The 72,089-nt window shown below is 38.6% G+C and overlaps 1 protein-coding gene across 4 annotated transcripts; it reads left to right on the top strand.

Annotated features, from left to right (window-relative positions):
- Positions 1 to 47,166: 47,166 nt before the first annotated feature.
- Positions 47,167 to 65,875, top strand: LOC105059761 (protein ETHYLENE-INSENSITIVE 2). 4 transcript variants are annotated; one of them, XM_010943216.4, is made up of 8 exons: positions 47,167 to 47,393; positions 48,031 to 48,941; positions 49,705 to 49,791; positions 50,447 to 50,557; positions 50,650 to 50,862; positions 51,998 to 52,180; positions 61,145 to 63,796; positions 65,309 to 65,875. In XM_010943216.4, the coding sequence occupies exons 2-8, from the start codon at positions 48,717 to 48,719 to the stop codon at positions 65,687 to 65,689; spliced, it is 3,852 nt and encodes a 1,283-aa protein (XP_010941518.1). In that variant the 5' UTR covers positions 47,167 to 47,393; positions 48,031 to 48,716; the 3' UTR covers positions 65,690 to 65,875. The 4 variants fall into 4 exon arrangements, with proteins under 4 accessions (XP_010941518.1, XP_010941527.1, XP_019711199.1 ...); XM_019855640.3 differs by lacking the exon at positions 47,167 to 47,393 and adding an exon at positions 47,535 to 47,683; XM_010943225.4 differs by lacking the exon at positions 50,650 to 50,862.
- The last annotated feature ends 6,214 nt before the right edge of the window (positions 65,876 to 72,089 follow it).

Genomic DNA, 72,089 nt, shown 5'->3' with positions numbered 1-72,089 from the left:
TGGTTATTTGGAGCGTCACAGTTTTATCCTTTATGGGAAGAAAAAAGTTTCAATCCATATTAGCCATACTTCCTTTTAACTCACAACTAATGTGGGAATAAAGATGTCATCCCCTTATAACATGAATATTATCTAATCTCAATTGGGTCAATCATGAAGTTAATGTAGCTTAATATAATAAGTAAACATCAAAATATTAAAAATGATATGACTTCAAGAATTAGATCGATTAATTAAGAACAAACCAATCTTAATAAATTGAATATAATAGAGGTTTAAGAAATACCTCTATCCGATGTCGTCATAGGCAGATTGGGTCTCCCATATATCATATGAGTTTCATCTTAAGATGTTTCATCTTCTTTCCTTTCAAGAATATATTGTCTTAAAATCTTAAGTCAAAACTTGAGTTTCCTCAAATAGATATCTCGTTTGGACAGTCTTTCTTATCTCTGTTTGATTAAACTTCATGACCTCATTTCGACAAAACATGCTTCAACTTAATTATAGAGATTTGATCTCCTGTGGATAAGAATTAAGATATTGAAGAAAACTTTATTGAAGGCTCATTGTCAGTGTGCTATTTTTTTAGGAAAGAACTTTCATCTATTTTTCTATCTCCATCAAGATTTGACATTATGTTGATGACCCCAGCAATAGGCAGATTATGATGGATTGATTGCTAATTATGTTGAGACAGAGTTTCTTGAGAAACTGCCTCTAGTTGCTATTATGTGATACATTGAAGTGGATGTAAAGTTACTTCTGGCATGCCTCCAAGAGAAGACAGTGAAGGCATAGAGTTATTTTGTGCTTTCTGATTTATTATTTTTTCATAAAATTTTTAGGCAAAAGTCCTTCCTCTAGCATCAATTTGTTACTGCAAGGCTCCAAAGGTGAGGTCGATAATGAACTGGAGAGCTGAGAGCTATGCCAATGTGAATCATGAGCGAAACCTATAAAAAAAATTTCAAAATCATGAGATATCCTCCGATTTAGCACCTTCTGATGTTTAAGTCAGCTGAGGCCTAGAGAATAGGTAGCGAAAATAAAGAAGTAGAAAGCAAAAAGTAAAAATTTGAGTGGAGAAAAGTGGAGAGAACTCTGATTTTTTTAAAAAAATCTGATAGAGTTTTGTGTCGGTTCATACAAACTTGACTTACCTCCTAGAGAGTACCTTATCTCCCTTTATATAGAGAAAACTTGCTTAGATCTTAAGGAAAGATTGTTATATCGTTAAAAATCTATTAGGCTGTTATAGATCTGTTAGGCTGTTAGATCGTTGAAGATTTGTTAGGTCGTTGGAGATCTGTTAGGCCATTAGATTGTTGTCACAGAAAGGCCAGCTATGCAGAAATCGTGAGGTGGCCACCCACATGGCAAATGAGCTAGAATACAATTAAAAGATAGTTACGACTGAGCTGGATGATAACTGTCAAATAACTATCCATAGACATGATGGCACATCGATAAAAGATCGATATAGGATAGTGACATCAGTAACTATCTGAACTGAACATAATGCCTTTGATGTCGATAATCAGATCGACCGACAATCGAAGTAAGATAAGAGAGATCGAAAGCAAATCAAGGTGAGCATTCTGCTCACCAGCAGTTCTGGATTAAGCTGATTAGTAGATAATACTAGAAAGATAGGTCAGTCATGGGTCGATGCAGTCTGAGAGTATTTAACTCAAATAACAATCTACTACCACATATCCAGATGATGATGATCTCAATCTTTCGATGAGATCGACTTTCTAATGATCTCGATCCTCTAATGAAGTCAGTCTTCTAATGAGATCAACCTTATGATGAGCTCCACAGTCAAGCCTTACATCGATATTCTTATGAATCTGAGAACTTATAAGTATAAGTTTTGAGGATATCAGCTGAGGTGGTATGACCCCCTACAACAAGCTATTTCAATCCGTTAATGAAGACTTTGGGTAGCTATCCTACACCATCAATCTTTGACCCTTTACAAGCTCCTAAAGAAGATGGTGGCTCATTTACCTAATTGGCACTTGAGGCTACCAAAAGTATCGTGGCCATATAGAACAACTTACTAGACTTCAGGCCATGCATTGATCGGGCAATCAAGATATAGTGTAAAATCCTTCATCCGAATGTCATGAATATTTTGATTTGGTATGTTTCAACCAAAGGTATACCTACCTTCAATAATTTTAACACAACTTAGCATGATTATAACAAGTTAATTAAGCTTATCTTGGGGTGGTATTATGTTAAGTGGGGTTTGACTACCTCCTAATCGGGACCTATAACTTTTGGGATTTTATGTCTAAATTTCAAACAAAATCTCACACATCCAAGAATTAAATTGCATCTAGATTTTTGTAGGAGAAAATCATTAATACCGATTTTATGAGCTAAGTTTGAGTACGTTAAGGCTTGTATTCTCTTTTGGATTTTGGTAGGATCAAGTCTAGGCCCAAGTCACAAGTAGGTATTTATTATATGGTAAGCTAAATCATTTCATATCCTCAAAATAGTTTGTTAACAATATAGTTTACTAACATAGCTAAATTTATTGAAAAAAAAAACTCAGAGTAAATGTAAATGTATACATCATGTACTAGGTAGATTATCAAGTTCAAAACAAGTCTAAGTTCAATTTGTGGCAAATTTGTAAAGAATTGTCCTATATCCTAAAGTGTTGCATAATTGAGTAGGTTCAAGTGCAAGCCAAATATTTCATTAAAAAAAGGTCCAAGCTAGGTAAGCTTTTTTTTTTAATTAAGACATGACTTATTAAGTTTTATGGGGGTAATTTTAAATTCATACCCGATCTATAGGTCTTGTTATGGTATAGAAGAAAGGGCATCATTAGTTCCACATTGGTTAGAGTCAAAGAAGAATCTAGCTTATATAAAAAGGGACCATTCTTTCCACGTGAGGTGCCTTTTAAGAGACAAAACTGTGAGATCCAAAAATGGCCCATATAACCCCTGAGCTATGAGCCATAGGTCAAAATGGATAATACCTCACGTGCCGAGCCATAAGCCCTTGACTGCAACATTAGCGCTAGAGAAAAGGCATCACCTTCAATGGACTTTGGGGCTCTTTTCATCTAAACACCACTCTGTGGGAGTATACACACACGATTTGTAAAGTACACAGATTCTCCTTTGGCTGGGGGGCTATATTGTAGTGTAGAAAAAGAGCATCATTAGTTCCATATTGATTAGAGTCAAAAAAAATTTAGCTTATATAAGAAGGGACCATCCTTCCCACATGAGACACCGTTTAAGGGGCAAAACTGTAAGGCTCAAAAACGGCCCATATAACCTTCGGACTATAAGCTACAGACCAAAGTAGATAATACCTCACGTGCCGAATCATGAGCTATTAACTGCAATAGGTCTCCAAGCCAGAAATAGGTTGGCCTCTTTGGATTTCAGTGACCAGCCAATTTGTCTCTCCTCATTAAGGACTAGATTCACTAGTTTTTGCAAGAGCACGAGGTAAACTAGTATCTATCAGTGTCTTATCTACTTCACCTCCAATTGTAGTGTCAAACATAATTGCATGTTTAAGGGCATATATACACTAACTGAGGTCTATATCTATTTCTTAAAAGAAGAGTTTCTTACTTTACCATAAAATATCACATTTAGTACCAATATTTCAGTAAGCTTCAGTGACAAACATAAATCTAATTTAACTCAAAGCTTAATTTGAGTTTCAAGGCTGGTACAAGTTCAATATTTTAAACCAATTGTAAATAGCTATTAAGAATTATTAATGTCACGCCCCTAAATCAAGATCAAGAGCTAAGGGTCATGAAAACCATCACATATTGATAAAGAACTTTCTCCATAAATATACAAAACATCTCTTTATGATATCATAAAGCAACAATATAACAAATAATTAATAAATTAATATTCAAATTTAATCTAAATATAGATAATTCAATAGAGATCGAGAGTGATCATCGTATTTGACAAGAATCAGGATGAAGGCCAGTATGTTGTCTGATGATTAGAAGTCAGTTCGATCAAATAACTTCATTTAATGATTATCACTTAAAATACAAGGATTTGATAGAGACCAATAAAAATTTAGATCTTGTGTGACAAAAGCTCTCTAATAGTCCAGACATACTCCCCGATCAGTAGAAGATTCAAAGTCTTTCTATTAGATCAATTCAGATTTAAGACAACAAGGCTCGGGACCCTTCATTAGGTTTACAAATCAAGTAGAGAGAGAATGATAGAAAAAAGAGAGAGAAACTTAACAGGATGAAAAAAAGCTAACCAGACGATATTACTTGGTATCTCGATTGTTTCAATCAAGATGATTTTATCAAATCATGATTGAACTAATATACAGATGACTTAATAAAAGTTATCGATGACCAAATATAGTAGTACCTAGTTTGGCTAAAATGGTGCTAGTATGTTGCTCTACGACCATGGATCAAGAGCCATTTATCAGGATCGATTAAATTTCTTGAGACAAAGTCTTCTCAAAGATCTAAAAAATCTTAGAAAAGAGAAACAATCAAGAGAGAGAAATTAAAAAGAGAAAGTAGAAAGAAAGTGTGGAAGAGAGAGGAGAGAGAAATTAGGAAAAGAAAGAGAAAAAAAGGAAGAGAGAGAAACTCTTTCTTTTTTTTCTTTTCTTTCTTTTCTTTTTTTTCTTTTCTTCTTCCTCTCTCTCTTGGCAAAATAGGAGACTTTTTGATCTCCTCCTTTTCTCAAAACAAAGGATCTCATGGCTGGTGTGGGTGTGGTCAGCAATGGTGCTGGCCATGAAGGTGCCACCAACAGTCCTGCAACCGGCAGTCCAGCAAGATCCTTGAGTTGAATCATGATCAAGAAACCAAGAAAAATAAGGAAGAAGAAAATTTGGTTAAATCCAAACTAGCAGTGACCTCATAGGGGAGGGGAAGATTGGGAGAATCGAGTGGATGAAGGAGAAGGGTTCATTAGCTCGCTGCAAGCAAAACTTGGCTGCAACAACCGGACAGTACGAGATCATGTTAGTGATGAAGAAGACATCAATGGTTTTTCACTTTGGGCCATGATCTAGGTAGTGGAGTCTTGCCAATGGTGAGTGAAGAGAGGAAATGAGAGGATCACAACAACCATGGTAGTGGAGGTTGGCTGCAGGGCTTTATAGTGGAGCGATGGAGGATTGAAAGAAGATAAGAAGAAGGTGGAGAGGGGTTGGCTTTAAGGCTTCATGAGAGAACAACAAGAGCTTTATAGCTGGTGAGATCCCTTGCTTAGATTTCAAAGATGAGAACTTCTCCTTCTCCAATTACAACTCGAATAAAGGCATTGCCCCATTTCTTTCTCTCGATATAGACCTTCAGGCCTTATTCAAACTTCAAGCCATGGGACAAAAGGTTGGCCCATTCCAAAATTAAACCCTAGGTTGAAAAGTTTTGGGATGGGTTATCATATTCTCCTCCCCCCCCACCCCTCCCCCCTCAAAAAAGAAATTTTATCCTCAAAATTTTTCTTATCCTAGTCTTTAAAAATTTAGGATTACTTCTTTCTCAAGGCATTTTCTAATCCTAAAAATAAGTCTTTCATCATAACATCTTTCAAATTAAATTATTTTCTTAATCAGATTAAAATAATTTAGATCACTATATTTTCATTGTGTACTCTAATTCAAATCCACCAATATACTTGTACCAAATGTAAGTTTCTAAATTATATCATAATAAACAAAAATTATTGTCTCACTCTCCCTAAAGTCCATCCACCTACACTCATCTTATATCTAATTATATATATTATAATTTATTTACTTATACTTTAATATCATATTAATTATCATGCCCCTCAACTTGAGATTGTGAGTCAAAGATCATGGCAACCGCTACATACTCATGGAGAACTCTTCCTACAAACATGTAAGGCATCTCCTCATAATATCATAAAGCAATAATAAAATAAATAATTAATAAATTAATATTAAAATTAAATATTAATAACTAAATCAAATATCTTACAAAATAATAGTTCATAGTTTTGGATCAACTTCAATAAATCCTAATCTAAAATAAAGATATTAAATTATGCTTCTAATTCACTCTTCCATAATAAATCTTCACATCAAGCTAGTTCTCTGAATATATAAAAATAGTAAAATATAAAGTAATGAGCTAGACAATCCAGAAAGCAAGGAATATTTTAGCTAGATAAATTAGGCTGCAAGGTGCATCAATTCAAAATATACAACACTAATCAAAATAAGATTCATTCGAATTTAATCTTTTCAAAATTTATTTTTATTTATCAATCAATTTCTTTCAAAACATCACATCTATCTCAACATTCATCAACTCAATCAAAGTACTACTACGTAACCTCCAATGATAGGATATCAAAGTACCTTCATACAATCCTCACTGGCAGGATATAGACATACTTGCATACAATCTCTATTAGTAGGATATCAAAGTATGAGCATACAATCCTTACTAAAAAAATATCGAAGTAGCAGGATATTGAAATACTTGCACACAATCCCCACTAGCAGGATATCAAAATATGAGCACACAATCCTCACTAAAAGGATATTGAAGTATTAGTATATAAACCTCCACTAATAGGATATCGAAATAGTAGCACACAATCTCTACTGATGGGATATCAAAGTACTGGTACACAATCCCTACTGATGAGGTATTGAAATATCAGTATACAATCTCCATTGACAAAGTATCAAAATACCAACATACAATCTCCATTAGCAGAGTATTGAAAATTGAGTCTGTCTACAAGTCAAAGTCCATCTCAGATCAATACATCTTTCTTAAAAATATATTTTATATTTTAAATTAAAATATTCATAAATCATGCGACATCAAAATCAATTGGATAATCCATATCAAATTCAATATGTTCAATAATAAATTATTTAACATTTCATAAAAGGGTATATTTAGTAATTCAAAATATTATGCATCAAATTCATAAATCATGAATCATTCAATACATAAAATATTTTATAATTCGATGATAAATCTAGAAAAAGTGAAGCATAAATTACCTCATATGTACTTGAATAAATCCAAATAGTTTTAAATTTTTTTTTCAATCTTCAAATTATAGATCATATCGTAGTATCTCACTACTAGATACCTTTTTATCAAAACAACTACAATCATGTACATAATTGAGTTTAATAATTAGAAAGAATATAAATAATTAAGCAAAATATAATGGACAGATAGTCGCATCCAATGATCTGGATTGATCCGATCATCTAACTTCATCCGATAAAGATCATACTAGAATATAGATGGTTCAACAGAGATCCAGAGTAATCTAATCAGTAGTATTTGATAAGAGTCAAGGTGGAGGCTTGTATGTCATTCGACAATCAGAGATCAATTCAATCAAATAACTTCATTGAATCAAGATCACTTAAAAATAAAGATTTAATAAAGATCAATAAAAATTAAATCTTGTGATATTTAATAAAAGCTTAGATGGTGTGGACATACTATTCGACTAGTAAGATAATCTAAAGTCTTTCTATTAGATCATTTTATCCCCGACCTTTCATTAGGTTCATAAATCAAGTAGAGAGAGAATGATAAAAAAGAAGAAAAAAAAACTTAAAAGGGTGAAATAATGTTGACTGGGCAATATTATCTAACATCTTGATCAATCCAATTAAGATAATTTCATCAAATCATGATTTAACTAATGTATAGATGATTCAATAAAAATTATGGATAATCCAACCAGTAGTACTCAGTCCAGTCAGGATGGATGCCAGTATGCTGCTTAACGATCATGGATTAGGAGTCCTTTACCAGGATCAATCAAATTCATTGAGACAAAAACTTCTCAAAGATCTAAAAAATTTTAGGAGAGAGAAATAATCTAGAGAGAGAAATTATCAAGAGAAAGTATGGAAGAGAGAGGAGAGAGAAATTACGAAAGAAAGAGGAGAGAAGGAAGAGAGAGACACTCTCTCCTTTTCTCTCTTTTCTTTCTTTTCTTGCTTTTCTTTTTCTTGTTCCTCTTTCTCTCTTGGTAAAACAAGGGACTTCTTGATCCCCTCCTTTTCTCAAAATAGGGGATCTCATGGTTGATGTGGGTGTGGTCAGCAATGGTGCTAGCCATAGAGGTGCTGTCAGAGGTCCCATAATCGATGGTCCAGTGAGGTCTTCGGGTTGAATCATGATGAAGATACCAAGAAAAAGAGGGAAGAAGCAGACTAGGTAGCTCTTTTTATGATGAAATCGAGTACATCACCGGTTAAATCCCAACTGTCAGTGACCTCACAGGGGAGGGGAAGATTGGGAGAATCAAGTGGATGAGGGAGAAGAGTTCATTAACTCACTACTAGCAAAATTTAGCTATAGTGACTAGGCAATGGTGGATTGTGTTTGTGATGAAGATGCCACCAACAATTTTTGACTTGGGGCCATGATTTAGGTGGTGGAGTCTTGCCGGAAGATGGCTAGTGAGGAGAGGGAATGAGAGGATCACAACAACCATGATGGTGGAGGTTGGCTATGGATCTTTATGGTGGAGCAATGGAGGATTGAAAGAAGATAAAGAAGAAAGTAGATAGGGGTTGGCTTCGAGGCTTCACAAGAGGGACCGTTGGGAGTTTTATATATAGTTGGTGAGATCCTTCACTTAAAGTTCAAAGAGGAGAACTTCTCCTTCTCTGATTACAACTCGAATAGAGGCATCGTCCCCTTTTATTCTCCCAATGTGGGCCTTCGAGCCTTGTTCAAACATCAGGCTATGGGACAAAAGGGTGGTCCATTCCAAAATTAAACCTCAAGCTAAAAAGTTTTGGATTGGGTTATCACAATGAATCCATAAGTCCTAACCATAGGCACCTCTAGAACTTAGTTGAGTCCATTCTTTCATAGGCACTAATAATATGTGATTATGGTAGTGATGTTGTACTATTGATAAGCCTATGACCCTTCGTCAGGCTGATTAATATTGGTGACACCATTGTTTGAATTTTAAAAGAACAACCAATAGTGGATTGCTTTAAAATTTATGGATATATGCAGACCAATGGGCATGTCATATTTGCAAAATCTTTACATTATCATGCTCATATTTCACTCCAAAAAGCTCATAAATAGTTTTGTGTTAGCCTTTAAGGTGCTTATAAATCTTTAGTATATGGCAACTAGAACCCAACATATGCAATAAATGTTTAAGAAATCCCTTTTGGGAAAGATGGAAAAGATAAAGATATATTTTTCTTATTTTGTAAGCATGGTAACTAAGAATAATAAAAAATTTCTATTGAAGGAAAAAAAATGTAAAATTAAACAAAAAATAATAAATATTGGTGGAAGGCTGGTAATTCCGACATATATTGTCTTCCAAAAGTACTCCCCCTCCTCCTCCCCCTCTTTTTAAGATTGTGTGTGTGTATACCCTTGGGGATGCAGCTATATATTTTGTCCTTCAAAAATACCATTTGTATATATACCCCACAAACATCCTCTTTTTACATTGATAGCTCTCTACTAGATGATTTAATAATGGTATTAATATATAAAAATGGTCTCAAAAATTTTATGAATTAACTCAAAATATCTAAAAAGATGAAAAGTGCAACTCGAAATGGAGATGTAGGGGCTAGGGTTTCCTCCTCGAAGGGGAAATCTATGCAAATGGAGGATATTTGCCCAAGCAAGGAGAGGGTTACTGGGTCAGAATCTTATCTTGGCCCAAAGATGTCCCATTGGTGTTGCAGCGGCTGTGCCTTCAATTGGTTCTTCTCCATTACCAGAGGGACCGACAGAAGCTCACCAGACGTGGTCTTAGGTGGTACAAGATCCTTATCATTTCTAATAGAAAATGTCAAGGGCATCAAAGGAGGTTCTAGCCCTACTAGAAAAGAAATTTTTTAAAGTGGTGGTTTCTCGGATGAAGTTAAGAGTGCAATTGATCGTTAGCGACAAGCCTTAGTGGGTAAGTTTCTTGACCATAGGTTTCTTCTAGATTTTGTTCAAGAAGAGATGCAATATAGATGGAATCTTGAGGGAAATCTCCAATTTTTTTCTTTGAGGGTTTCTTCCTCTTTCATTGTCTGTCGGCTGAAGCTATGACCTGGATCTTTGAAATAGGACTATAGTCACTAGCAGGATAATTACTTGCCCTAGAACCATGGTGACCAAGTTTTAGCTCGGGTGATAACTCTATTTCTCAAGTTAGGGTATGGATAAGATTGCCTGATCTTCTTCTTGAGATATGGGATGGAGAAAAATTTTAAAAATTGCATTTCAGGTAGGGAAGCCATTATGTTTGGATGAATGACTTCATCTTCTTCTCGGATGGGATATGCGAGAATTGTTTGTTGGAGAACGCAGACGATTTCATGCATGTATTTTAAATTTTTTTAAAAAAAATTACAACAAAAGATAATTAGATTAATCAAATTAATCTAACATGCATATAATCTAATCAACAAATCAACCTACTCTAGGATCTATGATATGTTATGTTGCATATAAAATCTAAAAGATACTCAAGTTAAAATCAGCATGCATGCATGTGAGCAGTAGATCACATCTACTTCTAATCTGAGTTTAGAACTTCATACCTGATTATGGATCGACGATCTTCATTGCTAAAAGATATGGTGAAGAGAATTCTTGCTGGTTACTTACAGCCACATATACATCCGATCTCTATGAAAAATCCACTTAAAGCCCCGATCTGATTGATCTTCTCGAAAGTGCTAGCTCGTGCGAAGATCTTCTTCTTAGCAAATCTGAATCTTTTTTTCAAATTTCTAAAATCTTTTCAGAGGTTAAAGATGAACTTCTAAAGGATATGAAGAAATAAAAGAAAGATAGAGAAGAAAATAATTTTTTTTTAATTTATTTTCTCCTCCCAAATTTTTAGAATCAAAAATCTAAAATTCAGATTTTTGTATACACCCCAAGAAAGAGGACCCTCCTCTCTATTTTTTACATCATGAATCATGCCCAAACTTTCACCACATGAAGAACTCTCTTCTGATATCTTACACATACAAAAGAAACTACAAAAGCCCCTTTTATAGGTGTGTAAGGAGGTGGGGTGAAGAGTCCTAGTGATCCTGGACTCTTACAGGATTCTGCTTCCCTTCACAATTCCACATCTCAAAACATACCAAAAAAATATGGGATGCTCCTTCCCATATTTTTCTATAGTAAATCAGTTTCCAACTAAACTTTCACAAAAAATCTCCTCCAAATGTTACACACATATGGAGAAATAAATTTATTAGCATGGAGAGGTTGATCTCGATGAGAATAGATTCTCCTAATAAAGAATATTTCAAAATTTAATTTCAAAACCTTCCTTTTATCAAATCAAATCAGATTTGGAAGTGAGATAGATAAGGAAAAGGACTCTTTGATGTGAAAAAATTTCATACAAAATAATTTTATGTGTGGAGATATATGGCGTGCAGTGTGGGTTGGCATAGGGAGAAGAGTCCTATTCTAATAAGAACTCTAAGTTTTCTTATTTGAATCCAAACCAAATCACATCTAGTTTAGCCCAAATAAAATATATGAAATCCGATCTAATTAGATTCATAAATCTTTAATCAAATTTTAATCAAATTAGAAATTGATTGAATCAAAGCCCTGATCAAATCAGGGACAATTCTCCCTTAGCGATTAGATCGTCTCATAACCTAATCGGATCAAACCTAATTGAATCCAATTCAATTAGATTTTATTTAATCCTCTTTGCTCAATCATCTCTGCAGTTGGTCATGTTCAGTGATGATATACTCCTACATCTCACCTGCGTGCTATACTAGTGTCTCCACACCATTTGGTTACCAGGATAACCAATGCATATGGCATACAACGACCTACACTTGATATCGCTATCATTCTAATAATCGCGTATTGTTTAGTTACGAACCAATTTAAAGACTACACGATAAATCCTCCTTGATCGATCAAAATAGTTCTAAGGACTTCATCACAACATAGGAGTTCGTTAGAAGATGAATCCTTATGATGAAAAATATCAAATAATTTTTATTATTTATCAATTCATATACATTTATAATCAGCACAATCGTCAAACGATTGGCTTTAGGATACAATTTCCAACAACTCCTACTTGGACTAAAGTCAATCGGTATAGTATCATATACTCATCTTTGATTTATCATCTCAGAACTCCTAAATACCAAAGTTTTAGTAAATGGATTGGTCAAGTTTTCTTTTCCGTCAATCTTCTAAAGATTGATGTCACCTTAACAGATTTTTCGAATAAGGTGATAGCGATGCAAAATGCCTAGTAAGCTAATGAGACTTTGGCTCCTTGGCATGAGTTATAGCTCCGATGCTATACAATATAGCAGGACCATCATCGGAAGGTGCCACTTCTAGCTAGAATCACGTAGCTTCCTTGCAAGCATCGAATGCTGCAATGTATTCTGCCTCGCAATTTGAATTTGACTATAATTTTCTGCTTAGAATCTTTCCAGCAGATTGCTCCATTATTTAAGGTAAGGATGTATTCTAATACATTCTCACTATTATTATGTCCAACTAAAAAACTGAGGTCATACTCCATAAGTTTTAAGTCAGATTCTCCATAACCGAATCACTGGTCCTTAGTATTTCTCAAATATCTAAGGATGTCCTACCAGTGATTCTAATCCAGATCTTGCAAGTATCCACTCACTACTCTAGTGAGTATACTATATCCAGTCTCATACATGGTGTAATGATAGAACAAGTTCTATTCATAAACATCCTATGTATGTTGGATTGAAAAAACTTAAGCAGCCTCTTAGATCTATCTCTATAGATCTTCATTTCTAGGATGAGAGATACTTTTCCTAATTCCTATATGGAGAACTATGATAATAGTAAAATTTTTATTCCCTGTAATGTAAGGAATGTCATTTTTGATTAAAAAAATTTTATTCAGATATAAGATAAGAAATACACTCATAGAACTATTAACCCATTTGTATTTGTAGGGTTCTTCTTCATTCTCAATGAAGCTATGCGTTTTGATCACTTATCAAAATACATATTCCAACTCCAAAATATTTAGCATTGCCATAAGAGAAAATATCTCATTATGGTCAATACCATAATGTTGACAATATTCTTAGGCAACTAGATGAGCTTTGTAGATCTCCACCTTCTCATCTGCGCTACTCTGATCCTATTGGAGATCCACTTACACTCTATGGGCATTACCCTTTCGAGTGGGTCAACAAGTGTCCATACACCGTTGACCTTCATGGACTCTATTTCGGACCTATGGCTCCAAGCCATTATTCGGAATCGAACCTCTGCATGACATTTATGTAGGTGATCAGATCTTTATCGTTCTCATCGAGTTCAACAGAATCATATCTCAGAACTAGAAACTAAAGTATCTATCCGATAGATACGGTACTCTATCGGATCTCCTTAATGGTGCCTCTACAACGGGTTCCGAATTTGATCTAATCAAATCTGATTCTATGGTTCACTAGATTATGTCGGTTCTTCTACCTGTCGAACTTCATAAGTTTCACATTAAAGGCATCAGTACCTTCACTAAGATACTTTTTTTCTGAAAGGAATGCCGAATAACTCTTGTTCTTTAGCATGGTAGAAGTTATATCTCCTAGATTCTTTGATTATCCTACAAAATAATATATATAAGATCGGGATCCAAGGTAATCGATCTGCAAATACTCGACATAAAATAAACACTCTTAAACTTCAAGGTAAGTATCGGCTTATACCTAGTCCATATCTCATATGGAGTCATTGCGACTGATTAATTCAGAATCCAGTTCAGAACATGATAAATACTCTTAAGAGCATAACCTTAAAAGAAGACTGACAGATTTTTAAACCCCATCATGGATCGAACTATGTCTAACAAAGTCGATTCCAATAAGAGAAAATTTTATTCTCTTCTAAATATGTCAAAAAACTCACCGAAATGGCATTCTCCTCTTTGATCTGGCCAAAGAGTTTCAATGCTCTTTCCAGTTCATTTCTCTACCTTATTATGGAATTATTTGAATATTTTAAATAATTTAAATTTATAGCAAACATGTTCGTAGATCCAATACATCAGTATGTATCAGATTCAGAATATTATTAGCTCGTTCATCTTTTTCAACAAAAGGTGACTTGATCATCTTACTAAGGAGATAGGATTGACAGGTTAACAATGATTCACAATCATTGACTTCGAGAATTATCTTGTTGATCTTATTCTTGTTTAATGATCGAGCCTAAATTACCAAAGGTAGACATTTATGATCTTATCTATTTTAAAATTTATTTGTTGTGTACATTACACTAACAGACTGTGACTATTCATAAATATCATTTCTCAATTGTCCACATGATTTTGACATCATTCATAATAAAATCATAAAATTATTAGATAATAGTGACAATCACTAAAATGATATTATTAGAATTGAAAATAGGCACGATGATTCTTAAAACTAAAATTGGAATATGATTTCCAACTCCAACGTTTAGAAATCTCTTACTATTTTTAAACTTTCTACTAATCTGAAGTCATTGCAATAATTTGCATGAATTTTCGATATCCAATATCGAGGTAGTAGTATCATGGATAGAGAAATCACAAGATATTATCATATAAGTACTTTATTTAGCAACCATTTGCTGATTTCTCTTTTTTAGCCTATTCGAGTCAAGGGACTCTACCAGACTAGGTTAATCTTAGACTCTTTTTTCAGTTCGGGCTCATTAGTCCAAGCACGACTCTTTTGTACTTTTTTTTTTTCAAAAAATTATTATCCTACTGAAGGCATATCTTCAGAGGTACAAAAGAACTCCTACATTCGAAGGATTTCCTCCCACTGAGCATTATCGAATTTACAACTAAATTCATATTTTTTGCTGCTTTCAAAAACATCATATGGTGATTTGATTATGTGGCCACTTCTGATAAGTACCTTTGATCTATCACATATGTTAGATGCGAAAACTTCAGGTGCTGGATCCATAATCATATTTAGGATCTATTCGTACTCTAAAACTATTTTCAACTTTTGATACCAATTATCGAAGTTGGGCCTTATAAATTAGTCACTGTCAAACAGTGAATGGAGCAACGGACATCTAGCCATAACTAAAAGAAAAACATAAGACCTCTATGTTTATGAATTGATTAAGCCTAAAGACTTGGATTTTAGTCTAAAGGTTCTCTCACTATTTTATTCGAATTGGTAGTCTCTATCTCCAATCTAAAGAATTACCTTAATTTCTTAGCAGGTACTAGAATCCACACAGACTACGTACAAGCTCGAGGACGGCTCGATCAATCCATATGCATCTATGGGTAGGTTCTCAACCAATTATTTCTTCAAATAATTTTTAGTAATTAATTTTATCTCAGATTTTATTTCAGTAGGCGATGGGCCTCCACTGAAAGTTTCGGTTAAGTCAAACCATTAACATGAACCTACTCAGTATTTCTAACTAATGAATGATCAGATCCGAAGATGACTCGATCAATCCAACCATCATCAGATAGTACAATAAAGTCATCATATGATGAATGATAATTCCATCATTCTGCAATGTCAATCAGAAATATTGGACCCATTATCATTCATCTTAATGAGAGGCTATGATCTAGTTATCCTCATAACTAGCTTATTTTATGGATCTAATAATTTAAAGGATTTAAGAATCAATTTAGAGAAGAGATGAGAAAAAATCAACAAGTAAACCACAATCTTCCCATTGACTTCACTAAGTCATTGAATTGGATCAAGTTCATACTAGTTGAAATGGCATCTAGATCAGTCACACTGATCAACCTTAATGGCATGGATCAACTTGAATCATTTAGCAATCTAATCAAGACATAATTCACCAAATGGGCTAGGTAAGTGAGATTGATGGGAGGGTCCGCTAAGCTTGCCTTAGACACCATCGAAATGATCAGATAAGCCGCTCCCAATTAAAAATCACCAATCGAAATGTCGAACTTACTTTAGACACCAGTTAGTTAATTAATTTTGATTTGACCAACCTAATAATTCCGGTTCAATCACTGAGCCATAATCAAGATCCATTTGGTCTAATCAAAATATGAACTTGACCATCTACAACTATTGTATTAGTTCTAGAGAAACTCTGATTTAATCTAATTCAATATTTGGTTAGATTTAATCAATTTCTCTAGTTAGTCCATTAACTCTTTGATTCTAATCTTAGGTCTAACCCAATTAAAAGAACGTAATTTGAGCTAACCCATGTCCTCATATTTTATGCAATGTCATTAGATCTCAAATCATAATTCTAGATCTAATCAACTCAGCACTTAATTCTTAATTAAATTTTGCATCAACATGGTTAAGGTCATGGTTTGAAACAATTTCATCCTTTCATTTTGTAAATAATTTACAATAAATTTTATGCAAAAATTTTTTATGCTGAAATTGGATCAACTCAATCACTATTGAGCCAGCTATACAAGGAGACTAGGTCAACTCAGTTTAAAACTAGATCGACTCAGTAATTGTGCGAGCACGATTCAAGGAGTTTCAGATCTGAAAATGCTTAAATAACACTAAAATAAAATCAATCATAATACTTTTAGATCATATCTAAAATTTTTTATAATTTAAGATTTTATTTTCTCATGATTAAAATAATTTTAATCTATAGATTAGATGTCTTACATTTCATACAACTTTGTATCATATATAACAAACCTAAGATTTCAAGATTTAGGGTTTTGCAAAAAAATAAATTTCTTCTTTCGCATTCTTTTTCATGGGTTCTAATCACATGGTACCTCTACAGGTCATAAGAGCACCCTATCGAATGGAAAGAGAGAATTTTTAAACTCTTTTTGCTCCTATGACCGGACGGCCTGGCGATCAACCCAGTCCAAGTACTTGCTAATCAAATCATCTAATCTAATCACATATCATATATGCATGAATTTAAATCTAATTTAAATTATATTAGATTTGATTATAATTTTAGATCATATCTAAATCAGATCATAACCATCACATGCATGATATAAAATCAGATTTTATCAACGATCAGCACAAACTAAGATAACTTTTTTACTGTAAGGAGTAAACCTTACAGCAGGACAACCTTATGTCAATTTGTGCGATCAACCATTAATTAAATTTAGATCAAAATATTACATATCAGATCTAAATAAAATTAAATTTCAGATTTAATATGCACATAAATCATGTCATATAGAATCTAGGCTCTGATACCACTGTTGGAGAATGCAAGCGATTTTATGCATGTATTTTAAAATTTTTTCAAAAAAATTACAGCGAAAGACAATTAGATTACTCTAATTAATCTAACATGCATATGATCTAATCATCAAATCAATCTACTCTAGGATCTATGATATGTTATGTTGCATATAAAATCTAAAAGATACTGAAGATAAAATCAGCATGCATGTATGTGAGCAATAGATCACATCTACTTCTAATTTGAGTTCAGAACTTCATACCTGATCACAGATCGACAATCTTCATTACTGAGAGATATGATGGAGAAGATCCTTTCTGGTTGCTCACAGTCACACATACATCCGGTCTCTATGAAAAATCCACTCGAAGTCTGATCTGATCGATCTTCTCGAGAGTGCTAGCTCACGCGAAGACCTTCTTCTTGACTGATCTGGATCCTTTCTTCAAATCTTTAAAATTTTTTCAGAGATTGAAGATGAACTTTTGGAGGATATGAAGAGGTAGAAAAAAGATGAAGAAGAAAAAAAAAATTTCTAATTTATTTCCTCCTCCCAAACCCTTAGATCAAAAATCTGAAATTCAAATTTTTGCGCACACCCCAAGAAAGAGGACCCTCCTCTCTATTTTTTATGTCATGAACCATTCTCAAACTTCCACCACATGAAGAACTCTCTTCTGATATCTTACACACATAAAAGAAACTACAAAAGCCCTTTTTATAGGTATGTAAGGAGGTGGGGTGAAGAGTCCTAGTGATCCTGGACTCTTACAGGATTCAACTTTCTTTCACAATTCCACATCCCAAAATATGTCAAAAAAATATGGAACGCTCCTTCTCATATTTTTTTACAGTAAATCAATTCTCCAACTGATCTTTCATGAAAAATCTCCTCAAAATGTTACACATATAAGGAGAAAAAAATTTATTGGCATGAAAAGGTTGATCTGAATGAGAACAGATTTTTTTGATAAGGAATATTTTGAAATCTAATTTTAAAACTTTTCTTTTATCAAAACTAAATCAAATTTGGATGTGAGATAGATAAGGAAAAGAACTTTAGTGTAAAAAAATCTCACACAAAATAATTTTTCGTGTGGAGATATATGACATGCAATCTGGGTTGGTGCAGGGAGAAGAGTCCTATTCCAATAAGGACTCTAAGTTTTCTTATTTGAATCCAAACCAAATCACATCTAATTTAGCCCAAATAAAATATAAAAAATTTAATTTAATTAGGTTCATAAATTTTTAATCAAATTTTAATCAAATTAAAAATTGATTGAACTAAAATCTTGATCAAATCATGGATAATTCTCTTTTAGCGATTAGATCATCTCATAATCTAATCGGATTAAACCTAATTGAATCCAATTCAATTAAATTTTATTTAATCCTCTTTGCTCAATCAAATTGAGCTAATTAGTAATCTAATTACTAATTAATTCTCTATTAATTTATTAATACTTAGTGAATTAATTTATTACAATTTTTGCATAAGATTAACCATCAATCAAATTGACGATTAAATCCTTGAACGATTCTCAATTGTTGATCAGCCACATGATCAGTCAAAAATTTCTTTTGAGTATGACCTCATAAGTTCAAACCTAAGTCGGTAGCATAAGAATAACTTTCTGAACCAATCGATGTAACCATCTAGCAATGATGACCCGACGTCCGGATAGGTCGAATGATGGTGAAGCAACATTCAAGAACCTATTGATATATGGTTACCGTATAATTCATTCTTTTGACCCTAATACTTAAAGACGACCTAAAATTTAACTGTCAATCCTAGATAAGTCATCCACATTATATTTCAATCTTTTTCAAATCCATCACATGGATTAGCCGGACCCAGGTTTTGCTAAATTGAAATACACTGATGCATGTCCCCTACTAATTCGGAGGAGTCAATCCCATCTTGACTCACGCACCGATTTGACAAGTTCTTCTCTGTACCCAAAAACCTTTCATTACTGAATTAAAAACTCAATTAGTCCGACACCAAAGTATAATGAGTTGCTTGTAAGTCACCATGGTTATCTCAGATCGGAGGAACACTTATACCCATACCCTTCGCGAGCTATCCTTGACAACAGAGTGCTCCGCAGTTAGTCACATTCAGTGAAGATGTACTCCTATATCTCATCTGCATGCCATACCAGTGTATCCACACTATTTGGTTACGAGGACAACAAACACATATGACATACAATGACCTACACTTGATATCGCTATCGTCCTAGTAATAGCGTATCGTTTGGTCGTGAACCAATTTAAGGACTATGCGATAAATCCTCCTTTATCGATCAAAGTAGTCCTAAGGACTTCATCACAACATAGGAGTTCATTAAAAGATATATCCTTATGATGAAAAATGCTAAATAACTTTTATTATTTATTAATTCATATATATTTATAATCAACACAATCATCAAATGATTGATTTTAGGACACAATTCCTAACATTATTGTTATCTTGGATGTTAAAAAGCCTATTTGCCCAGGAGTGAAGTTAAGAGTTCAAGATACTGCTATATGGCAGCAATTTTTTAGTGAGGAACTGCCTAATATATACTAGGGATGTGATCATATAAGTGTCACCATGGAGTCTTGTGGCTGCTTGGCATCCCGAGGAATCATCAGTCCCATTGTTTGGTCCTGGAATTTGAGCAGCTAGAGTTCCAATGTCCACCACATCAGGAGTGTCTGCTTGTCAGCAGACTTCTATAGATAGACAAATTAAGCTAGACTAGTTCGTACCTAAAAAAATGGCTAAAATGTCACCTCCTAGGGATCAACCTATGGTCGATGCTATTTAAAATATTACAAAATCTATGTTTTCTCCATTGATGGGTTTGTGCTCTTAGGAGAATCAAGGACCTCACATAATGGAGATCGGTGTTCTTTTAGTTTTTCAAGCTAAAATTGATCTTTTGAGGAAACAAAAGGGGTAGCGGAAGAGGTCACCTCAGAAGAATCATTCTGCTAACAATTCTCTTGAATCTAAATCCCCTCCTCATGCCAAGATTATTCTTGAAGGAGAATCTAAGCAGTCTGGTCAGAAAAGTATTGATCAAATGAATATTTCAGGTTCCAAGCAAAAGGGTGCCATTATCAAGGTTTGGACATAGGTTGATTCAAATGCCGCATAGCCTTATACGGATTTAGTGAAATCACAACATCAGATTGCTGCTAGTTCTTCAAAAGTGGTCTCTAAGATCAAGGACGGCTCTTCCTCTTTGTCTCATGAGGCTATTTTTTCTCAATTGCAATCCACTCTTATTGGTAATAAAGGTATTTTTGATCCATCTGTAAAAGAATTGCCTTTGCTAGTTCAGTCTACTTCTAGTACTAGTACCATGGGTTCTGAGTCAGGAGTGGCTCAAAAGTTACCCTCTTCTTCTCTATAAAAATGTTAGTGTGGAGCTGCAAGGGGGCAGCTAAACCCCTTTTGCTAACTATGTCAAAACTTTATTAAGGTTGCATAATCCTGACTTGTCATATTTCCTAAAAACTAGGCTCCAAGCCTATGCTTTGGCTTTTGTCCAACGTTTTCTAGGTCCTAGGTAGGATGTTTATCTTATTCTATCTGAAGGTTTGTTGGGTGGCATCATTATTGCTTGGCAGAAGAATCCAGGTGAGGTTTAGTTCATGCATATTGATCATCAAATTGCTTTTGAGGTTATTTCCCCCCCTAATGAACCCACTTAGATTTTGGGGGAAATTTATGCTAGTACTATGGCTAGTGAGCATTGTTAAGTCTGGTCCAAAGTTGGTGATGTTTTTTAGCTATAGGCATTCCTTTTTTTCTCATTGAGGACTTTAATTATATTTTGAATGTAAGAGATAAGTGTGGTAAGCCTTTCCAAGTCAATAGAGACATTTGAGAGTTTAGGCTGTTTACCTGCATATCTGGTTTGCTTGATTTAGGTTTTCAGGGCTCATTATATACTTGGTGTAATAATAGGCAAGAATTAGCTAGGGTTTGGGAATGTATCTATAGGATTTTTTTTTTTTTTTTTTGATCTCTAATTAGATCATTATCCAGAATCCACTATCATCCATCTTCCTCGATTTGCATCTGATCATCGCCCTATTTTAGTAAACATTCTTGATCACATTACCAGGGGCCTTGTTTCATTTAGGTTTGAAAAGTTTTGGTTAACTTTTTAGGGTTGTCATGATGTTGTTAGGTTGGCTTGACATTGCAATGGCAATTACTCTCTTGGGGTCAAATTATCTTTATTACTAAATAATGTATGCAAGGCTGTCACAAGATGGAAAAGGAGATTAGACAATATAATTTATTTTCTACAAGCTTGATGCTTTATGATATATCTATCAATTGCAGATGCAAGCAACACTTGGTGGTGGTTTGCCTTCACATTTACACTTTCAACTGCTGAATTTGCTCACATTGTTTTCTGCTAACATGCTGAAGCAGACACTGCGGATACCCATAGCCAATGATATCTGGCTTGATCAGCCAGTTTGGGGTGTGACTAAACTAATCCAGATTTCTCTCAAGGACTTATCTATTTTCCTCTCAGCAAAGTGCTATAACAGATTTTACTTGTGCCTAGGTTTGGAAGTTACCTCTTCCCCCCACGGATCAAGACTTTTTGGTGAAGGAATTGGATGAGGCAGACTATCATGTAAAGAGATCTTAGCTCGTTTTAATATTATTCTATTGCACCAACAGATTTGTGATTTTTGCCCTTCTCATACCGAAGATTGTAACTATATCATTGTTGCTTGCTCTTTTGCTCAAGAGTGTTGGCAGCAATTAAGCAGCATCTACCAAGTATCTTCCCTTTCCTCTTCTTTGCTGGAATTAATTGTCTATATGTCAAATTCCTCAATGCAGAATTTTCAATCGCACACTTAATATTTCAGTTCAACTTATTCGTAGGGCTTCTATACTCTACCATATTAATCTCTCAATCTCTAAGATACCTTTAGGTGTGCTGTCAACGCATTAGGGTAGTTCTCCCTCCTTTTATTCTCAGGTGTTCATTTCACCACTTCAAGTTTCATGGCTACCTCCACCTATTGGCACACTCAAGATAAATTTTGTATAGCCCATTAGCTCAAAGGTGATTTTGTCATGATTATTTAGTGGCTCACTAGTTCTCACTCCATGATCGGTTGCATGATCCTTTAATCAAAGATTTGTGGAACTAGAAATCGATTATTATATCTTTAACAATCACTTATCATGAAAGTAACCAGGTGGCAGATTCTTTGGCTGATTTAGCATGTTATGGGGATCTCAAATGGGCTAATTTGGCAGCAGTTGATGTCCGATGTTTCCAACTTCTTCAAGCTGATGGGTATGGTGTACAGCTTCTTTGGCATCAATAATCCCTCTAATAGAAGGCTTGCTATCTGTTTCCACCTGGGTATATTTTCTGCTGTGTTCTTTATGCTCAAAGCCTTGGTACATCTATTTGGTTCCTTTCAATCTTTGCTTTTTGGAGTGGGTTGCAGTAGCTAGTCATTGTGATTTAATCGTAGGGCTTATAGCACCTGGTTTTTCTCCCATCTACATGTGTTTTCTTATGTGGGTGTTATATATGTTGCTTTGGTTTTTCAATCCCGTTTGCTCTATACTTTTGCCTATGTTGCTAATCAACTAGAAGGCATCCACTTATTAAATACTTCCTATTTTGACCATGCCTCTATTTTTACATCAACGAGTCCAAGCCACAGGCCACTTTCGCTTGTATTCAGTCTCTATTCAGCACTCCGCAGTTATTTGTTTATTCTTCCTATTTCGAGCGCACAACGGCAACTTTACTATCAAAAAACACATGTTAACTGGCTGAAGCTTGTTCTGGACAATTGGATCTCACTTGGTATATTTACTGATTTCTTTTTACTTCTAGGCTGGTACATGAATGCAAAGCTTATGGGTTACAAGAGTGGCCAAAAGCAAGAACAAAGTGTGTTGGGATATACCGACCGACCTCTGTACGTCGACTCACCCTCAGACCGGTCTGACCTATGTCCGACTCTACCGACCGGACCGACGGACGACTCCGACGATGACTCCGACGATGACTGCCGACAACGACTGCCGACAATATCCGATCGAAGGTATGTCGGCCGAACAGACCCATACTGTTCCTGACCGGTCGAGCGGTCGAGTCCGAATCACCGACTCACTGTCGGGGGTGGCAGCCGACGTTCGACTTCCGCAAGACACCAGACCAACTGACGGTATCTCCAGATCATCACCCGACGTCTCGGTAGCCGAATACCGACATATAGTCGGCCAGCCCACCTAAACGCCATACGACCGCTATGGGCAGTTGTCCTATCAAGGACATGCGGTATGGCCGCCCTGGGGCATTGTCCTGCCAAGGACATGGATTAGTCCCAGTGACTTGACAACCCACGGCGATTTGACAACTCCCCAGTTGTCTGCACCATTAATGACGGGACCATACCGTATTCTACTATAAAATGGGGTAAGGCAACAGTCTTGGTAAGTTTTGAGCAAGCTTCCTCAAGCTCTCTGAGGCGCCTTTAAGCTCTTGAGCTCTCCCTCTCTCTCTCTCCCGCTGAGCCCCTGATTTTCCACTGTTGCCTAGTCTCCTCTCTGACTTGACCGTCGGAGGATTTTCGCCGGAGGTATCTCCGGTCTGTGAAGATTTTTCTTGCAGGTGCGCGACACCGACGATCAGACGACGAGGGGATTGGCCGCAACAGATTTGGCGCGCCAGGAAGGAGTATTCGACAAAGGTAAGACAGCAAGCTCCACAGAGCTTGAAAAAATCTCTCGAGATGACGAAAATCAAGGCTCGGCGATCAAGAGCTACAGGGTCGGCGAGGCGCTCTTTCCGTCGGGAAGAGGCCCCTCCTTCACCTTCCATGGCAGAGCCCAGCTCCCCACATCCGGTGGTGACTACGGAGGCACAAATCGCAGCGATCGTGCGGCAAATGACCGTTCTGACGGATGCGGTCAAAAACCTTTAATAGCAACCAACTCAGTTGCCACAACCACCAACGGAACAACCGATGGCGCACCCTATGCCGTCCAAAAGCAGCCGCCGACGTCCGCATCAACTTTCGTCTCCTCCTCAAGAGCAGCCGTCTCAGCACTCCCACCGAGAAGGGGCGAGACAGCCACAACGCGACACCCACCGGTCCCGACGTCTTTCTCCTTCCCAGCTGGAGTGGGCGAGGAAGGAGAAGCGGCCGCAGACACCGTCCACCTCACTCTCAAGTTCGTCGGGAGGTTTGACCCTGAGGTTTCACAACAGCGACGGTTGGATGACTATGAACGTAAGTTCGAAGAAATCGACCGTCGGCTTGCCCAACTCCAGGCAGATGGTCAGAAGTCTTCGAATGATGTCGACTTTCGGACCACCCAACCTCTCTCCCGATTTGTCCTCGATGAACCGATCCCTAGTCGGTTCAAGATGCCTCACGTAGAGCCTTACGACGGCTCCACCGACCCAGTTGACCATCTGGAGAGCTACAAGGCTCTCATGATAATTCAATGGGCAACTGATACCCTCCTTTGCATCGGCTTCTCCACCATGCTCTGTAAAACTGCCAGAGCCTGGTACTCTGGCCTCTGCTCAGGGAGTATCCACTCCTTCGGGCAGCTCGAGCATTCTTTCGTGGCCCATTTCAGCACTAGCCGAAAATCGCCACGAACCTCAGACAGTCTTTTCTCCCTCAAACAAGGAGAAAATGAGATGCTCCGATACTTCGTGGCCCGATTCAACACAGCCAAACTTGAGGTCTGGGACCTCAACGAAGACATGGCTATCTTGGCCATGAAGAGGGGGCTAAGGGGGTCTCGGTTCACATATTTCTTGGACAAAACCCTCCCCCAGACGTATGCCGAATTGCTGGAGCGCGCGTACAAATACATGCACGCAGACGAAGGAGCTTCCGACCAACGTCTGACCGAAGGCACGGGCCAGAAGGTGAAGTAGAAGAAAAATCAGGCTGCTGTTGAACCCAGCAGGCCTCCGACTGATAAACAGGTCTTGCCCCGACGACAGAGTCCAAGATCGCCCTGATGCCGGAGTCTGAGACCGACGCATCGCAGGTATGACTCCTACACTCCTCTCTCTGCTCCTCGTGCACAGATCCTGATGAAAATAGGAGCGGAATATCTGCGACGGCCTCCACCTCTGAAGGCAAAAGGCCTCGATCGGAGAAGGTACTTTCAGTTCCATCAGGGCCACGGTCACACCATCGAGCAATGCATCCAGCTTAAAGATGAAATAGAGGCCCTCATACGATGAGGGTATCTCGGGAAGTACCAAAGGGATCCGCCGGTTCGGCCCCTTCCCGACCAACGACCCCAACCAACTGAAGAGGCAGTGAATAATCAGCCTACTGCTGGAGTCATCAACATGATCTCCAAATGACTGGACCGAGGAACGACTGCTGAAGGGGAGTCGATGAAGAGGCCACGTCAGGACAATGTAATCATCTTCACAGATGAGGATGCTCGGAGAATCCAAACTCTCTATGATGATGCTGTTGTTGTTTCGACGACAATAGCAAACTATGATGTAAAAAAGATTCTTGTTGATAATGAAAGCTCCACTAATATTTTATTTTACTCAACCTTCTTCCGAATGCGACTGTCGATCGATCGACTCAGAAGAGTCTCTACGCCCCTAGTGGGTTTCGTCGGGGAAGCCATCGCGGTGGAAGGAGAAATTACTCTTCCCATGACAGCTGGGACCGAACCACAATAAAGCATCGTCCACATGACATTCACGGTCGTCCAAGTACCTTCGGCCTACAACGCCATACTTGGAAGATCCGGACTAAATATCCTCAGGGCGATAGTCTCGACTACCACTTGCTGGTACGGTTTCCAACTAAAAATGGAGCCGAAAAAATATGTGGGGATCAACAGTTCGCCCGACGATGCTTCTAAATCTCTACTCAAAGCAATGAATCGAAGGACTCCCTGACGGTCGACAAGCTGGACCAATGGAAAGAGAAGGAGCGAGGTGAACCGGCTGAACAACTGATTTCCATCCCGATGACAAAGAATCCTGAGCAGGTCGTCTGGGTCGGGTCGCAGTTGTCCGACCCGAAGTGATGGCAGTTGATAAAGCTGTTGAAAGCAAACGCTGACATATTCGTTTGGTCGGCAGCGGATATGTCTGGCATACTTTTGGAAACAATGACTCACCGACTCAACATCGCCCCTGGTGTGAAGCCGGTGAGACAGAAGAAACGGACTTTCGCCCTTGAAAGACAGAAGGCCATCGACGAGGAAGTGGACAAGCTACTCGAGGCGGGCTTCATCAGAGAAATCACATATCCCGATTGGCTCGCAAATGTCGTCATGGTGAAGAAAGCCAATGGAAAGTGGAGGATCTGTATCGACTACACTGACTTGAATTGGACCTGCCCGAAGGACAGCTTCCCACTGTCGAAGATCGACCAACTGATGGATGTGACGTCCGATTATCGACTGCTCAGCTTCATGGATGCCTTCACCGAATATAACCAAATTCGGATGGTGCCCGAGGATGAAGAGCATACGACCTTCATGATCGTCAAGGGCCTTTACTGCTACAGAGTGATGCCCATCGGTCTGAAGAATATCGGAGCCACCTACCAACGCCTCATCAATAAGATCTTCAAAGATCAAATCGGGCACAACATGGAGGTGTACGTGGATGACATGCTGGTGAAGAGCGCACAGGCTTCAGATCATATCCAAGACTTGGAAGAAATCTTTCGCACTCTTCGACGATATCGGATGAAGCTAAATCCAACTAAATACACCTTTGGGGTAGCTTCGGGGAAGTTCCTCGGGTTCTTCATTTCTCAATGTGGGATCGAGGCCAATCCTGAGAAGATAAAGACGATCATCGACATGCGGCATCCGAACACCAAAAAAGAGGTGCAGCAGCTCAATGGAAAGATCATCGCGCTCAGTCGATTTATCTCTCGGTCGGCTGAGAGGTGCCTCCCATTCTTCCAAACCCTAAGGCAGACGAAGGATTTCTCTTGGCCGAATGAGTGCCGACAAGCCTTCGAAGATTTGAAAAAGTACATGGCTTCTCCACCCCTGCTTGTAAAGCCAGAGGTCGGAGAAATATTATACCTTTATTTGGCCACTGCCCTAGAGGCGGTTAGTTCGATACTCATCCAGGAGAATGAGAGCTGAACCCACCAGTCCATATACTATACCAGCAAAGTGCTCCACAGGGCCGAAACTCGATACTCAAAGGCGGAGAAGATGATATTTACCTTGGTCATATTCGCGCAACAACTCTGTCCATATTTCATGGCGAAATATCTTCAGAAGGTGAGAGATCTCGTGGCACACCTCAAGTATTTCGAGATCTCCCACATTCTCAGATCGGAGAATGCTCAGGCCGATGCACTCTTCAGGCTTGCGACGTCTGCCTACGGTACCTTGGGTCGGACACTCATGGAGAGTCTTGAGCAACCGAGCATCAACAGGACTGAGGAGGTACTACAACTAACGACTGAGCCAAACTGGATGGACCCGATTGTTCAGTATCTGACTGACGGAACCAGCCCCAAAAATCCCATGAAAGCCAAGCGACTCCGGTGGACGGCCTCCCAGTATGTAATGATGGACGGACGACTCTACAAAAGGTCATTCTCCCTTCCCTTGCTACGGTGCCTAGGACCGACGGATGCGAACTACGCACTCAGAGAGGTGCATGAAGGGATCTGCGAGAGTCACCTGGGGGGCAAATCCTTGGCCTACAAATTCCTACGGTAAGGTTACTACTGGCCCACCATGAAGAAAGACGCGGCTGACTTGGTTCGGAGGTGTGAGCTATGTCAGAAGTATGCCAACTTACAACATTGGCCCGCCAACCAACTGACTTCCATTGTTGCCCCGTGGCCCTTCGCTCAATGAGGGATCGATATACTCGGCCCTTTACCCCAACATCTGGCCAAAGAAAGTTTATAGTTATCGCAATCGACTACTTCACCAAGTGGGTGGAGGCCGAACCTCTGACGCAAATCATCGAGCGTAAGATGGAAGACTTTGTCCAGAAGTCCATCATCTTTAAGTTCGGACTACCGTACACCATCATCACCGACAATGGGTGACAGTTCGACAACAATGATTTTAGGAAGTTTTGTGCGAGATTTCATATCATGCACAAGTTGACCTCGGTCGGCCATCCACAGTCCAATAGGGAAGTCAAAGTAACCAACCGAACCATTCTGCATGGGTTGAAGACTCGACTGAATGAAGCCAGAGGCCTCTGGATCGAAGAGTTGCACTCGATCCTGTGGGCATACCGAACGACACCACGGGTCCCGACCGGGGAATCTCCTTTCAATTTGGCCTATGGGACGGAGGCAATGATTCCATTAGAGATCGGGCTGCCATCGACTAGAGTTGAGCAATACTGTGAACCGAGCAACTTCGAGTGTCGGAGAGCTGACTTGGACCTCCTACCCGAGCTCCGACGCGAGGCTCAACTCCGCATGGCTTTCTACCAACAAAGAGTGGCCTGATACTACAACACTAAAGTTAGGCCAAAGTCTTTCAGACCCGGAGACCTGGTTCTAAGGAAGGCAGAAGTCTCGAAGCCTTAGGATCAAGGAAAACTATCTCCAAACTGGGAAGGATCCTACAAGGTAGCAGACACCTGCAGGCCGGGCACTTACCGACTTGAAACCCTGGAAGAGACGGCCATTCTTCGAACTTGGAATGCTGACAACCTGAAATTGTATTATCAATGAATTCTGTATGCCACTCTTGCTCAGAATACAATACAATTTCAAAACTCCAGAGTCTATAAAGTTTGGCTCTCCGCCGAGGGTCGGCCCTCGCTAGAAGTACGAGCCTCGACGTTCCGACTTGAGTCCCATGTCTCGTTGGGAATCTACGACTCGATCGTCGACTCTACGCCGAATCTATGACTCGATCGCCGACTCTACGTCGAATCTACGACTCGATTGTCGACTCTACACTAAATCTATGACTCGATCACCGAATCTATGACTCTACGTCGAATCTATGACTCGATCACCGAATCTATGGCTCGATCGTCGATGACACATGACTCTTACGAGAATCGTTCTATCTACACTAACGAAAGGCCAGTGCTGGCGATGAAACATCTCTAAGTTGAAGCCGCGCTCCTTCCACAGTCGACTCTCGAGCAATGCGGTTGGCTAACTTGCCGACTTAGCTTCGACTAAAAAGGGCAAAATGCCAAGACAACTGCGATATACCTGCCCGATCAAGGTCTGGGCAACGGGTATTCGACTTACGACATGCCGACTTGATTACGACTGGTCGAAAGATATTCAGCTTACCACTGTCTATCATGCATCGCGATGTACCCGCCCGATTAAGGTCTAGGCAACGGGTATTCGACTTACGACACACCGACTTGGTCACGACCGATCGAAGGATATTCGACTTGCCACCGTTTATCACACATCCCGACGTGCACGCCCGACCAAGGATCGGACAATGGATATTCGACTCTTCATCGTTATCCTATCCGAATACGTCGGACACTACTCGACTATCGGACTCTACGGAATGATCGTGTCGACAAGCTACGTTTGCTGATTGGCCGACACTCGGCCTGACGTACACGCCCGACCAAGGTCCGGGCGGCGGACACTCGACCTACAATAGGTACGACTCTCGACCATCGAATCCTATGCTATCCGTATGATGGTCGGGGTGCCGGCCTGCGATCGGGACTTGTACTGCCCTTGGCACGGCGCACGCTACTGACTACTTTGATCGGCTACGCTAGATCCTACCGAACGTCCTAACGAGGTATGTCGGAGCTACGACCTATACTCTCAGGAATGGCTCGGCAAGTCAAACACATTCAACCGCACGCGGGAAAAGGTGTGAAAAGTCTTTGATTTTGTTAAGTTGAAATGACTTACAAAATTGGATCAAAGCCCGATCACAAAATTGGGCCGAAGCCCGGTTACAAAATTGGAACGAAGCTCGATTACAAATATCAAAGACTAAACAGAAGAAAAAAAAAGAAATACAAAGATAACGGAGCAGATACTCTGACTATTCGTCAGAGTCGACTTCTTGCATCGGGTAGAGTTCGGGAGCAACCGACATGCCCGCTCGGGTCGGGGAGAGATCGGGGGTTGGAGTCGCCTCATCTTTGGCAACTCATTCCGTCCGCAGTGGGTCGGCCTCTTCCTCTGCGGCTTGGTCCTCCGACCCTGGAGGGACGATGCCGCTCAAGTCGAGCTCCGGGTGTAGACTCTGAATTGCATCCCGGGCATCCTCGTACCCCACCCGATAGGAGGTGAATCCACTCTCGAGAAGCTCCTCCTGGTACTCATCTGAGCCACGAAAGTCCTCCACCACCCGGCTCAGTGCCTCCTTGGCCGACTCTGCCTCTGCCTTCGCTATGTCGGCATCGGCTTGGGCAGAGGACAAGTTCTCCTCGACCTTAGCCAGGTTCTCCAAGCTAACGCGAAGCTGTTCGCGCTCGGCCTCGAGCTCCCTGACGTAGCCGTCCCACTCCTACCGCAGTCGATGAACGGAGCGGGTCTTGCACTGGATCTACCCGTGAGCCGACTGAAGTTTGACCTCCAAGGCGGCTAGGCCGTTGGGGAGTCGGGAGCTCTCCTCCTCGAGCCTAGCCTCACGGTCGACCGACAACTTCAGCTGGTCCACCAGTGTTGCCTTCTTCGCTTCGACGGTTTCGGCCCGATTCTTTCAGGCTGCCCGAACATCGCCGAACATTCGGTACCCGGCCTCCAGCTTGGACATGCTGTAGATCAGCTGTAAATAGAAGGTCGGTCGTCACAAAAATGAAATGATAGAAATAACAATGAAGGGGAAAGAAAAAGAAGAAGAACTCACCTGGATCATGGTCAGGTAAAAAGCAGAAAGCATGTCGGACACCGGTCGATCCTTCAGGAGCTCCCGGTCGGTTGGGAGGATGGTCGCCTGACACAACCTCCTAGCCAAATTGTGGTTGGCCAGGGCTGACGCTCCTTCGAGAACCTGGACATCGGACGACGCGATGTGGCCCGCCGACCATGTGTCATCCACCGGCGCCATCGGTGCCTTCCCCCAGTCGGTCGCCCAAGCCCGGAGGTCGGAGAGAGACAAAAAGCTCGAGCTCGACTGGGTCCCTCCCGAGGATGCAACGGGAGCCGTCGTAGGTTGTTTGGGCTCACGTGCTTCAGCCCGAACCTCTTCTGTGGATGGGGGAGCCGACACTCCTTCGGCTGCCCCCTCAGCTGCCCCTTCCTCGAACGGTGCCTCAGGTGGAACCGCCGGTGCTGACAGAGCGATCACCGGCTCGTAGCCCGTTGCACGTTCGGTGTCGGGCTACGCTGCCACCATCGCAATGTCGGTCGGCGATGATATCTAAGGCCTCTTGGGAGGCCGCAAAGGTCCGGCCCCGGGCGTCGGTCTCTTCCTCGCCGCATGTTGCCGAATGTCGGCATCTGTCAGCCTCACTCTCGACGGCATGACTGTAATTTCAACAAAGAATCAGCACAAGTCCAAAGATGGATAAAAAAGATAAAAAATGATCGATAAATCGAACTGTACCTAAATGGAGAACTAAACTCAGGCCGGCATCGTACAGAGCTTGCTCGATGACGAGCTCCCTCTGCTTCGGCACCGACACATCCTTCCGTCGGTGAAAGTCCTCTCGATCTCCAGCCTCCACCCGACTATTTTCGTTCGGCTGAGTCCGAGGGTCGCCCCAGCGGGAAGGAAACCCCCAAGGTAGCGAAGAAGACGCAAAGAAAAATTAGTTCTTCCACCCGTGGATCGACGATGGAAGACCGGTAATGAACGAAAGATCCTTCTGGAGATTGAAGAACCACCACCCTCGGGCTTTCGGATGGGGTCGGAGGACGAAGAACACCCAGAAGAGAAAAATTCGAGAAAAGGTCGGCAAAAACCGACACAACAGAGCAAAATTGATTATTAACCGGACTGAGTTCGGCGCCAGTTGCGTTGGGCAAAGTCCGTAATAATTCTTCGGACAAACTCCAAAATCGGAAAGCGAAGACCTATCCGAAGGTCTTCAACATAAAAGGCCACCTGGCCTGGAGGTGGGTTGTTAACCCGACCCTCGGTCCCAGGGGCGAAGAGTTCGAACTACTCTGGGATACCGTACTGCTCCCTGAGCCGTTCGACGTTTGCCCCCGAAAGTGAAGAAGCCTCCACCTCTGGGGTCGATCGAAAATCGTCAGTCGGATTCCTCGACTGACTTCCTCGAGGAGAGGTTCTAGCCATAATGCTAGCCCCAGAAAGGAGAACAAAGAGAAAATGACAAAGGAGAAAGGATGCAAAGAGGCAGGAACAGAAAAAACTTCAAGAAGAGCTTTCAAAGGAAGAGGACGGAGACAACTACCTGGAACTGGGGAACAATTCGACAAGGCCTCAGTGTCAGGAATGGATTTACAGCAAAAAATGAAGTTTTGGATGTAAGTGGCCGCATATATATAAGGCCCTTCAACGGTCGAGATGAAAGCGCACCGTAAAGTGAATTTCAGTGCAGGGGTAAAATGATAATTTTAAAATTTTTTCAAAATTATAATTTTATAGTAAAAATTATTAATTAATCTAATTAATTAATATGTATTAATCTTAAATAAGAATCTAAATATGATATATATAGCATGCATTTAAATTTAAAATTTTGAATTCTACCGTAAATATTTTACTGTTATGTGTTCAGAACACATTACCTTCGTGCAGGTAGTCGATCGCTGCAGTTTGATCACCGTCGGAAAGGTCTGATCATCGCAATACAGCCACATAATATGTTTGGCCTCCGTGGATCATCCACACGAAGCTCCCGGTCTGATCGACTTTTCACGAATGCTAGTTCATTGTAGAATCCTTTCGATGGCCGATGCTGATCAAACTCCTTCAATCAGTGTCTGCTGACTCCTCGAATGCTCTGGATCATCAACAAAGGAACTTGAGAGATTGATGAAGCTTTTTCTAAAGTTTGGTAGGCTCACGACACTCGTAGCTCACCTTCTCACTTCCCGAACCTTAGGCAGAAACCTTAGGGTACTCACAAAAGACCCTACACCCTTTCTCTCTTCTTTTCTTTACTTTTCTTTTCTCATGCAGAAGGCCTTTCTCATGCCACCCTTTCTCTCTCAGATCAGATATATGCATGCCCCACCTTCTCTTTCTTTTTAAAATGGTGCAAGACCGCATCTTTACAGCATTTTCATCGCGTGAGAGAATAAAGCTAGGTGGTTGCTCACTTGAATTCAAATCGAATTTGAATTCAAATGCCAACCAACCAATCTTTATCCACTCAAGGTGTGAGAAGAGAAGGGGTGTGGGTTCTTTGTGTGTGGAGAATTTACACGAGAAACTTTTTTTCATGTAGAGTAAGTGGCGTACAAGTGGATAAGGTGGCACATGAGATTAGTTGCCCATTCAAATTCAAACATCATTTGAATTTGAATGGCCAACCAACCATCTTTATCTACTCAAAATGGCACACAAGGGAGGGGCGTGGGAAGGCTTCTGCGTGAGAGAAAATTCACGAGAACTTGTTTTTCATGAATTCAAATAGGCGCAGGTGGGTGAGGTGGTGCAGGGAGATAAGTCAAAGTGGTTTGAAATTTTAAACCAATCTAATTGAACCAACCTTATTCAAATAGATTAGGCACAATTAGACTAAATTAAATCTAACACAATTAGACTTAATTAGGCTCAATAAAATCTTAATCAAATCAGAAATTGACTAAGCCCAACCCCTGATCAGATCAGGGACCAAACCACCTCGGTGATTAGGTCAACTCTTAACCTAATCGGATCAAACCCAACTGAATCCAATTCAATTGGACTTGATCCAAAAATAATTACTCAATCAAATTGAGTTAATTAGCGATCAAATCACTAATTAAACCTTTCATAAATACTGAGTCCAAATCCGATGGGCAATCGGACATCAAAGTCCATCGATATGAAACCTTGATCGAAGAGTCCCAAACTAGTGGGACTTTTGACCTCGATACCTAAAATGTGTGAAACTCATGATCAGAGAATCCTGATTCTCGATTACAGAGTCCCAGACACGTAGGACTCAGAGTCTTCGAGCATTAGGACTCTTGGTCGAAGAGTTCCAGTCCAGTGGGACTCTTCACCAGCCATCAGATCAGATAGGAATCTCTAATATGTGTGACCCCGCAGGTTCGAACCTAAGCCGGTAGCACAGGAATCAATTCCTGTACTAATCGAAGTGACCATCTAGCAATGGTATTCGACATCCGGATAGGTCGAATAGTCACAATCGTAACATTCAGAAACTATGTGAATATGGTTACTGTATAATTCATCCCTTTTGACCCCTGTGCATAGGATGACTCAGGATTAAACTGTCAACCCTGATCAGATCATCCGAATCATGCTCAACTCAAACAGTCCTGTGACTCCTCTCTAGGACTACCCTGGCCAAGATTTTGCTAAATTGAAACACGACTGTACACAGCTCCTGAACTGGAGTGATCAATCCCATCTTGACACACGCACCGACAAGTCAAGTACTTGACTATACCCAGCAGCCTTCCGTCACTAAATTAGAAATTCAGGTAGTCCAGTGCCTAAGTGCAGTGAGTTGCTTGTAAGTCACTGTGGCAGTCTCAGATCGGAGGAACAGTTATACCCATATCCCATCGGAGCAAATCTTAACAGCAAAAAAAGCTCCGGAGTCGGTCACGTTCAGTGCAGATGTATCTTTACATCTCACCTGTATGCCATACCAGTATCTCCATACTCTTTGGTTAAGAGGACAACCAACCCATATGGCAGACAACGACCTATGCTTGATAAACGTTGTTGTCCTTGGTAACAACGTATTATTTGATCGCGAACAGGTTTAAGGATTAAACAACAAATCCTCCTTTGTCGAGTCTAAATAGTTCTAAGGACTTCACCACAACACAGGAGTTCATTAGAAGATGAAACAATTTGTGATAAAAAATATCAAAATAATTTTTATTAATTTATATTTATATACTAATACAAGAAAGAGCACAACCATCAACAGACTGACGATTGGCTTTGGGATACTATTCTCAATACGTCGAACGAGGACTTTTTGGATGCCGACACGTGGCAGCGCCTGGGCCCTTCCTCGGTCTGACGGTTCGACGCACTTGCCCCCAGATCAAGCCACGTCGCCTCCATCCGCATGAACGGTTCTGGCCTAATAGCCCCCTGACACGTGACGGAAAAACCGCATCTCAAAATTCATTAACCGATGACGGTTCGCATTCCCAAGGAGACGGTGGTTCACATTCCCAAGGAGACAGTGGTTCACATTCCCAAAGAGACAGCGGTTTGCGTTCCCTATGGGACGTCCGACACCAGATCGCTCATTGGTACGATCGTTAGAGATAGAGCATGACGTGATGGGAAACCACTCCTTTCGTCCGAAGCCATCGCCCACGTGGAAATGCTGGCCAATACGACATCCGACTCAGGAGTGGGGGGGGCAACTGTTGGGATATACCGACCGACCCCTGTACGCCGACTCATCCTCGGACCGATCCGACCTACGTTCGACTCTACCGATCGGATCGACAGACGACTCTGATGGACGACTCCGATGATGACTGCCGACAATGGCTGTCGACAATATCCGACTGAAGGTATATCGATCGAACAGACCCATACTGTTTTCGACCGGTCGAGCGACCGAGTCCGAATCACCGACTCACTGTCGGGGATGGCGGCCGACATCCGACTTCCGCAAGGCATCAGACTAGCCGACGGTGTCTCCGGATCATCATCCGACATCCCGGTAATCGAATACCGACATATAGTCGGTCAGTCCACCCAAATGCCGTACGATCGCTATGAGCAGTTGTCCTTTCAAGGACATGCGGTATGGCCGCCCTGGGATATTGTCCTGCCAAGGATATGGATTAATCCCAATGACTTGACAATCCACAGTGATTTGACAGCCCCCAACGATTTGACAACTCCCCAGTTATCTACACCATTAATGACGGGATCATACCGCATTCTACTATAAAATGAGGTAAGGCAATAATCTTGGTAAGTTTTGAGCAAGCTTTCTCAAGCTCTCTGAGGTGCTTTTAAGCTCTTGAGCTCTCTCTCTCTCTCTCTCCCGTTGAGCTCCTGATTTTCCTCTGTTGTCTAGTCTCCTCTTTGATTTGATCGTCGGAAGGTCTCCGTCGGAGGTATCTCCGATCTGTGATGATTTTTCTTGCAGGTGTACGACACCGGTGATCGAACGATGGGGGAATTGGCCACAATAAAGTGGATTCAAGAAAAAGAGGAAAGGAGTGATAAAATGAAAGAAAGAAAAAAATAGTAATGAAAATAAGTTTGAGATTGATGGAGAGGGTGAAGATCAAAATGGAAAAGAGAAGAAAAAACAAAATGGTAAAAACAACAGGAAAAACAAAGTGATCACTCTAACTTGTCTTTTTCTCGTTTTGTGCAGGGTTTTCATCCTGTCAACTTATTCCTTTGTTTTAATACTTATGGTACCTTTGTCACTGTTGTCTTATGCGCCATGGTCATGTTTTACTACCGTGTTTCCTTGCCAGCTATTGCTTGTTATCTATTTATGCAAGTGTTTTCACTCTACTCTCTGCTTCCATTATTTTATCTATGGATGGCAAATGTCTATCAGTTTCTTCGTGGAGTCAAGGAGCTGCGGTTTTTGGATCAGCTGGGGGTGTATGATGCTCGTAAGATTTTGTACTTTATGATGGTGGTTGCACAGGTTATTATGGTACATCCATTGGGTTATCTTCAACATACTTGGTCTACCACTCAGCACTCTATGTATAACATCCGGCCCATTGGGCCTTAAACCCAATCCACAAAAAAAAAAATGAAAAAGTCTTCTTCTCCCGACCGGCTCCTAATCGGAATCGAAAACCTCATCGGAGAGGAGTCAAACTCCTCTCCTCCAGTTCTATTTAAAGGAGAGACCCTTCTCCCTTCTTCCTACCAAAGAATCCTAGAGCGAAACGGCGAAGATCACCGGAAATCGCTCGCAGAAACCATCACCGTGCCCGCCGCAATTCCTCGTCGGAGAGGTCGTCGGAGCTCGAGGTAAGCATGTGGTTCTCTTCCTCTTTCCTCTCCCTTTCTTCCCATGCCGATGTACACGCTTGTCAGTGATCGGAGTCGTCGGATTTTGTCGTGGGAGAGGTTTCGATTTTTTTTGATTTTCGGACGTCGGTGGTCATCGCCGGCCACCGGTTTGGGACCCTTGGGATGGCGGTGCGTTCTCCTTCGGCTGCCAGCCATTCTCGTGCCGGCCGATCGTCGATCGGCCAACCGTATGAGGGGACCATTCGGTCTCCTGTTTCATTTTTTTTTCACCCAGGGGAGGCCACGGGAAGAACTAGAAGAAGGAAGAAAAAAAGAAAAAGAAAAGGAAAAAAGAAAAAGAAAAGAAAAAAAAGGAAAAAGGAAAAAGGAAAAAAAAAATAAATAAATAAATAATAAAATAAAAATGAGGGAGAGTTTTTCTCTCTTCTTTCAGTTTGAACCCTTACTTTCTCTCTCTAGAATTGAACTTTCTCTCTCTACTTTCTCTCTTTAGAATTTTCTTTCTCTAGATTGTTTCTCTCTCTTGATAGATTTCTCTCTCCAAAGTTATCCTTCTAAGATTAGTGTAGTGAAAGGCTTCATTTTGATGATTTTGATGGAGTTTAGGGAAGAGTCTGATTCTAAGTGAGGTTTTGATTTGGAATTTATTTAGATTTAATTTTAAATTAAAATTAATATAAAAATATAATTTTGGATAATAGGCACTGAAGAATCTCCTAGAAGTTAGTCGATCTATTCATTCAGTGCTCTGTGAAAGGTAAGTAATGAATCATTTTTTCGAAATATTTTATATTTATTCTGAAAATAAATAATTATTCTCTGAAATTATGCATGATTTATGAAATTATGTTTTGAAAGAAAAATGCTTTTGAAATATTATGGTACGTCGATTATGCACATGTTCAGTGAAAAATTATGATATATTATGATACAAAAGTATTTTGATACAGATCGGATTTATGCTCTCAGCCTAACTATGTTTCAGTAGGTCCTGCCAATGGAGATTATACGTTGGTACTCAGTGGACCCTACCAGTGGGAGTTATGCGCTGGTATTTAGTGGACCTTGCCTGTGGAGGTTGTGCACTGGTGTTTGTGGACCCTGCCAGTAGGGGTTGTGCGCTGGTATTCAGTGGATCCCGCCAATGGAGGTTAAACATTGGTCATAGTCGAGGCTGTTGAGTTACGAGTGTTTTGAATCGAATCGAATTTATGATTATATTATATGTGAATATTTTGAAAAGATTGGATTTGTATAAAATCAGCATGAAATATATTTTTATGTTTATTTGCAGCATTATTCTTGAAACTTATATAATATCTGAAATATCTAGTTGAGATATTTGTTACTTACTAGGACTGTCTAGCTCATTACCTTTCTTTTTATTTTTCAGATTCAGATAATTAATTACGAGCGTGGGAAGAAATATTGGGACAGAGCTTTTAGAGGCGAGATTTAGCATTGTCAACTTCATTGAACTTAGATCTATTGTTTTATTTTTAGTAAAATTTTATTGGATGTAAGATATTTGATTTAATTACTTGAATTAAAGTTGAATAATAATTATTTGAATTTATTCCGCTGTGATGCATTGATATCGTGATGAGATGCCTTGCATGCTTATGGAGAGAGTTCTTCATAAGTATGCGGCGGTTGCCGCGACCTCCTACTCACGATCTTGGGCCGGAGGCGTGACAATTAATATGGTATCAGAGCATAAGTGGATAAATTATGACACATAAAATTAGACATAGTATGAGTGTAGGTGGGTAAACATTAGAAATATTGGGACGTTAAAGTATGAGCATCATAATAAACCCATCCTAACAAATAGATAAATGAATCTAATAAGGTTTTACTACTACAAGATTATCATGCCTCCCCGTAGAATGACAAGAACTACTCAAGCACTCCCCATTTGATCGTGGCACTCCTCAGGAGGAGGGAGTCGTAGATCCTAATGGAAGTACTTCGAGAGCACGTCAGGAACCAGATATGGCTCAGTTAATGCAGACCCTAATCGAGATGGTACAAACGCAACAACAAATACAGCAGCAAATGCTTGAACAACAGTAGATACAACGAGATACACAACAACATCAGCATCCACCACTACAACATGGAGAGCAACCAGTACAACGGAACAATATTTCAGAATTTAAAAAGCTTGCTCCTCCAGCTTTCAAGGGGACTACTGAACTTTGGAGGCTGATAACTGGATAATGGAGATGGAGAAGACCTTCACTGTCCAAGAGTGTCTTGATGAAGAAAAGATTCGATATGCAGTTTATTTACTACAAGAAGAAGCATACAACTGCTGTCAGCGACTACAGCGCAAGTATGAACAAGACGGCGAAATACTTACCTGGGAAAGATTTAGGATTATATTCTACGATCAGTATTTTTCTCGGAGTATAAGGATCCAGAAAGAGCAAGAGTTTATTTATTTGAAGCAAAAGGGTATGAGTGTGACTAAATATGAAGCAAAATTTACAAAGTTAGCAAATTTTGCTTCGAGATTAGTGGATGGTGAGCAAGAACGTGTTCACAAGTTTGAGATGGGACTGAGAACTGAGATTCGAAAATAAGTGGTTTTATATGAATTGACAACTTATGCAGATGTGGTAAATAAAGCACTGATAATTGAAAGAGAAGTCAATGAAGAACGCATGGAAAAGAAAAGAAAGCAAAGAAAGAGAGCAAAATCAAATGATACACAAGAGCAGAATAATAAAAACATCAAAAGTTCAGCTAAGGGAGCAATAGATAATAAGACTCAACAGATTGATAGTAAATAGTGCTCCAGATGTGGCAAAAATCATGCAAACAAGGATTGCCATTGGAATACAGGTGCTTGTTTCAAACGTGGTCAGATGGATCATAAAATTACTAGCTGCCCGCTAAATACTGAAAATCAAGTTGGCCAAAGAACTTATGAAGGACAACATAAGGGTGGTGGACAGATTTCTAAAACCCAGGGAAGAGTTTATGTACTTACTTAACAAAATGCACAGGCTTCCAATACAATGGTGACAGATAAGAAAAATTTCGAGGACGAAATTTATTTTTAAGAGGAAAGAATGTAACATCCGGCCCATTGGGCCTTAAACCCAGCCCACAAAAAAAAAATGAAGAAGACTCCCTGCGGGAGTCTTCTTCTCCCGACCGGCTCCTAATCGGAGTCGGAAACCTTATCGGAGAGGAGTCAAACTTTTCTCCTTCGGTTCTATTTAAAGGGGAGACCCTTCTCCCTTCTTCCTACCAAAGAATCCTGGAGCGAAACGGCGAAGATCGTCAGAAATCGCTCGCAGAAACCATCACCGTGCCCGCCGCAATTCCTCGCCGGAGAGGTCGCCGGAGCTCGAGGTAAGCATGTGGTTCTCTTCCTCTTTTCTCTCCCTTCCTTCCCGTGCCGGTGTGCACGCTCGTCGGTGATCGAAGTCGCCGGATTTTATCGTGGGAGAGGTTTCGATTTTTTTTAGTTTTCGAACGTCGGTGGTCGTCGCCGGCCACCGGTTTGAGACCTTTGGGATGGCGGTGCGCTCTCCTTCGGCTGCCAGCCATTCCTGTGCCGGTCGATCATCGATCAGCCAACCGTATGAGGGGACCATTCGGTCCCCTGTTTCATTTTTTTTCACCCAGGGGAGGCCATGGGAAGAACTAGAAGAAGGAAGAAAAAAAGAAAAAAAAAAGAAAAAAAAAAGAAAAAAAAAGAAAAAAGAAAAAAGAAAAGAAAAAAAAAAAGAAAAGAAAAAATAAATAAATAAATAAATAATAAAATAAAAATGAGGGAGAATTTCTCTCTCTTCTCTCTCTTCTCTCTCTTCTTTCAGTTTGAACTCTTACTTTCTCTCTCTAGAATTGAACTTTCTCTCTCTAGAATTTTCTCTCTCTATATTGTTACTCTCTTTTGATCGATTTCTCTCTCTAAAGTTATCCTTCTAAGATTAGCATAGTGAAAGACTTCATTTTGATGATTTTGATCGAGTTTAGGGAAGAGTCTGATTCTAAGTGAGGTTTTGATTTGGAATTTGTTTAGATTTACTTTTGAATTAAAATTAATATAAAAATATAATTTTGGATAATAGGCACTGAAGAATCTCCTAGAAGTTAGTCGATCTATTCATTCAGTGCTCTGTGAAAGGTAAGTAATGAATCATTTTCTCAAGATATTTCATATTTATTCTAAAAATAAATAATTATTCTCTAAAATTATGTATGATTTATGAAATTATATTTTGAAAGAAAAGTACTTTTGAAATATTATGGTACGTCGATTATGCACATGTTCAGTGAAAAATTATGATATATTATGATACAAAAGTGTTTTGATACAGATCGAATTTATGCTCTCAGTCTAACTATGTTTCAGTGGGCCCTGCCAATGGAGATTATACGTTGGTACTCAGTGGATCCTACCAGTGGGGGTTATGTGCTGGTATTTAGTGGACCCTACCAGTGGGGGTTGTGCGCTGGTGTTTGCGGACCCTGCCAGTAGGGGTTATGTGCTGGTATTCAATGGACCCCGCCAATGGGGGTTAAACGTTGGTCATAGTCGAGGCTGTTGAGTTACGAGTGTTTTGAATCGAATCGGATTTATGATTATATTATATGTGAATATTTTAAAAAGATTGGATTTGTATAAAATCAGCATGAAATATATTTTTATGTTTATTTACAGCATTGTTCTTGAAAATTATATAATATCTGAAATATCTAGTTGAGATATTTATTACTTACTAGGACTGTCTAGCTCATTACCTTTCTTTCTATTTTTCAAATTCAGATAATTAATTACGAGTGTGGGAAGAAATATTGGGATAGAGCTTTTAGAGGCGAGATTTAGCATTGTCAACTTCATTGAACTTAGATCTATTGTTTTATTTTTAGTAAAATTTTATTGGATGTAAGATATTTGATTTAATTATTTGAATTAAAGTTGAATAATAATTATTTAAATTTATTCCACTGTGATGCATTGATATTGTGATGAGATGCCTTGCATGCTTATGGAGAGAATTCTTCATAAGTATGCGATGGTTGCTGCGATCTCCTACTCACGATCTCGGACTGGGAGTATGATACTATATTATGCGACAGCACCATGTCTCATGTACCTCTTGGTCTATTGCATGGGCCTATTCAACAAATTTCTCACTCACTGTTCTGCCGCATGAATTGGACACATTATATCAGGCTGGGGGTCTTTTGCTTAATAGTTGGGTTTCTTCATCATTTTTTCAATGATATTTATAACAATCCAAGAACCTATACAAAAATATTAGTTCAAAAATATTATTTAAATTTTTTAATTTAATATAAATATTTAAAAAAAATTTAATTAATAATCAATATGAGATTAAATATATGTCCACACGGATCCTCCAATATTTCTTCTTTTAAGTCTTTATATATTTCTCTGTTTAAGTCCTGACATGTACTCAAGATCAAAATTTATGCACCTATTTATAAACATAACGGTAAAATTTTTTAATCTTATATAAATATTTAAAATTTTTAATAAATAATTAATATAAAATTAAATATATATCCGTCCCCATCAATATGTTTCTATTGTCAGTTACAGTACAGTTTATATGCTGCCTTTTTTTGGAGAGATTTGCTCTCTCTTTTTTTTTTTCTTTTTTTCTTTTTGCCACCTACTGTTACCTTTATTGGGTTTATATTCTCTGTTCAGAGTCTGTATTCAAGTCCTTTTGTTCTACTTTACGTCCTTTGTTGGGTTCCTTTGTTCCAATATGTATTGTCTTTACCGTGTTCGGGTCCTTGCTCCGTCTCTGAGGGAATCATTTCTGGGCCTATCTTGCAATACATACACTATCTGTTTCAGATATTTGTTTTTATATAAATTCATATGTTTTACCAAAAAAGTATTAATAAATAACTATTTTATATATAAAATGACTTTATTACCCTTTTACATTAATATTCCTGAAAACATATATAAAAATGCAGCTCTATTCGATAAAACTAGATGCTAGATTTTTTAAAGGTAGTAATGTGAAAGATATATGGCGTCAAATTATACTAAAAAATGTTATTTGTTAATGTAATTAGATAAAAAGTTTAATGGATGGATATCCATGCAAAAACGGATGATTTGAGGTACTTATGCCAGAAACCCACCAAAAAAAAAAAACTTAACATCCAACCAACATAAAATAATCTAAATTGTTATTTAAATAGTCTAAAAATAGAAATACAAAATATCTACAGTTTTATAATTTGAAATATGTAATACATATAAAAATAATTTGGTAAGGTCAATTTTGGAAACTTGGTTACACTGATCTACTTAAAAACTAAGCCAAGTCTCTTAAAAAAAGAGGGAAAAATTAGCGAATTTTGCTAAGTTGGATCACCAAGTTTTGAGTTAGATTGCTTACAATTGAGCTATCAAATAACTAACCCAATCAAAAATCCTCTTGATTCTATTTAGGGGGTATTTGATTGAGGAGAGTAGAGGTCTGAAATCGAAATCAGAATGAGTGACTCTCATTCCAACAGTTTGATTGGGAGGAGTCTCAGTTCGATTTCGATTTCAGGATAGAATGGAAATGGCTCAATCTATACAGAACTCAATCTCTACTCTCCTCTATGGATTTAAATTTTCATTCTAATTTTGATTCCGATTCTGATTTCGATCACGAACCAAACGCTTTGGAGGATTTGACCATTTCGATTATGATTCCAAGCCATTTCGATTCTCATTTTCATTCCAATTTCGATTACAAACCAAACATCCTCTGATATTAGATAAACCTTGAGTTGGATTGCCAAGATTTAAAACACCTGTAAATGCTACCTACATCATTGATGGGAACCAAAGAACAATGGTACATATTTTGCTACCGTTACTAGCATCACCGGGAAGGTTTACCATATCATAGATTCCCAGCATTTGAAATGGTATATTCCTGTGGATAGTTTAGGTTAATTAGCTTCCCAATAATATGCTTCCAGGCAGTCAATACTCTACAGTTTAAGTCATAGAAAATCTCTCGATCATCATCATCATCTTCATCATATATATATATATATATATATATATATGGTAGATTTTGATATGCTGAAAAATATGTAGATGAAATTCTCTATTCATTTAAAGCCAATGTTTTTAGCAAATTGAGTGTTGCTTAGATTAGAAAATTGATCGAACTTCTTAGGTACCTCCATTGTAAGATTTTTTCTATAAATAGTGTTATAGAGGACTCATATTTTATGGGTTTGCAAGATACCAAAGACAAAGCGGCAGATGGGCAAAACTCAACTTTACAGCTGCCACTTTAGAAAGTGGATATGAAGAACCACATGACTAAAAATGGGAACTGTTTTATCCATTAATTGAAAAAAAAAAAAAAGAGAAAACCATAGATGAGACACATTAAGAATGATGTTCAAATAGGTGTACTGAAATAATGGATATAAAATATGAATTTCTCTGAGAAACACAATAGGAAACTAGTCATCAACCCAACATGGTTTTGATATAAATATGGCAAAAATGCCATTATGGGTAGTATGTGACTGTTGCATTATATATTTGATTGGTTTTACAAATAGAAAAGAAAAAAGAAGATTTCAAATTACCATCCTCGTCACACCTAATAATCTCAATGAAAGTTGCTAGATCCCTGGTTGCACTTCTTTAAAAAAAAAATTTTAAAGGAAAACATCTGTTGGCCCAAACTTCAAATGTTTGATTATTGCATCAGCAATCATTGGTTTTCTTTTTCCATATGCTGTTATTTCTCCAGGTTTCACCGGTACAAGTTGGTGATACAGAGCACCTTCCATTTATTTTGAAGATAATAGGCAATAATGGAAAGTACAGATGAATCCGCCTCACTCTCCGCAAGGTAATAAACTAACCTAAATTTGCTCGTGCAAAATCTCGATCTAGATTTGCCCCTGGAGGTGGAACCCTCGATGGTACAAATCATAAGCGGAGACTCAGACTGCAGTCAAGACAAATGCTAATGCCAAATCCCATCTAGCCTATAATTTTCTCTAGTTTCCCGCGTAGTAGAAGCCAGCCATAAAATTCCAACCCCAAAAATAGCATGGAAGAGCCATTTGGTTCACGAGAAAAATTTATAAAGTATTATTTTTAAAAAATTAATTTTTAAAAATATAATATTTAAAAAAATAATTTTAACATATTTGATTGACAATGAAAAATAGTTTATTACAGAATAATTTATATTTATTTAAATATTTATTTTTTTATAAAAATAATATAAAATACTTATTATATCTTTAATAGATATAAAATTATATCTTTTCATTTCAAACTTTATATAAATATTAATATTATATTTATATTAATATAAATATAATATTAATATAATATAATATAACATTAAATCATTTAGATCATACCAACTTGTTATATTTATATAATACTAATACATATATTAATATAAATATTAATAATAACTTATTATATTTTTATATTTCAATTTAAATATTAATATAATATTATAATATTATTTATATTAATATAATATAAAAGGATAGTATTAAAAAATATTTTGAAAAAAAGAGACTTCCAATTCTTATCCCATGAAAATTTCAAAAATTTATCTTCTTTATGAATTTTTTTCTATAAAATATAAGAATTATATTTTCATGGAATAATTTTTTTTCAATCTCTCTCTTTGAAAAACTTCAATCAATTAAGAAAAATTTTTTTTATTTCTTAGAGATCATATTTTTCTCCTCCAATTTCTGTAAACCAAATAAGACAGTAGAGTGCTTAGCTTGCTGCTTGCGACTAATGCCATTAGTGATAAGCACATGAAAAATGACATCTACGGCCCTGTCTATAAACTACCTCCACAGCAAAATTACTGGCAAATGCACATCCAAGACCAATGAAACATGCATCTATGTTGGGCAATAATAGTCGTAACTGGTACGAAGTCATATCATTTCCAAATGATTAATTATATTATCTAGCGCCATTAAAAAAAATAAAATTCAAACATCTACCATGCACATGCCATCAAAGGATTGGTCACTGGTGGGATAGTCTCAAATAAAGTCAGTGTATTAGATGGCAAGATTAGTCTGGAATGCACCAATTCTAACTTGGGACTTGTTGTGGTAGAGCTATTTTTTAATACTAGAATTGAGTGCTAATCGTTTTTTCTCAAATAATATCTACCTTTTGTCAAATTACCTCTTGACCGTACTAGAAAATGAACAAAGCAACATATGATATTTTATTTTATCTTTTATTAGTAGTTATCTAACTTCTAGGGCAGCTAATTGGAAGGCAGATAGAATGGTTAGCGGGTAGATAGAATGGCAGCATCCAGTCCACAAACCCTATCACGGGATATATCACACGTTAGCGTCGGCCACCGCACCCAGCCCCTTGACCCTCGGCTTTCCCTTTCTTAGCCCCAACCACACACACATGTCCCTATTATTTTACTACCCAATTATAGACATAAACAAAGAGAATCTCACGCGGCCCAGAACATTCACCAAACACTTTCCCGACGCTACGTGGACACATGTGAACGGTCCAGCTTCACTTGACTCCACGTCGGTCTGGGAGGGTGTAGGTGATGGTTTTGCGTTGCTGGGGATTAACGGTGAACGAATGATAGGGAGCGGGTTGGGGGAAGAGTCCGGTGTCAGTCTGCCACAGAAAGCCAAGCATGTATCAACATACCACCAAACAGGGGACGGCAACTCAGATCACGAGCCGTCCGTTGTGCAAGGAGTGGTCTTCCTTGGGCTTAGGAGGGTCGCGCCGCTCCGGTAATAGTGAGCCAAGAATCTTCCCGAAAAAATTAAAATATAAGTAAAAAATAAATATAAAACAAGAAGGAAGAGAGAGAGAGAGAGAGAATCCTTCGAGTTGATGGTCATCTCTCCTGTTGGAGCTTCTCTTCTACTCCTCTTCTTCCTCCCCTCCTCGGAAAAGCTTTTCTTCGAGGGTGGCGGTGGATGCCGCCGGCGGTGGTGGCGGTGGACGTTCCCTGCGGTCTCTCGCTCTTTCTGTCAACGGTGGTCGATTATTTCCGGTGGTGGGGCAGACTCGAGGTAGACTGCGCAATCCCATATGTCTTTTGTTTTCTTTCTAGATAGTGTTTGGATTTGATCTGTGAGGCTTGAAACTGCGAAAATCTTGTTCACCGGTTTGTGGGGGAGTTTTATGGCCAATAGGAGAAGAGAGTATGGTTTGACCGAGGTCGTAGGAGTGTTTATTTCTCCCAGATCTTTTTGTTCTGCTTCTATTCTTTTCCTCTTTCTTTGCCTTGCTTTTAAATGACTGATCGATACTTGCTTGGTTGGGCTTTTCGAAAACTTGAAGTGGATTGGGACTAAGATTGGTTGGTTCCTGTTTCTAGCTTTTTCTTGTTTATTGGATGTTGATTGTTGTGATTTGTAAGTCAAAAGAAAGATTTTTAAGTATGTTTGTGATAGGTTTTATCTTCTATTTTGCCTCTTCTTCACCTTCTTTAGATCAGTGGATGGAGTACTGTGGATACTCTTTTTTCAGTGTGTTCTTAATATATAAAAAAAAGGCAATTTTGAAGTGGCCAAGATTCCGAATTTGGAGCAATTGAATGTCTTCTTTAAATCGAGTTCTGAAATTGTTTATCGTGGAATCTTTGCTCATTCTGTCGCTTAATATTATTTACCAATTTTCAGTCCATGATCGTTAATTTTACTGCAGGTGAATCAAATTAGGCAGAGATACTTGGAGGATCCTTGACTTTGGAGACATTCTGCGCACGACCTCAGGATTCCGTGATTTGTTGCGGTGAAAGTTTTTTGGATGACTCGAAGACTTGCTTGCATTCTGTTGCAACTTTACTGATGGAAGATGCTTGGGATCTTCCTCAGCCAAATCCCAGTAGTTTAGTTGGTGGGATCTTGCCTGATTGAGGTCATGTAAGGAAACAGAAGTAAGGTGTGTGCGCTTAAAAAATTCAGCCTTCGAGGTGGCTGTCATTTCTGGAGAGGTTTTGAAGATATAACTTCAGCTTTCTGTGGAAAGCTTACTTAGTTAATGAGCATCCTAACAGAATTTTGAGCATGACGAGCTGTTAGGTTGTAGTTTCATAACTGGACTGGAGGAGTTTATGTGATTTGACATTGCTCAGGCATGGTCATGTTTTCTGTCTCCCACTCTTCTTAGAAGATAGGGGATGTCTGACTGTGGAAGTTTTCTTTTGGTAAATTATCCATTAGAGGAAATGTTGTTTAGATTCACCTTAGACTGAAATAACTTATCATTAATATCTTAGTTTGAGGCTGTGCCACTTTTTTCAAATTGATACTTGGTTGAAAGTATCTTTGTTTGCTCAGAGTTGTGGATAGTAGTGTTATCCTGCCAGTGATTGCCCAGCCACGGAAACTATGGCGTCAGGGGGAGCAGTGCCTCATCTTTTCCCGTCTATTGGACCTGCACTTATGATTTCTATGGGATACATTGACCTTGGAAAGTGGGTGGCAGCTGTGGAGGGTGGGGCCCGCTTTGGATATGATCTCATATTACTAGTTCTCTTTTTCAATTTCGCTGCCATTTTGTGCCAGTACCTTGCAACTTGCATTGGTATGATCACTGGAAAGAATCTTGCAGAGGTAATTAATTTTCCTTTTTTAATCCAAAATATAGTAATATCTTGCTTGCTGAAACCTGTTCTACCACCAACTAAATGTGCTGCTATCTAAATGATGGTTAAATTTGGTGCTAAAATGCTTCCTATTGTGGTATTATAAATTGTTAGCCTAAACAAATGCATTAACCATATTGTGACAAAGCATCCCCTCATGCACGAAAGGAGGAAAATGACAAAGAATATAAAAAGAGATTGCTCGAGAGGAATTCCCGAATCCTACATACGAAGAATCTGGCACTTAAATGTAGATGACACTCTTACCTTATTTGACCTGAATAAAAATTATCCCATGAAAGAGTACATTGATTTTGCAGGATTTCTTTTTTTTTTAGCATGTGGCAAGTATTGTTAATAGCTTGAGGCAAAGATTCAAATCTTGAGGATTGATACTGTACTGAAGGCTGCTCAGTGTGATACAGTCCTTGTTTCAGGGATATACTTTGGTACAAAATGAGTGAAAAGAAGAAAAAGTGTATCTATTTTTACAGGGTTGTGTGCCTTGATATGGTCTTGTATGGCATGATATGAGCTAGTGTATGTGATGGCCCTATCATGCCAGCATATGGCCAGTGTGTGGGGGTACACATGAGATTTTAGTCCTTGTTTCTTAGCAATTGAAACTCATGAGCCAACATTCCTGTCATGTGGCTGCATTATCTTCTGACTTCTCTTTATTACTTGAATGTGCTAAAAATCTGTTCCATTTCCATGTTTTTTGTGCAAAGATTTGCAGAGAGGAGTATTGCAGGCCAGCATGCATAACACTTGGACTCCAAGCAGAGTTTTCCATGATTACTTCAGACCTGACTACGGTATTTGATGTTTTTCATTAAATTGTCATGCACCTGCTTCATTTATGCTTTTCCTGAAGGGTTTTCTTTTTTTGCCTTTTGGTTTTCAATAATAGTGGAACTGGAAGGCCAACTAAGGTGTCATTTGGCATCACTTATATTTTTCTGTTTTCAGAGATAAAAAATAGAAATTTTGATTCTTTTTTTACATTTTTTATAAACATGTTTGTTATAATACTTATTTTGAAAAATATAAACATGGTGGTAGTGATGGCTGTGGAGGTAGTGTGGTGGCAACAGCAATAGTTGTATGTCAGAGATGGTAAAAATGATGGTGACGACGTTATTGTGGAGGCGATCGAGGTGGTGCTGGCAAAGTTGATGGTGGAGGTGGTGGTGGTGGTATCAGTGGTAGTAGTAAAAATGAGTTTCTTATTTTCAAAAATTTTAAATGTAAGGATTTCTTACTTTTAGTTTTTCTAGATATGATAATGTTGACTTTTGGAAAGTAGAAAATAGAAACAATAACACTAAACATGTTCTGTCTTTGGTTTCTGTGTTTTTGTTTTTAAAAATAGAAAACAAGAAATAATAGTGCTACCACGCAAGCTCTAAGTTTCACAATTTTTTTCCACAGATGATGAGGTTTTGAGTTACCTTCTGTTTAATATTGCAGATTTTGGGCATTGCATATGGACTCAATCTTCTACTTGGGGTTGATCTGGTCACATGTATCTGTTTTGCTGCAATTGGTGCTGTTTTACTTCCCTTTTTTGTCACTGTTTTGGTAGGATTTCTACTGGCATTCCTTTTACATTAATCTTTTAACAGCATCAAAATGCAAAAAATTTAATACCTGTGATGCTTCTTGAGATGCAGGACAACCGAATAGCAGAAACATTATATGTAATCATAGCAGGCCTTGCTTTGCTACTCTATGTGCTTGGGGTATTAATTAGTCAACCAGAAATTCCTCTTGTGATGAATGTGATTTTTCCTAAGTTGAGCGGTGAGAGTGCATACTCACTCATGGCTCTTCTTGGTGCAAATATAATGGCGCACAATTTTTACATACACTCTTCAATTGTACAGGTGAATTTTAAGAGTTGACTGTCTTTTCTTAAAACTTCTCATTAACTTGCAATCGGAACTCATTAAACTCTGATATCTTTTGAATATCACAGAATTTATTGGTGACTGTTCTTTGGTTCTAATTTACCACGATGCTTACACTCAATTTTACATTACCCATTGTTGTCACAGCATGTTCCTGAAATGGACTTTGATCTACTTCATTTGTCAGAGTGGTTGCTCGGATACTGCATGAAATAGGAGTGCTATTTAATGTTTTTTCTCTCTTGGAAGTATAAAAGATCAATTGCTTAGGATTTTCATCCTGGAAAATGTTTGAGCACAGCCTAGATCGAAACGTATTGCATGTTGTTTTTTTATGAATTGTTTGGTTACAATGTCTCATACAAGACAATAAACACCAAATCTTATTTTGTATTGGATGTTCTTAGATTAAAAATCAGAGATTAAAAGGAAAACAGACCTGCTCAAACTAACTCAAAACCCTAAAGGTAGTTATACACATGGAATCACTTTTTTATCACCAAATCCGCATCTCAGATTCCATTCTTATGTTCATTTTTTGGAGAAGGAGAAGCAGCCAGGGTTTTCTTTTTTCTTTTCTTTTTTTTTTTCCTCTTCTTTTTGCAAGTTAGTATTCTATGCAAGTCATTATTTAATAGCATCCAGACAAACTTTGCTGCCAGGGAACTGTTGTTGCATTATTATCTTTCAACATGCATGAGAAGCACGAGTGATATCTTATGTGAACTGACTTTATCAGTTTGTTTACATATTTCTTGACATATATGCAGCTTTTCACTATTGTTTATTCATATTTATCATCCATAAGACCATACTCCTCAACATATGTGCAGCTGTTTAATATTGTTTAGCTTTCATATCTATTATCCATAAGGCCACAATTGTACATATTAAGGCAGTTCCAGAACTTACACATTAAATATTCATCCCTATCCTGAAGCTATATACATTCTCTTGTGTCTGGTTTTTGGTTTTTGAAAATGATTCAGTTCACAGGTTGATTTAATCTTTATTGTGCACTTTGTTCTCATGCCAACATCTTCTCAATTTATGCTCAAAGATTTTGCTTCCAAAATTGATAATTATTTAATGGCAATTCACCTTTGTGCAGCGGCAGAGAAGACTCCCAAATGTAGCTTTGAATGCTTTGTTTCATGACCATTTTTTTGCCATTCTGTTCATTTTTACTGGCATTTTTCTGGTGAACTACGTGCTGATGAACTCAGCAGCTGTGGTGTTCAGCAATGCAGACATTGTGCTTAACTTCCAAGATGTTTCTTTGCTGATGGACCAGGTTCATATTCCTTCCTTGCTATTAGCTTCTTGTAGCTAAGTATGGATGATAATTGTTGGTTTCGCTTGTTACAACAACTAATTTGCCACTAAACATCTTGTGATTTTTTTAACTGAAAACAAAATATTGAACTAGTTATGTACAAGATTATATTTTTACAATTCCTTTTCTTGGTGGCTTCTATTCACAGGTTTGATCTTTTCTTCAATACCAGTACCCTTGCTTTAGATTTAATAGTGATTGTGAGTTTATTTGCTCTCCAATTGCTGCTAGTTTGATATATATTTATTGGTTTTTTCATAAGATAAGCTTGGTCAACTTGCAACTGATAGGGCTGTCTCAGCTAGATAGAGTTGCAGTTGGGCCAGGCTTGGTTGGGGCTTTTTGCTGTGTGGGCCCAGCCCAGAGAAGATTTTCGGGTTTTGGGTTGGGTCCAAAGGAGATATTTTGAGCATTGGACTAGGCCTGGGCCTAAAAAAAAAATTTCCAAGTTTCGGCCAAACGTAACTCGATACCAAAGCTGAACCCTATCCAAACCCTGGATGGGCTTGACCCAACGAAGCCTAATTGGGCTGAAAAGCTCAGCCTAGCCCAAATCCTGAATCCAAATCCACTTAGGAAAGGAAACGAGGGGCCTAGCTGCACCACTATCTACTGCATCCTCGCTACACTATGCAAAATGTGTGTGTGTGTGTGTGAGAGAGAGAGAGAGAGAGAGATGAGAAGAGATTGAGAGTGAGAAATTGGGGGAGAGAGAGAGAAAGGGAGGAGAGAGAGAAATCTTGAGAGAGCAGGGGAGCAGAGAGTTTGGGAGAGAGACATCGGGAGAGAGAAGGGGAGAACACTATGGAGGAGTAAGAGAGGAGAGATATTAGGAGGTGAGAGAGGGGAAGCTATTGTTAGGGGGAGAGAGAGAGAAGAGAGAAGAGAAATCTAGAGACCGGAGGGGGGAGAGAGAGAGAAAGAGAGAGAGAGAGTGGCAAAGAAAGTGGGACTTGGGTGGGTGGGTGTTATTAGGCTTGGGATTGGCTAGGCTAGGCTGGGCTCTAGTCATACTTCAGGTTAAGCTCGGGTCTGGCTGAAAATTATTTTGGGCTCTATGATCCAAATCTGATTTCGCTTAGGCTAGCCCCAAAATTGACCTAGAGTACGTCCAGCTCGATGGATCTGGGATCAAGTTCCAACCCTACAACTAGAAGAATGGTTCCAAGCCCCATTAGTTGATAAAATTCAAATGGGCTAGTGCTTGCTCACTAGTCTTGATTCTTGGCAATGAGGTCCGCCGAATAGGTATCGGACTCATATTGGCCAGCTGCTGATATGATGCTTGGTACACCTTGGCATGGAAATTTGTGTACAGTAATTTGATTGGATTCTTGTCTAATTTGTGGTTATAACTTTTTTTTTTAATCATGAAGTGAAATTGGTGTAGACCAACTAATGTACTTCAGTAAAAACACATGCAAACGAATTGATTTTAATGTATTTAAAGTGTAAAATACATACTAATATCTAAACTCTGGTGGAGTGTTGATGTGGCTCGTAGATATCGGGATCATAATAGTATTCTAGATGAGCTTCACACCAATGCTCCAAGATGTCAATATTGCGATAGGCCTTAATGATCCTTCATAGTCCATTGGATAGCTATTTTGGAAGGGGTCATCCGTATGACTCTGAGGTAAGGCTAGCCATATGAAGATGTTAATAGCAAAATCCGATGGAAAGATGGCTGAGCTTACAAAGGATGGTAACTGCTCAAGTATGATGCCACAAATGATCCATGATAGGCTACTGATATGGAATAGGATTTGATATGCCACTCGAAATCAGATGCGTGTAGGGATCCTACTCCACATGCAATGTCATCTGCCGAAGCAATATCCTTTTGAATGGCCATGAGGAGCCTTCTTCTGTATGCAATGGTATTTCTTGTGGGCTCTACCAAAGTGTGCACTATAGTTTCTATCTTGTGTGGCATGAGTAAACTGAGATTCATAGTGAATTGAAGACCATTCTGGGGCCGTAAGTCATACGCTATGATGTCCAATGCCCTGCACCTCCTTGGCCATCAAATGCATCATCGCTTGAACTGTTGTAACAACTTAGGGCCTCACCAATAAGGCTAGTCAGAAGGTATTATTTGGATTTTTTGATTTTGTATAAGTACCCAAGATCTATCCAGTGTATAGTTGAAGTAGAACCAAACACACCAACATGGCCCTTACATACTCCCGTTGTTTAAGCCTTGACATCCTCTATAAGCTAAAGGTTCAAATTCATTTAAATTCAATCACAAATATCACGATCAGCTTGTGGTTAATCCTAATGGACCCATGCTATTGTGTGCCTCAGTCCGTATAGGTCATGAGCCAGGTTCGCTCTGATATCATTTATAAAAATCCAGGGCCTCACCCAAAAAGGTTAGCCATGAGGTATTATTTGGGTTTCTTGTCTCTATATAAATATCCAATATCTATCCACTGCATAGCCAATGTGGGACTAAATACACCCGCATAATCTTTACGACTATCGTTGCTGGTATTACATGATGATCTGCAAAATCGGTCATCAAATAGCTCATCGGTCTCCTATTCAAAGTGAATGGATTCCTAGAGTCTCTCCAGAGAAGATGCAATGCCTTTTCTTAGCCTTCTTTGCTAGCTTGAACAACTCCTTGCTTTGGCTCTGTTGGAAGGATTGATTGTGCCCTCCACCTTGAGTAGACTGGTTACCATGATGGCCTCTTGTTAACATCTCTTGTTCAAATTGTTGGGATGATGTCTTTGACATGAAGCTATGCACCAATTAGCTCCCACTCAACCCCCATGGCTGATCGGTTGGAACTGAGTATGAAATATGTCATTCTACCTATTACTTTGCATCCATTATAGCCTCTCTGATTGCGAAACCAACTGCTTGAGGAGATGATTCTAGCTCATCAAGCTCTGGCTCCTATTTTGGCCCTCAAGCCACCCAATCATCGGATTCTCTTAATCATGCATGAAATCATTGTGAAGTGGGTTGTTGTACTTCAGCTCGACTTCCTGTTCAATGCACCTCAGTCGTAAACATAGATTGCAGTGGGCGTACACAAGATTGTTTAGTTACTTTTGCGTTAGAGTTTCTTTGTTAGCTATGGATGAGGATGAAGATGGACCAATTGTGCTCACAGCTATTGGAGGAGACCGTCAGTGAGAGGATCCGAATTGCCAGCTATATTAGGTTCTTGGATGACAGGCAAAAGTGGATCTACCATTTACTTGCAAAAGCATTTAAGAAAACTAAATATCAAACACTACTAAATTCTAATTGTCTAATATTGAAGTAATACTTTTGGTCCAAATCTTAAAATACCTAGACTCATCTATTTGTTTGCTATAGTTGGCTGGTCACTGAAGATGCTTGAGCAGTTGAATCCTTTCTAAACATTTCCTTTTGTGGAAAGATATATTATTATAGGACATGAATTATTTATACGAGTTGATAAAGTTGACAAGGTTAACTCACCTTTCCAGATATAGGGCAGCGACTTTCATATCAGACTCCATGTTATCAATTACATTGTGCAAGACAACCAAAAACTACTCATCCATACCTATCCTAGGGACGAGGGTTCAAATAGTAGGCTATCAATACAGTTAGCTATTGATTTAGCATAATAGTTGTACTCAAAACACATAATAGTATAGGACAAATAAATATATGAGTAAAATTACCTACTAGATGCAACTTCCTATCTATTTGAGAGCCCATCTTTAGTCGATGATGTCAATATCAATGATCGTCGACTTACAACCAGATCTCGTGCCAGCTATGAGTTGGTATGCTCCTGTACCGGGTCCGAACCGACATGAAAATGAGGGATGAACTGGGGAGGAAAAGAGAGAGAAAGAGAGAGGGGGAGGGAGGAAGATGGAGGGAAGGAAAGAGAGGTCAATAGAGACATCGGCGGTGGCCATCAGAGAGCCGTTGAGGCCTTTCGGGCTCTGCGGTCCTCCGCGAGAGAAAATGCAAGAAGAGAGAGATAGAGAGGGGAAAGGAGAGATGAGGAGGAAGCGAAAGGCAGCAGAGAGTTCACTAGAGAGCCGTCGAGTGGCCGTCAAATGGCCCAAAATAGACCCATGGCTGTCGTGGGGCTATTTTGGGTCGTCCAGCAGCCACCCGGCGGCCTCCCTACCATCTTCCGCTCCCTCTTCTCTCCCTTTTCCTCTCTATCTCTCTCTCTTCTCGCATTTCGTGGAGGATCGAGAGCCTCGAAGGCCTCGGCGGGCCACCACCGGTGTTTTCCTTTCCTTCCCTTCCCTCCTTTCTCTCTCTTCCTCTCTTTCCTCCTCCCTCTCTCGATCTTCGCCAGCGTTTTGAATCTAATGCCCAAATTGCTATAGTTAGCCATGGTACGGTTCGGCATGCCTCGAACTATCCGATTTGGAGCGGTTTGGCAAACCCTGTCGATAAGCTTTTAGGGCAGTTCGGCAAACTCTGTCAATATGCTTTTGCGCATGCCTAAGGTTTGCCTCTCTAATTTCGGTCATAGGAGCCATCATCATTTCATAGAGGAAGCCCATCTAGGGATATTATCTTTCGCTATCTACTGCTTTCAGACTGCATATAATGGCTTGATGGCCTTCTTGTTGGCCTGCTACCAAAATTATTGGCTCATCACCAAGCCCTCCATGTAACTCCCCACAGTGCCAACTTAGACATGCTTTCTTGCCATTCGACATTAATGACCATCTGATGCAGGCCTGCTTTCTTCTCAATGGGGATATTTAGTGCAATGTAGTTCATACTTCATAGCAAACTATGTGACTGATGGCCTTAAGATGTCACCTTCTGTGTACTTTCTCATCAAAGCAAGTATCCATGTGGGGTTATATACGAATTGTATGATATTTTAGGCTGGCTTCACAATTTGCTTGACTGTGCAAATCTTCCCGAATGTCCATCAAGATGAGATCAATGCAATGTATAGCACATAAAGTCTAGAATATTTGTAGCCAGCTGTCCATCAAGATGTCCTTGATAGCCCTATATTATGGCCCATTATCAATGCCAACCTACATGATGTTGTACTCTCCAATCTAATCAATCACTTTCTCCATCAGTCTAAGGATCTACTAAGCATCATGCACTTGATTGGAAGCATCAATCGACTCGTGGAAGGAAATCTTTATATCACAGTAGGGCAGAAAGTTGATGATGCTTCGGAATATATCCAACCATCCCATGTCACAGTCAACCCATATATGTCCCACTTACTTTGGTAGGAGGCTATCCAATTCTGCAACTCCTTATGGCTCCATAGAAGATTGCCGTAGATATTTTCAGCTCTGGATCTACACTTGGTTTGGTGCTTTAGATGGAGGTGATTGTAGACTGATGGTATGTATTGTTTGCCGCATCAGCCAAGATATGGCTGAAATGGAACTATGATGTAGTGGCTCTTCTCATGTCCTTGTCCCTGATTAGCATGGTGTCTATCCTTGAATCTTTGCTCAAGAAGGCACGTGGATTTAGATCATGAATATTGCCTTTTAGAGGCATCTTCCTAGAGGATTTCTTCCCTTTCCTGCCACCAAGGACCCCAAGCATGGATGCTAACACTATGACTGGCAATGTCGTTTGGCTAGCATTGGTCATTCAGGCTCACCAAGATGGCATTATGAATCTGCACCTCCTCATTCAGTATGGACTCCTTAGTGCCCTCCGAATTCTTGGAGTGATATGATGGTGGTTGTACTATCGAGCATTCTATCTTCACCTTCTTCTCACTAGTCTTTTGTTTCATTGCCTTGAAATCAGTGAAGTACTTCTAAGCTGTTGGACCTCCTACAATATATCAAGTATGCGGATATATCAGGGTAACCATCAGCTAGATGTTGCATCAACCTAGTTACTCCTCCCTTGAATTTTGTGCTATACTAGTTGCATCTCCAACAGTACTGGTCTAAGAGCATTTGCTTATGCTCCCAACTAATATTACACTCTAGATCCTATATAGATCCATTTCTGCAAGTTTATCAAGAACATTCCAAATTAGCCCAGAAAAATAATTATACATTATCTATATGTAATACAAATTTTTATAATTTCTAGTTTCTACACTTAATTGAATAATTTTAACTATTTTTAATTAATATATTAATATTAAAATATAAATATCTCAAAAAATATTTAAATTCCAAATAATGTAGAATCCTAATAAGGATGCTACATATATTTTTATCTTAAGAGTATTGTTATTTAATTAATTTTTTAAAATAGTGAATTTTCATTGTAATAAAAAAATTAGTTTTGTATTTCAGAAAATACTTCTGAATTATCCATATTTAATACTAATTTTTATTTTTTATTATTTAAATATATTTTAATTACTTTTATTTAAAATACTTTTAAATATAAAATATTCAGAAAATTATTTTGACTTTAAATTGGTACATCAATTTACTTAGAATGCTGCATATATTTTTCCCAACTTGTGAGTATGCGCAAAATACTACTGATTTTTTATGTTATTCAGATTTGGGTCTATATCACATGGGCATCATCGTGACAAAAGTTAAATAAATTGACACCAAATTTTGGTAGGGAGTAGCATGCATGTTTCCGATCATGCTACTGAATTTTATTGGTTTTTTGACAATTATTTTTTTGCTTTTTAATTCAAATATATATTTTTAATTTTAGAAATTATATAGTTAATGAAAAATCATCATTTTGGTCGTATCATGTAGATCAGCTATGGATCTACAACTTATGATGAAATCATGCCAAAATCAAAAAAATCTGGTGGGATCTTTCTTTATTTTCCTATTTTATTGCCGATTTTCAGCCTATAAACAAAAAAAAAAAAAGGTGAAATGAGGAGGGGGAGAGGCTCAGTACCTAATTTTATCTTGGATTTAGCTCAAATGTTGGAAACTTGGCATTTTCCCCCTGTTTTCAAAATTAAAAAAAAAATGAGAGTGGGGCCGAGAAGGCATGGGAGGCCTTCTCAGCCCATGCCTTCTCAGCCTTCCTCTTCCCTCTTCTATTATTGAAGCAAGAGGACGTGGAGCCTGAATTGACCATGAACCGGTGCGAACCAGATGGTTAGCACTTATCCCACTTCGAACTGTCCAGTTCAGAGTAGTTCACCTATTGTTCGAACGGAAGGGGCAATTGGCCTAGTTCATCCATCATATGGTTCAATAGCACCCCGAATCGGATAGTTTGAGGTGGTACAACGAACCTTGATTAACAACCTATCATTATGACTTATTGCTTGATGATTATGCATCTCTTGAAAAGACAAGCAATGGCCTATTTTACACTTAGAATCATGGTTGTTTAATTTATAATTTTAATTGTTTTGATTTTTTTGGGTCATGAAATAGAGTTGAAATACAGTTGAAGTATTTATGAGTGATTTTACTTAATATAATAAATGGAGTCAAATTAATGGATTTAAAGTACAAAATACATATTGACATCTAAAATTTTGTGGAGTGTCTATGCCCCTCATTGATGTCGGTATCATGATCATAGTTTGGGCTTGGGATATTACTCCAAGCTTCTAAGTAAGCTGCCCCATATGCGTACATCCCATAATGCATGCCAGATAGATAACCACCCTAATACCGTTCCTCTATATGATATTAGGCTGGTGATCCATAAGTTGCATGAGGCTGTAGAGGATAGCACCCACTCAAATATGATGCCTTGGATGGACGATATCCATACGGGTCATGGCTTCGCAATGTGGAATAGGATCTAGCATATGACTTGGATCGTGATAAGTCCAAGGATCTTGCTCTATGTGCAAGGTCATCTGCAGCAGCAATATCATATCTAAAATGATCTCAAGGGGCTTGTCTCCTGTATGCAATGATATCCCCATGTCAATGGTTTGTAAGCTGAAGTTAGGAGAGTTGAGGATGACAATTAGATCTAACATTAGGAATAGACGGCAAATGCATGTTTTCTTCACAATGAATATGAAGTTATTGTGATTAATCTAAGATAATGACTGATAGTGTTCATGTTGAGGAACTTGAGGTGCCATTACTAAAGAATTGTTGATAATGCAATGAAAGACTAGTGGAGGCCAAAACCTGGTTTGTGCAAATAAAGTCTTTGACCCTTTTATATAACGTGTTATTGTAGTGCATAGTTGACCAGTGTATCAATTACATACAGTTACGTCATATATGTGACAACATCTCAGCAGTTTCTTCACAGCTTCACTGTAGCAGATGGAATATGGTTATGGGTTGTAGAAGTTCATTTGTGACCTAAGAAAGCATATACACTTTGTGTTAGAAAGTGACGAATATTTGGTTCATTTTGAATTCCAACTTGACCTTTTATCACATGTCAGATCCTATTCCTTAGTTGTCACAGGGATAAGAGAGGGATATGGCTTAGGTTTGAAGGTAGGTCTTACTAGGTTATCAATTAACTGTTTATTATCAAGTTGTGCTCAGTGAAGAGGCAACAGATCTTAGCAGGGGTTCGGCACATTCTGCTGAGTGACTGAGCAGCAAATAATAAGCGAGGAGGCTGAAATGGCAGATCTGCACTCCTTAGAACATCAAGCTTCAATATAATTTCAGGTTCTATTATTAAAAAAAAAGTTTATGCTGAGACTGAGTTGCATTTTTGCTAAAATAAGTCATAGATATTCAATTCCTTCTTTGTCATGTAGTTTGTTTGGGCTAATGGACTTTCTAGGCATGTTGGGACTGTTGCTTTGATATATGTGTTCACAAGATTATGACACCCAAATCCTGTTTGGTTAGCACCTTCTCCTTTTCTTTTCTATCTTTCATTTCTGCTTAGCAGAATAGATCTTTTAATAGATTCTGGTAGGTTAAATCATTTGACATGGTTGAACTTTCAAATTGTTATTCATAGCAAATAATTCATCCGAATTGTGTTAACTGACTCATTGCATCTATATATGTTGATTCTCTCTTGCAGATATTTAGGACTCCAATAGCACCAATGGCATTTTTTCTGGTCCTTCTCTGCTCTAGTCAGGTCACAACTTTAACATGGAATATTGGTGGGCAAGTGGTATTGCAACATTTTTTTGGCATAAAGCTACCTCTGCCGGTTCATCACGTGTTAGTTAAGGCTCTCACTATCATCTCAGGCCTCTATTGTGCAAAGAGTGCAGGAATTGAAGGAATGTATCAATTGCTTATTTTCTGCCAAGTTATACAGGCTATGCTTCTTCCATCTTCTGTGATTCCTCTTTTCCGGGTTGCATCATCAAGATTAATAATGGGAGCTTTCAAAATCTCTTGGTATCTTGAAATCCTGGCTTTGTTTACATTTTTTGGGATGCTTGCCTCAAATGTTATTTTTGTCGTAGAAATGTTATTTGGAAATAGCAGCTGGATCAATAACATGAGGGGAAGTACAGGAAGCAGTCTGATAGCCCCATATACTGCTCTCCTACTCATTTGTTGTACTTCCATTATTTTTACGCTATATCTGGCTGTTACACCACTAAAATCTGCGAGTGAGGGGCCAGAGGCACAGATATGGACCTTGCATTCTCAGAAAGATAAGTTGGAGGTTGCCAAGGGCAGAGAAGAAAATGATCTAGATAACATTACATTTGATGAAGATCAGGGGTCTGCAGTAGAACCTGTCTTGGAAAGTTCCCTGGAGGGTGTTCCTGATAAATCAGTTCATGAATTCAATGTTGAAATGTCTGAGACATCTATTGATTCTGACCATGATACTCATCGGTCTTCTTATGGTCCAAACATTAGTTCTACTTGTACTTCCCCATCACATCATCCCGAAGAATTGAAGTCTGCAGTTGAACCTGACTTACTGGAAATCACAGATAGAGTTTCTGCTAGTGGCTTGCCAGATGCAGGTATTGTGCAGAGGGTTGAGTCCAAGTATCCGGTGGAAAAGGATGTCAGAGTGGAAACAGATGTTCGCATGGATAAAGATGATGGAGGTGCTTTGGAGGCTGAAGGCTCCCTTAGAGGAGCTTTGCCAACTTCAACCTCTGATGGTCCTGGATCCTTTAGTAGTGTCATGGAAAAAGGTTATGATGGAGGTAATGGCAGTGGAAGCCTGTCAAAATTGTCTGGATTGGGTCGCTCAGCACGACGTCAATTAGCTGCAATTTTGGATGAGTTTTGGGGTAATCTGTTTGATTTTCATGGGAAGCTAACTCAAGAAGCAAGTACAAAAAAACTGGATATTTTGTTGGGATTAGATTTCAAAGTAGTGGGTTCTGGCAAAATGAATAGCTCAGGAGCAGAATTGTCCAAGAATTTCTTTACAGATGCAGATAGAGGAGCGGTTTTCTCAGCAATCTCAAGGGACTTCAGCTCTCCCAAACAGAAGAAAGATTCAACTATTGAGTTACCCTATGGGCTTCAAATGGGATCCGCATCCTGGTCTCAGAATATGCAAGTATTGAACACAGATATGCAAAACTCAAGCAGCAACCTACTTGATCCCAGTGAAAAGCTCTGTTCTAGTTTGCACTTGCCTCAACTTTCTGATAATTGGGATTATCAGCCGGCTACAATACATGGTTATCAGATAGCATCCTATCTCAAAGGGATTGGTTCCGGCAGAACTCCCTATTCCTCAAGCATTTCACTAGAACCAATGCCAACTCCCAGGTCAGCTGCATCCTTTATTCCGAATTTCAGAGATTCGGTTATGTATACTCAAGGGCAAAATGGACTTGGTTCAATGGGAACATCTGGTCTGCAAAGCCCAACAGCATCTCGAATTGGCAGAATGCCGGTGGAAATGCCTTACTATGACCCTTCCCTGGTTGAAAGTAGTGAAAATTTTGGCCCTTCAGCCTCCACAAAGAAATACCATAGTTCACCTGATATTTCTGCACTCATTGCTGCTAGCAGGAATTCCTTGTTGAATGGGGGAAAATGGGGTGGTCCTATTGGCCCTCATCCATTCCTGGGTAGGATGACATCTGAGAAATCACAATATTTGAACTGCACCTCTAGAGCTGGAGGTCCACTGGCATTTGATGAGCTTTCTCCCCAGCTTCATAGGGATGTGTTCTCTTTACAGTCAAATTTGAATCCGGAAATGAAATCTCTTTGGTCTAGACAACCATTCGAACAATTGTTTGGTATGGTAAGCCCAGACCAGAGTAGAGGGGATGGAGGAATTGCTCCCAGATCCAGCATAGCTCCCAACAAAGACACTCTCTCTCATGTGGAACCAGAAACCAGCCTTCTTCAATCTCTTCAACATTGTATCAGGAAACTCCTAAAATTGGAGGGATCAGATTGGCTGTTTAGACAAAATGGTGGGTCCGATGAGGAGCTAATTGATCGAGTTGCTGCAACTGAGAAATATCTACATGATAATGGCAGGAATGAGGTATACATGAGTGACCATCATTTGTCTGCTGATCAAAGGGCCAGTGCAGACCAGAGGAGTGAAGAGGCAGATACCCCTTACATTTTGTCATTGCCCAATTGTGGAAATGGTTGCATATGGCGACCAGCCCTGGTTGTGAGTTTTGGTGTGTGGTGCATACACCGGATTTTAGAACTATCACTCGTGGAGAGTCGGCCAGAGCTATGGGGCAAATATACTTATGTTCTTAATCGCCTTCAGGTAAAACCCTCAAAACCATGACTTGCCATATTTGTTTTTCTTATGAATGTGAACTCAGTGTAATGGCTGATTTGATGTGCGTGCATTGAAGCTTGAATGCCTGTGAAGAAGGATTTGTAGCTATCTGTTATAAGTATTTTCTTCATGTGTTTTACTAACAGTTTTCCTTATTTTTAAGTATGGAAGTAAAAGAAGAGTTTTTTTTCTTAGTAGCATGTCTAGTTTATTTATTCTGGCAGCAGTGGAATCACTCTGGCTTCTTTGCAAGCATAGATTTATGCAGAAGCTTGATGCAATTTTTCCACCTTTGAGTTTTTCTACAAATCATGAGAAGTTTGTGTAAGCATTTAGACTCATTCAAACTCCTTAATGCTGACAATGGTGTTACAATACAATATGATCTTCTGAATGAAGTGGCTGCTTTGCATGTCATCTCATTGTATTTTGCACAGCAAAATACATAAGCAGTAGCATGAAAGCACGTTCTCACTCTCAAACATGAGTAAAACTTGATTGCGCTGCTAGTTGGCTTGCTTATTATGCTTCTTTTTGGATGAGGTTATTGTATATCTTTTAGATTTAAGTCAGCTTGATTTCTCTTCCTTAATGTAGTTTGGCTTTGGTTTCTTATGCTGTACTTACAGGGGCTTCGATAGCCAGACTTCCTACACTGCTGCTTGTTGACCTTTAATTTTGTAGCATATCTTTTAGTGAATAAGTATCAGAAGAGCTGTAAGGGTTGCACAAATTAAAGTGATGGAAAATCAATTAAGATGGTATGGCCATGTACAATGCAGATTTGAGGAGGCTCTTGTACTGAAGGTGACAAGAAAAGGAGGGGAAGATTAAAAGGTAATATGGATGGAAGTTGTAGGGAAGGATGGAGAAACTTGGAATAACATTAACAGTGGCCCTAAGTTGGAATGCTTGGCAAATGAGGATCTGTATAGCCGAGCCCAAATAGTTGGGAAAGGGTTAATTATTATGATTTATGCTTATGATTTTGTGGTGGTCTAAGTCTACCAAGAAAAGGGAAGGCTATGTAATTGCATTGTTACCATTGTATGCCTTTGCCATTTTGACTGGGTTAACATTGGTAAATCAAACCATCTGAATGGAAAAAAAAAAGGGGGGGGGGGGGGGGAGAGACAACCACACCTCCTAGAACTTGCAGTGATTTGGGTTTTATTCTAATTTCTAACCAATGGCAAGAGTGCATTAGTGTTCCTTCTTTGTTTGTGAATCTTTTTGACATGTCCACTGAGGCAAATGCCCACCAAATTGGGTGTAGATTGTTAATTCAAGGAATGCCTTTTGCATTTTTCACCTACTAAATTTTGCTCGTACTGTTTGGATCTAATGGAATGCTTGTCCGTTGTACTATCAGTTCCTGTTACACTTTCACAATCTGTTTTGGTTGTTGTAGTACCCAATAATTTTCCCTTCTCTCTTCTTTACTTAGCAGGCTCTACACATTGATATTTCATATTTTTATTTTCTAAATTAATTCAGGGAATTCTTGATCCTGCATTTTCCAAGCCTCGTCATCCGATTAGCTGCTGCTCATGTCTTGAAAGACCAGCAAAATATATGAAGAGCTTCAACCAGTCACAGCAGAATGGGCTGTTATGTACCATTGAAAAATTGGTCAATGAATCCTTCACAACAGCAAGTATGATTCTCGAGATCATCAAGGATGTGGAGATTGCAGTGTCTGGCCGCAAGGGCCGGACTGGCACTGCAGCAGGTGATGTTGCATTTCCCAAAGGAAAAGAGAACCTGGCATCTGTATTAAAGCGCTATAAGCGTCGGCTCTCAAACAGGTTTTCTGGGAACCATGAAGGCACTTCATCCTGCAGGATCCCTTCACCTGCTACTTCCTCAGTTTTATAGGATGCAGAATGTTTCTTTTGCTACTTCATGCATCATGGGTTTTTTCATTGAAAAACATTTTAAGGTTCAAGGATCATTGATCTTTGCCCTTTCCAAGTTTCAACTAAATGTATGTTGTATAAAAGTTACAGAACAGTGATTGCAGCAGAAAGAAGGGTCAAGGAAATATAGGAACTACTTTTTTCATTTTTTTTCTTGTGACTTTCTTGTTTCAGATTTTTTTGGTTTACCCTTCACTTGGAGAGAAACGGGCCTTTTCATGATAAGGTAACGCAGTTTTGTTTTCTTTTTTTTATATTATGTAATATCCTTGCAGTTACACTTGGGGACACCCAGACCTTTTTACATTCCAATGGAAGTAAGATATATTTCTACTGCACTTGATTGATAATTTGTTTTCTTTTTGCATTGCACTCTCCTATAGTAATCTTGGTATCATAATAGTATCCTGGATGACCAGCCGGTGTTCTTTGAGTTACTAAAATTTCTACAAATGTCTGTTTTTCACTTTGCCGGACAGTTTTCTGAGATTATTTAGTAATCCATGAATTTTGCATCATTCACTGATAATATTGCATAATTGAGATATAGGTTATTATCATTCTTTTGTCTTAGTCCATGTTTTTCCAAGTTTTTATCATAAACCTGATTGGAGATTTATAACTTAGTTTGTGTGATTTTATTTTATATATCATTCTTTTGTTTTCACCCAATTCGTCCACTCTTTTGCTGACTTTCATTTCCCATATTCTGCAGTCTCCATTTGCCAATTGATCCCAGTGACTGATCTTACTATGTACTGAATGCTTGTTCCTAATTAGGCTAATTTTTTGTTGGGCTAGATAGAGTAGTCACTGAGAAAATGAAACTGTGACATGATCTCCTATGGAAATGGACAATAATGTGCTGTTCTGTGATTACAATTCATGGGGATGGTTGGTCTGTCTGCTGGTGAATTGTTACGTTGCTTATCGTTGCACTTAAATGCATATGCTAAAAATTAAAAAGCCTTAGCGGGGTGCCGATATATGCTAAGACATGGCAACAATGTTGTCTGCATTTAGTAGGATTAAATTTCTTGCATGTTCTCTGGTCAATTGTAATTCTCTCATCAATGAATAATAAACTGAGTTATACTAATGAGTTATACTAATGAAGTTCTCCTTGTTCGATTTGGATTAGATTTCTCCTTTAGTTAAAAAATGATATAGCTTTTACGAAATAGGCAAGACAGGTGAAAGTAATTATAAAAATCTAAAATTTTGTGGAAGGTAAATCTAGATTTTTATATTAATTTTGGCATCAATCGCTTCACTTCTCCAACTATTACTTCCTAAAATATTGGGTAAAAGTAGGGGTGGCAAAAATCATCTCGATCCGTCAATTTGATCTGTTTTAAATAAGTTTAAATTTATATTAAATGGGTGCAGATTATAAATGGATTGATTTGTTTAATCTGTTTAACAATCGGATTGAATTCAGATTTTAAACAACTGACTCGTTTAATCTGTTTAATAAATGGGTTGGATCGGATCGGATTGTAATATAAATCTATTTAACCCGTGACAGCTGAAAACCTTTAACTCTTTAAGTGTTTTAGGGTTTCGGTTGGTGAGTCTTTGTCATAGTTTCGCTGTTCGCCACTTCAGTCCCCTCAACATTTTAGACCATCTCATTCCATTTTGTTCTTAACACCCCTCTCGATCTAGAATCTCATTTATTCTCCCATCATCTTCCCCACCCTCACTGTCGGTAGTTTACTGTCCGCTACCTCGTATTGGCTAGTATCATGTCCGCACCTCTTGTCGCCTTCACCACCTCCCTCTTCTTCAGGTGTAGGGTTTTAGGGGTATTTTTTTCTCTGTCTCACTTCCAGATGAGAGCATCTTGTTCAAATTTTTATTCGAATCCGTATTTTTTCATGCAAATATAGTGTTTTTATCCGATTTTTCAACTATTTTCTTAGGGTTTTGTTCAGTAAATTATTTTCTACTTAAGAATCTCGTGTTTTTGGGATTTTTGATGGGCTTTTTGGAGTTTTGTTTAATAAATGTGCGGATGTGGATGATACTATTGATTTTCTAATGTTTTGGGGACTTTGCCATGTTAGATCTGATGAGATTGGTTGTAGCTTTGTTGATGATCAGCTTGGAGTTGTATTTTGATCTTGGTTACTAGATCTGTTGGTTTTTAAGAACTGTTGTGATCGATTTGATTTTTTTGGTTGGAAATAGGCGGATCTGGTCGGTGGCCGCCAGCGAATGCTTCCACCTCCTCCATTGCTAATTGCTCTGGTAGCTCTAATTGCCGTAGCTTTAAAAATGTAATTATTTACTATTTTATATTCTTGTGATTTCTATTTTTTATGCTAAATGTCAAAATGTGCATTATGGCCTATGTGCAAAGGTTTGTTTTAAAGTTTGTATAAGAGGCTATGATGATTTTGAAATATTTTTTTGCTGATTCAAAACGGTAATAATCTTGGACGGCCTTCTTCTACAGGCAACTGATTGTTGTTATTTTGATTTAGTTACAGATAAAATACTAAATATCGTTTTGATTTAACTATGGATTAATTATCAGATCTGAGCCTCATCTTCCTCTTCTAGATATGCATGGATCTTCCTTTTCCATTCTTTGCTATTTTGATGTTCTTCAAATGCAGCAACCTTATTATTATTCTTGGGATGAATGAGAATCTGGATTAGCATATCCATGTATTTGAAGTTGTACCACATGTTTGTATCTTTCATTATTTTTCTATCAACATTTTGTACTCAATTGAACATTGCTAAAATGCAAATTGTTCATGCAAGAACCAGGATGAGTTCCTTCTAAGAAAACAGCCCTGGGCCTCTATGAACTGTGATAATGGGCAACGTGAGCCTCGGGCCTTTTCGGTTAATTGCTGAAATTCATAAAAGTTAGGCTCTTAAGCTGCTACTACCTGTTTAATTTGAACATATGGTTGGTGATGGGATTTGGATTAGAGTTAATGTTGTATCTTATTTCAATCTTCTATATGTGCTACTATTGTATCTTCTTTTTTTTTTATTGAGCAGGTTTTCTCCTTATGCTTTATATTATTTAAAATGATCATATGTTAAACTGTGGCAGTATTTGTTCTCCTTTAAGGATAATATGTTTCCAATTTGAAATGATATATTTTTTCTTGAATTAAACATGCGGGCTATTTGTGATGTTTGTCTTATTTAAAAACAAATTAAACGAGTTGAGTTGGGTTGGTTAAACAGATTGTTCATCTACTAAATAAGTTAAATGATAAAACAAATTAGACGAGTTGGATCGGATCGGTTAAACCGATTAACTGTTTAATAAACAGATTAAACGGATCGGATCGAATTATCTGTTTATTAAATAGGTCAGATTCAAGTTTGAAAATCTAACCTATTTAATAAATAGGTCGAATTCAGTTTTGATATTTTTTAATTCGATGCATATATAATCTGGTCTGTTTATGATCCGACTCGATTCAATTGTCACTCCTAAGTAAAAATCTCTCTTGGATCAAAAATTTTTGCTTTGACAAGTCCGTTTCAGGATCAGTAATAGTTTGGTCTTGATTGCTTGTTGTACCGTATCCTTAAGGTGTGGTGTCATATCGTAGAGTTTAAAAAGTTACCGGATCTCAAAAGAAAAGGTGTCTCCGTCGAATGTGTTATATGCACAGTTATGATCTCTAGAAATTCAGCATGAAATTTGGTTTTTTTAATGTAATGGATCTCGTTTCTGGATTCTATTCAGTCTTCCGCATAATGGTCAAGATAGTCCATGTTGAGTCTGGTTGTCCTTTGAATCAGCACTTGCATGCGCTATTCATAATAAATATATTCATGTCCAAATGTTTGTCTTATAATTGTTCATCATTTATATGTTTGCTCATCTTCTATCAGGAATATGAGATTCCTAATGTATGGAAACACGGTTTCTAGATCTTAAGTTATTATCGCACATATTCTACTCCGTTTTTTTTATCTTTTCTTTTGAAAATGCCGAAAGTATTTATTATAGGTCTCTTTGAAATTTTCTTCAGGTCACTTACGGGGACCTGCAAGTTGAACTAAATTTTCTGCCTAATGCCAGATGGGAAGGATTTTAGGTCTTAAATTTCTTTTTTTTATAAATATGTTATTCACAATTTGATTTCAGTGATAATTTTGGAACTGGCTGGTCATCTTCTCCCCATTCACACAGGGAAGCCAGGAGTGCAATAAGCATACCCCTTTTTTCTAAATTGAATTTTCAGTGAAAAAGACAGGAGTTCATGATTTAATCTTGATGAAAAGTGATGGTCATTACTGTTTTAGCGGCTAGAATCCTGTATACAAGTGGCTTGAGATACGGTTTAGGTCTGTTTTGTTCTGGTGAGAACAATGCTAGGGCCGTTTGGCTGGAAGAAAAGGTTAGCCCAAGTTTATCCTATGATTCACTCTTCCATTTTCTCCTTTTGTTTTCAAAAACTCAAGAATAAAAATGAACTAAACTGAAAAACAGGCATGATGAAACTGTTTTGTCTTATGAAATTGTTTGTAAAGTCTTTGGAGCTTTTGGTAGCAAAAATAGATTGCTTCTACAACAGAGTGAAAAGCATGGATAAAAGAAGGGTGGAAAATGTCTTTTGTGCAAATGCTATCTTTAGCATCAACCTCCATGTGATATTTCACTAATCAGAGGAGCAAAAACATAAAAAAACAGAATTCTCTGCGGTGCTCAAAAAGTATTATAGGGTTGTGCATGGTTGGGCATCGTTCATCATAAGATGGACGGCTGTGCGCGCTCTATCCAAACTGTCAAAATACACATAAGATTTATAAATTTCTTTCTTTTTAATATTCTAATGCATGTGCATGAACATGCATGGCTATCCATCTTATGATGGACGACGTCCAACCATACACAGCATCCTGCGATACTCAGAAAGTATCGCAGAGGATCCGTTCCCAAATACAAAACAGTAATGATACAAGGTAGGTTTTGTCTTTGCCCTAGACCTAAATCACACTTGAATTTTAGTAGTAGAAGCCCAAACTTCTGGATATGCTGAAATTTTCTGAGTAATAGCTCTGATTCACAAATGACTTTCTGGTCAAGTTTAATCATCCTCCATCCATCCAACATCACTATCAAGAACAACTAATAACTGATTAGCAGAATGGAACATCTGCATGGATAGGAAAGAGAGGATCTGGTGTTGTGCCAAATCATATCCATTGTTGAATTATAGGACTATTTTAAACTATGTTGGGTGATTAAACCTGGCATAACTATGATAGATTAATTGCTGTCAAGCAATTATCATAGATTAATTATTTATAAAAATATAAGAAAATGTTGGACCGAAACTGGGTGGACCAATAGTATGAAGTATAATTATATTTAGCTAATATAACCAATATTTTACTTTTCTTTCAAAATTATAAAAAAAATGTAAGTTTTCAATAAAATGTAAAAGAATATATTTTATAAAGACTTACCATGAAATCATGATTTGAAAGGCTACTCTTATTTTTTGCTTAATAAAGATTAAAATAGATATTATTTTATTATTTACTTAAAAAAACTTTGAGATGAATGATATCCACACCAATGTTATAGACCGCATGATTATAGTAACGAGTGATATGATCTCAATTACAGACCAAAGTTCCGAGAGGATATATAAATTTGAACATCTTTATATTATTTTGAATTACACAAGGCAAGCCACAGTTGTTGTTATTATATCATTCTGGATATTCTTCCCCCAAACCCATGCTTTCTTGCTAGTTCTGAATTTTTTCTCCTTCAAGAGCGGCCACTAGTTCATCGGTCAATATTGAAAGCAATGGATTGACAAGAAAATGATCAAGTTGGTTGTGAATTATTCTAAAGCTTTTCAATTCAGCACCAGTTCTGAAACTTCTTTTCAACAGTCACGAGTCCATCCATCAACACTGAGAGCAATGTATCGAAAAGAAAATGATCAAGGTGATTGTGGACTGTCCCCAAGCTTTACATGTGGGATGGGATCTAGCGTTACCCCAAATTGATTCTAGTTTTGCATGGGCTTAACATGGGATCTAACTAGTGAACACGTGCCTGTCATCATTGCCCAAACCACTGTTCCTAATACGATTCTTTTACTCCTCCAAAACAAGTAAATTGAAGTTTGTTATATCTTTTGCCACTCCAATGGTAGCAACTGCAGGTCATGGTTACAGAGAAACCTTCCAGATTTAGTTTGAGCTATGAAGAGTAGTGGTCCACTGTAGCAAGCTGCACTAGCTGTAGCCTTGTAGGTCATTCAGTGGAACAAGCTCAAAGTTTGAGGTGAAGTCCTTATATTCCTCGATAACTGCATTTCTACTCACTAATGACTTTCTTACCTTATTTAAGTTTT

Source organism: Elaeis guineensis, chromosome 2, assembly GCF_000442705.2.
Source record: "Elaeis guineensis isolate ETL-2024a chromosome 2, EG11, whole genome shotgun sequence".
Lineage (NCBI taxonomy): Eukaryota > Viridiplantae > Streptophyta > Magnoliopsida > Arecales > Arecaceae > Elaeis > Elaeis guineensis.
Note: the sequence above shows the minus strand (reverse complement) of the source record. Positions and strands in the feature narration are given on the sequence as shown.

Coding starts and splice junctions, on each gene's coding strand:
- LOC105059761 (XM_010943216.4), top strand. CDS start 48,717: ATGGCGTCAGGGGGAGCAGTGCCTCATCTTTTCCCGTCTATTGGACCT. Junction 48,942..49,704: donor CTGGAAAGAATCTTGCAGAG/GTAATTAATTTT, acceptor TTTTGTGCAAAG/ATTTGCAGAGAGGAGTATTG. Junction 63,797..65,308: donor ATGTTCTTAATCGCCTTCAG/GTAAAACCCTCA, acceptor AAATTAATTCAG/GGAATTCTTGATCCTGCATT.